At 43.3% G+C, this 60,474-nt stretch overlaps 1 protein-coding gene across 3 annotated transcripts; it reads right to left on the bottom strand.

Annotated features, from left to right (window-relative positions):
* Positions 1-227: 227 nt before the first annotated feature.
* On the bottom strand, positions 228-51,694 carry RAB3IP (RAB3A interacting protein). 3 transcript variants are annotated; one of them, XM_075012919.1, is made up of 11 exons: positions 51,592-51,694; positions 42,384-42,659; positions 41,894-42,155; positions 30,001-30,096; positions 25,335-25,412; positions 24,750-24,953; positions 17,334-17,462; positions 13,099-13,211; positions 6,803-6,902; positions 6,638-6,707; positions 228-1,958 (listed from the first exon to the last, which is right to left on the bottom strand). In XM_075012919.1, the coding sequence occupies exons 2-11, from the start codon at positions 42,632-42,634 to the stop codon at positions 1,876-1,878; spliced, it is 1,386 nt and encodes a 461-aa protein (XP_074869020.1). In that variant the 5' UTR covers positions 42,635-42,659; positions 51,592-51,694; the 3' UTR covers positions 228-1,875. The 3 variants fall into 3 exon arrangements, with proteins under 3 accessions (XP_074869020.1, XP_074869039.1, XP_074869029.1); XM_075012938.1 differs by lacking the exons at positions 42,384-42,659; positions 51,592-51,694 and adding an exon at positions 38,934-39,095 and having other exon boundaries at positions 1,611-1,958; positions 41,894-42,022; XM_075012928.1 differs by lacking the exons at positions 228-1,958; positions 6,638-6,707; positions 6,803-6,902 and adding an exon at positions 7,917-9,324.
* Between the last annotated feature and the right edge of the window lie 8,780 nt (positions 51,695-60,474).

The following is a 60,474-nucleotide window of genomic DNA, read 5'->3' on the forward strand; positions in this document are numbered from 1 at the left end:
CCTTGAGAGATGCCAGGGCCACCATGTGCATCTCCCACCAACAGCCATATGTCCTATTTGCCACATGTGGTGAGTTTGAATGTGTTGGACACCACTGCATTAAATCTTACAGTACATTCCATTTACTTCTGTGGAAAAGTGAGGTGTCTTTTTTTTGCAAGTATATACTTTGTAGTTTGGAAACTATGTTTGTCTGGAATCTTTCATAATAGTAAATGAAACATCCATTATTGTTCAAGAGCTTTTATTATAATTAGATTAATATTAAAGTTTTTTTATTCTATATTTTAATCTGATAATTAATTTACCCACAAACGATCTTACGATGCTTATAAATGAAGCTGCTCCCAGGATACAAACAACAAGCTAGTGTTTTTCCCAAAGTGTTTTTCTGTGATAAATCTGCCACATGTGGCTCTCCAGGTTCCATGCAACCTTTGTGTAAAGAATTACAGACTGGATGCTCTTAATATATGAGAAAAAAAGATGGAAGAAAAAAAGAGCAGATAAATGTAGAAAGAATGAAGAACAAGGTGCGGAAAAAAGATGCATAAACAGAAGGTGACTCTAATTAGGACAAAGATTAAAAATCAAAGTGGTGTTCTAACACTGAAAACCGGAGCATTGTCTCTTTGAGCAGAGTTGTGTGGAACACCAAGGTATAGTGGTGAGCTACATGCACATGTATCCCATTAGAATACTACATAGCACAATCATTTTTCCATTTCAACTAGTCTTAAGAACAAGTAACTCAACACGTATGAAATCCAAGTGCAATTCGGTGAAGTACATGAATGTATAAACTGGGAAGTAATAAATAGAAGGGAGGCAATTTAAACCTTTGTATATTCAAGTGCTGGGGGAGACAGATCACAGAATACTGCATAAAGATCTGGTGACCACATTTTTTAAAAGGGAGGTGAAAAAAACTGAGGAAGGTGCAGAAGAGAACCTCAAAAATGATGTGAGGACTAAAATAAATGCCTTATGTGGGAGATTTAAAAAACTCAATCTGTTTAGTAAATCAAAATGTAGATTGAGACATGACCAGATTACAGTGTCTAAGTGCCTTCTCCAGAAATAAATACTGAATACTAAAGGTCTCTTTAGTCTAAGACAAAAGTCTTCAACCAAGACTAGATGCCTTTCTTGAAGACTTACTTTAAATCCTAACCTGTATTTTCACTAATCAACAAGTGACTTGGCTCAGTGAAGGGATAACTGGGAGAAATCCAAAGCCCTATTATACACAGGTCAGACTAGAAGATTTAATGGTCCTTTTTGGCCTTAAACTCTACACATTTATAAACGACAAACGTATGGAGAAGGCAACATTCACAAAATATTTCACTGAAGCATAAGCCCTCCTAGACATTTCCTGCTATACTGATTATCAAGTATCCAGATACTGCACTAAGGGGAATATCAAAAGTGTTTAGGAGACAGTTACCTGCTCATTAAATTCTGAGGTGTACTTCAAACCAATTTTTGTTTTTTAAATGGGCAAGAGCTATATAGATTACAAAGTTTATATTAGCTGTTCGGGAGTGAAGAGGTTCACATGCCATTCTGCATTGTAAACTATAGACAACAGAGAATAAGAACACATCTTCAATCTAACATTTATTTCATCAGAAGGTTTTTTTTTCCGAACTGTAAATTACAATAACAAGTACTTGCCACATTTTGTGTTCAACTAAAGCATCATACCTAACCATACACAGCATAGGAGAGTTTAAAACAATCACAGTATTTAGTGCAATTTGAGAAAAGATCTTGGACCCTCTTGTTGGAAATAAATATTCAGTGACAAAAATTTCAGCCATTTTAGAGTTATCTATGTTGAAGGTCACGCATGCACCAGAGTGTAAAGAATCAGAGCTCTTCCTTGTAATATCCAAGTTTTGCCAGTGACATCTCTTTTCTCAGCTGCATAACTTCCCAAAACATCTGATCCACTGTACAAAACAGAAAAAGCTTAGAAAAGTTACTGAGACTACATCTCCATCCTTCTTTAGTCTGGGTTTTTAACTGAAATATGTAGGCTACTTCAAACAAACACTTTCACAAAGAGATATGATATCAATGATAATCACACTAATTTCAAAGTCCTATCCATCTCTTTTGCACAAAGGAATATGCAATGCATTTCATTTTTTAAGCATCCCTTTCAAAGACAGAACTCATCCCAATCAAGAGTGGGTTTTTTATTCACCTTATAATTACAAATATGAGACATGCTGTCAGCCTGAAAAAAAAAAGCATTTTTTTAAAGCTGGAAAAAAATGTAAGCATTTAAAATATAATCTGCTGGCAATACCTAATACAGAGGTCCTGCCACTATGTGCATTAAGGAAACCCTGACTCTCGACATAAAGGGCTTGAACTATTAATCCCCCTTCATCCTTGATTGCTGGTGTGTCTGTTGCCAGAAATGGATTTCTTTTTGGGCAATCTTTATGAACATTTTTAAAATAACATCTCACAGCAACCTTATTGACATCACTATACCCAACCAGATCATAAAAACGTGGAGGTTTGGCAGACACACTTATTTGCTAGTCACTTTACTGGATATTTTTGCCATGTTGTAGATTGTTGGTCCCAGGACATGAGAGAAACGCGGGTGGAGGAGAGTAAGGGAGAGAAGCTACTGAGCTTCACAAACTGCAGAAGAAAAGCTCTGTGTTATTCAAAAGCTTGTCTCTCACTTCTAACAGAATTTGTTCTAATAAAAGATAACATCCATAACACTAACTTTACTGGCTGATAGAGTTGAAGTTTTCCATATTAAAATATCTTCACTTTAAACATTGCTTTTAAAATCAAAAATTTCCATAAAAATCTCAGGGGGTGGGGCTGACTGCCTCCCCCCCCGTTATTTTTTTAACAAAAATTGTGGAACAAAAACTGAGTTACTTTTTCACTTTAATCAACTCTCCCATTTCTTTTGCCTTTCCTCTTGTTAAGTAGTAAAATAGGGGAAAAGGAAGGCAAAGAAGGAGAAAAGGAAAAGCAAAGTTTTGTGGATACTGAAAAAGTGTTCTGTTTCAGTGAAGACTCAACTACAACTTTTCATATTCCCCACCATCACACACTTTTCCAACCACTTCTACTGTAAATAGTAATCTATTTACACCAAAGATTCATGATTTTATGTATGAAATATATTAGCAAAACAGACTGTCTTTCTTCTGTTATATAGTCCCTAGCACAAGATGGTTCTGGTAAGTGACTAGGGCTCCTGTGCATTACAATAACAAATCATGAGTATAATGAATTACATGGTTAAGCAATTAAGATAACAATTAACCACCATTCTTACATCATACTTTTCCTTAGGAGCATAGTCATGGCTCTAAGCAAAAGGAAAACTATTGCTGAAATTAAAGCTAAAAAGCAACACAAAACGTTTTTCCCCACTGTTTCAGAAGTTCCTGAAGATTTCTAAGCCACAGCTATAACTAAAATAAAAGAGCACACCAATGCAAACAATCATACAATACAGCATATGGATGACCACTGTAAAAGCCTGTATTTCTCTAATTCATAGCATAAATTATCTAAGAAAATATTTGCATAATGTAACATGCCCAATTTATATTAAAAAAATCCTAGAAGTATGATATAGCTGAAACATAAAGCCAAACTACTGAGTTCAGAAAACTGTTTTAGACATTTACAATTCAGGTAAATAGGAAAATGTTTCCAATTGTTATCTATGACAAGTTTTGTCTACACTACAAAAATAACTTCGAAGTTGCTTACTTCAAAATACAACTCTGAAGTAAGCAACTTCGAAGCTGAGTGTCTACACACACCCTACTTCAAAGTTAAACTTCCTGGCAATGGAGTAAGGACTTCGAAGTTGGGAAAAGGTGTGTAGATTCTCTGCTGGCTACTTTGAAGCAGTGCCTAACTTTGTAGTTCCTAGTGTAGACGCACGCATAATCTCTCATTTGCAAACAGCGCTCGAACATTTAATCGTCACAGTTCAGTGGCAAGCATCATTATTACAATGGCTATGATCTGAAGAAGTGGGTCTGTCACACGAAACCTGACCCCCTAACAAATTAGTGTTAGTCTTTAAAGTGCTACTGGACTGCTTTTTTTGTTTTGTTAGTATATAGACTAGCACATCTTTCACTCTGTTACTATTCCACAAATAGGGGGAATAGGTCCCCATGCTGGAAGCCTGTTTACGCTGGTGCCTTACAGTACTGTAACTTGCTGCACTTGTGGGGTGAGGGTGGGGCTGTTTTCTTCAAACCCCTGAGTGAGAAAGCTACAGTGCAATAAAGTGGCAGTGTAGACAAGCCCCAAATAAGAAAAAAGACTTTGGGAGCGATTATAAACCTTGAGCTCCTGAAGTTCAGGAGGGGGAGGCAGAGACTGTAAAGGTGCACACCAGTGTGGAGTGTCTGAATACCTTAGGCCTACCTAGCCTTTAGATAAAACATGCACGTAGACTTGTCTTGAAAGTCCTTTTTCTTGTTATGTTTCATCCCCACAGTTAAGATGAAACAGCACCTTGTTTTGAACAAGCTATTTTGTGTGTCTTCATATTAGTCACAGCTCCCAAAGGGACAATCACTAGGGAGGATTGTGAGGAATCACAGCTGACATACAGGGCACTATACTCCAGGAACACGTGTGATGACAGGAAAATAATAGGATTCCATCCTGAGAGAGGTGATGGCAAGAGGCCTGTCATGTGATAGGGGATCAAAGGTGCAGACTGTCCTGAACTGCAACAATAATTTCATTTTTAATATTTCATTCTTCTATGAAAATGTCAAAATGCCTCAAACTTGTTAGCAAAATGTGACTGAGGTCAAAATTTTAAGTGAGCATAATCGATGATAAACTTACTATGGGATTTAGGAATTTCAACATCTGAAGTGTTTAAATGAACGCTATATGTCTAAGGCATTGGTCCCACAGTTTGTCTGCACCCTTTACCCCCCATGATCTATGCACCCTCACGAGCCAGTCCAGTACTGCAGCTGGGGTCGTGGCCAGGAGTGGGGCTGTGTTCAGAGCTGGAGTGTACAGCCAACAGAAGGTGCAGGATGGAGGTTGGGAGATGGATGTTTTGGCTGGACATGCAGCTGGGGCTTAAGTGGATGGAGTTGTCTGACATCCTCTCCAACCCTGTGAGGGTTGGCCCAGGCCCTGTCACATCCACTCAAATGTCCCTGTCTTTCCTTACAGGACACACCCCACAGTCTGGGAACCACTGTTGATGGGATAAGCACTAATTCAATCACAAATTACTATCTGGAAACCAGTCTTACTATATAAATTTATATTAAAACAGCTATTAAACTTTGCAAGGCTAGTGCACTTAAAAACTGAATGTCAAAGCATATTATGAACAGTAGTAAGTCTGTAAAATATTTCTTAGATTTTATAAATCTAAACTGTGGTCTGCAGGTCTTAACAGCCAGCCAGCCCTATGTATCCTTTTTACTGGAACTAACAGCACAGCTGAGCTACTTTCCTAATTACTAACACAGGTTGCTGCTACACTATCATTGTCCCATTGGAGGTGCCATGGTAATGAGGCAATTTGAAGCAAACTAATGAGGCACTAACATGCATATTCAGTGCCTCATTAGCATAGTGGCAGCCATGCAAACAAACCTCAAATTTCAGATTGACAGTGAACATTGGGGCAGCATCGAAATAAGTGCCCAGCTTCAACATTCCCTTAATCTGATCTAGTTCAGTGGAAGTAAGGGAACGTTGAAGTGGGGCGCTTATTTCGAAGCTGCCCCCATCTTCACTGTCAATCTGAAATTAGAGGTTTGTTCGTGTGGCTGCCATTATGCTAATGAGGCACTGAATATGCACGTCAGTGCCTCATTAGCCTGCTTCAAATTGCCTTATCATCATGGCACCTCCGACAGGACAATGGTAGTGTAGAAGCAGCCCTAGGGAGGAATTTGACTGGAGAGCTTTCTGTCCATAGCCCAATCCAGATAAGAATGAAGTCGACAGGTTGGGAGAAAACCTGAGAAAATGGCAGCAATATTATCTGTTCCCTTCTACTGGAGAACAGACCCATTGTTTTATCATCCCTATTGTAAACTGGAGGTCTAAGCAGGCTGCTTCATAATCTCCTGACAGCAGCAGCGAAAAGCATATTTTCCACCTGCATTTGGCTAAGAGATCGCAATCTTCTTCTCTTGCACCTTCTTACACCCTAAACTCAGACCAATCATTGTTCACGTCAATCCAGTATGGAAAAACCTAGTGTAGTGACAAGTGTACCGCTATCAGCACGCAGCAAGGCTGACAGCCACAATGGGCCTCGGCTCTGCGCCCCAGAAGGGGTGGATCCAATAGCAGAAGGTGTGGTGCCGAGGGCAGTCTGCCCTTAGCAGCCCTTGGATCATGGTGCTGTGTTCCTCCTCACCCAAAGAGCTGCATGGAGTAGTGCTGCTGTGGCACTTCAAAGGGGCCTGAAGCACTAATCACTACTGCTGCTACTTCACCTTTGAAATGTCAGGCCCCAGGACAGCTGCTCCCTTTGCCTTCCCTCCCTTCCTGAGGTTATTTGGTATCTGTTAGGTTATAACGCACCACTTAGCTGGATATTGACATCTGGACCAAACGAGAGTTCTCTACTTACCATCCTGCTGCTTTACAAGTCCTTGTTGGATATATCGAATGTATGTAAAGAAGTTACACACAGAAGTGATCTAAACCAACGGGAAAAAATGGTTATTCTCATGTTTTACATATCTGTATGGGAAGAGTGAGCTCAGAATGAATCAAAGTAAAACCAGATTCTTACCCTGTATCGGCAAAAAGGAGAAATATAGTAATAGCTGCTTGAGTCCCCTAATTTGATTCTATGCTTGCATGATTTACTTTGTCCACTGAGAGCACATTTCCTATAAAATATAAAATTTGCTTAATTTGTTTCAAATGGCATTTCAGGAACTTAATCACTTGTAGGTTTTAAGACTTAAGATGCTATGTCAGCTCCTTAAAATATATAGTTAATAGTTACTTGATTTCCCCTTCTACCCTCTTGATTTGTACTTTGCAATTACTATTCAGTTGCAATCTATTTTAGTTTACAATGAATATTCTATTTTTATATGCATGCCTCACTAAATATTATTAATTTTAACATTTTCTTTAAGACCCTTAAGGCAGTAGCTGAGCAAAACTGATTGTTCTTAGCCATATATTTTGTAGTACCTGGTTTTGTTAAGTAGCAGGTGCATGTCCACACTGGCATATGAAGTCGACAGAGTGCGCCTCTATTATGGGGGGCAGCTTTGGCTTTGTCAGCAATGCACTGTGGGTACCTATTCCCCAGTTCCTGGTGCCCTGTTTTTTATGGGTTTTTGTTCTGTCAATGGGTGGTTCTCCTCCCCCTCCCTTTGGAAAGCAAGAGCAAAAGGTGTTTTCACACCTCTTTTCATATCTGTGGAGATGCCATTGCAAGGATAGCATAGAACTTGCACAGCTTCAAGCTGCTGTGACAAGTATGAGTACCTCATGCATTGTGCTGCAGTATGTAAAGAGCCTAAGTAGCCATCAGAGCGATGAAGACTCTGAAGACAAAGATATACACATATGTGAAACACTGGAGAGGAGGCATGGGGAGATGCTGGCTGCATTCGATGCTTTGTACACAGTGGAGCTCTGGTTCTGGTGCCATGAAACAAACTCAGACTGGTGGGACTGCATTGTTCCGCAGCTATGGCATGGAGAGCAGCGACTAAAAAATTTCCACATGCATAAGGCCACTTTCATGGAACTTTGCAAATTGCTTTCCCTCACCCTGAAGCACTGTGATACCAAAATGAGACCTGCTCTGACAGTTCAGAAGTGAGTGGCAATGGCTCTGCGGAAGCTTGTAATGCCAGACAGCAGTGGGCAATCAATTCAGAGTGGACAAATCTACAACAGTGGCTATTGTCATCCAGGTATCCAAGGCCATCAACAGTCTTCTCCTACAAAAGACAGCGACTGAGAAATGTGCAGGACAGAGGACTATTTTGCCCTGATGGGGTTCCCTAATTGTGGTGGGGTGACAACCCTATCTTGGCACCAGACCACCTTGCCACAGAGTGCATAAATTGCAAGGGGTACTTCTCAATGGTGTTGCAGGAGTTGGTGGATCACAAGGGTCATTTCACTAACATCAATGTGGGATGGTCAGGAAAGGCACATGATGCGTGCACCTTTAGCAACTCTGGTCTGCTCAGAAAGCTGCAGAATGGAACTCTCTTCCCGGACCAGAAAATCACCATTGGAGATGCCAATAGCAATCCTGGATGATCCAGCTTACTCCTTGCTCCCTTGACTCATGAAGCCATACAAAGGCAGCCTGGACTGCAGTACAGAGTAGTTCAACTATTGGCTGAGCATGTGCAGGATAGTAGTAGAATGTGCATTTGGTCATTTAGAAGCCAGATTCAAGAGCCTCCTGACTCAGTCAGACCTCAGCAAAAGGAACATTCCTCTCATGATGGCAGCACGCTGTGCGCGCCATAAGTTATGTGAGCACAAGAGGGAAAATTCATGCCAGGATGGAGGGCTAAGGCAGATCACCGGAGCAGTCTGACAACAGGGCAATAAGGAGACCAGAGTGAGGCACACTGCTAATTGAGGCGGCTTTGAAAGATCAGCTTTATGAATGACATAACAGCAACATGACAGTCCTGCCCGTTGCTCTTAAGGAGGTGCCCCCGTCTCATGTGTGCTCATCTGTAAATCTTGGAAACACCGCCTCACACATACAACATATGTAATAAACACACTGTTTTGGAAGCATCATTTTTATTCAGGGAACAGTAAAGGAGTTCATGGCAGGAGCTTCTGGGGTGGTTAAACAAGGGCAAGAGGCATTTTACCATCACAGGTGGGAGGATGTCAGCCTTGTCTCAGAATCATCCCTGAGAATGGAAGGCAAGGCTGTCCTTGACTCTACCCATCCCACTCTCACCCCGCATTCTGGGGTTCCGACATGGGGAGGTTAGGATGGCATGTGATTCACCACTGGCCGCAGTGGGGCTCTGTGCTCCTGTATCAGGCACTTCAGGAGCTCTGTTTGTTCCACCAGCAACTTCAACAGCTCCTCCTGAGTCTGGACTTCATGCTGTTGGAGCGCTTTCCTCTCCTAACCATCTGGTCTCTTCTCCTCCAGTGGGGTTCTCCTCCACGCATTTAATTGTTCCCGTCTATGCAGGCAGCTTCCATGTGCTCTATGAACCTATCTCCACATACTTGTTTTCTCCACTGGATCTTTACTAGTCTAACAGCCAAAGGTGGGAGGTCAATGAACCACTGCTACGCACACTGCAACAAAACATAAGTGGAGGCCAGACATTAAGGAGATAAGTTACCTAATTTACAGTAAACATAACACAAATTAATTTCATGAAAGTACCTCTGTGGAACACAACACAGGTGCGTCCTGTGCAAGGACAAATTATGGCTTTTAAGCATCCTCTGCGCAGCAGGTACTAAACAGAGATCTTAAGGTACCTGCTTGACTCCGTTCACTTCCAGTCATGGTAGGTGACAGATTGGGACATGCTTTCAAGCCTGTGATTGGAAAAGCAGTTTCTGCAGCTGTGCACACTACAAGTAGGTGTGATTGGGGGCTTATGGGGCAGTCACTGCATGCTCCTCCTCCTCCCTACTTTGCTGGGGCACTGAGTCTTTCCCTTCCCCCAGGGACCCAAGGAAAGAAACGGCAGGAAGGGGGCAGGCATGGCAGTGTGGCTTGTGCTAACAGGGTTGTGTCTCTCTCTCAGTCACTGCATGCTTCTACTCCCCACTCTGCTGGAACAGTGAGTTTCCTTTCCTCCGGGAACCTGGAGAAGGGAGTGGAGGGAGGTGGCCCAGTCATGACAGAGCAGCTTGTGTTATCATAATAGCTTAATGCTCCCTCCCCTGCTTGCTCTAAGCTGCAAAAGAGATACTAGCTTCCTGAGAATAACAAATATTGACAAGGAACGGATGCTGACAGAATGTGGGCAGATGGCTGGTCAGTATGCTCTGTGGTGCAATGACTCGAGATTACTCACTAGCAGCTTGGTGTAGAAAGGTGTCCTAACCAGGATGTAAAATCCAGTTTAATTGTTTAACTGGTAAAATGGTAGGCACAGTGCCTACAAGAGATCACACCCAATTGCTTTAACCCACTTGTAGAATGATTACGAATGAGAACTCACCAGAGATGCCCTCCCTGCAATCAGGGTCTGGCTGTGAAACATCCTGGGAGAAGGGATCGGATCCAAAGTTAAAGAAGTTTCTGGCTGTCAGTGAGATCAGCTGCTCCATTCACCTGCTGACCAGTGTCATCTTCCTCTTCTACCTTGTGCTCTCTGCTGTTGCCAGAGGCTACCTGGGGAATCTTTTGGGAGGTATCCACAGACTCTTTGGACACAGTGGTTGGTCCACTACCTAGAATCCCATGCAGATTCTCACTGAAGTGGTTTGTTTGCACTGATGACCCAGAACATCCATTTGCTTCCTTAGCCTTCTGGTATGCCTGGTGTATATTTTTCCACCAAGCTTTGTGAGATCTTGGTGTAGATGTCTGTGTTTACTTTGTTGCTATGAAGTTTTGCTAACTTCATCCCTTCACACAGCAATGAAGTCCTAAATCTCCCGCATGCTCCAGGCTGGAGCTCATCTGCCACCCTGAGAATTCATGGCCATTAAGTGCTCATGAGGTGTGCTACCTGCTCCGCTCACCACACTAGCCAAACAGGAAATGAAATTCAAACTTTCGCAGGCCATTGCCTGCACACCTGGAGAGCAGTGGAGCTCAAAGTGATGGCCAGAACAGTCACATTAGAGCACTATAGGACACCACCTGGAGGCCAAGAATGTTAAATTTCACAATGCTCCATCTGCAATACCCAACGGTTGATCATGCAAGGTAGAATTTGGTGTTACTCCTCATGAAAAGCAGGAGTACAGAAGTCAACCTTAAGAATCCTTAAAGTTAGTGGAACAGACCCTGTAGCATGGACTGATTGCTTAGAAAAATCAGCCGAAGTCACCTAATTTCAACCTAATCTTCTAGTGTAGACCAAGTGCTAGGTATTTGTCCAACAGAGCTTTTCATCTGCAGAACATGCTGTTATATTTAGAGTTGTAATCAATTATTTTTATATCAGCTAAAGAATTAAGCTTAATGGTACATTTTTGCCCTAAAGCACTTGTATTTTAGGTTGTCATACTAATCAAGCCTGAAACATTTGCTTAAGATGTATTTTTATAAGATGAATTTTACAAAATGTTATATAAACTTCAGCATAAAAGTATTCAATACTAAACAGAGGCAGAGACAACATTTTGGGCAACCTTACAGAAAACTAGGGCAAAGTGACAAGGTCCACATTTCTCCCCACTGTGTGTATCTGAGTATAACCATGCTAACAAATATAATGTTTTCAGTCCCAGAGGAAGGATCATGTTAGCTACAAGTGATCTACCTAAACAAGTAAGGGAAGGTACTAAGTTAAAATTGTTTTTTTTCTACATTCCTCTTCAGCAGAAAAGGGGTGGTTTAAAATATGAAATAATTCATCTTCAGCTTTATCTGATGGAACTAAAATATAAAGTGTGTAATAAAACAGAATTCCATATGAAACATTTTTTCTGAGACTAACTGTGAGATAGAAAACTGAACTTTTTTTGAGGAAAAATAAATGAGGGCAGGCAGGAATCATCTTTTTGTTCTGTTTGCAAAATAACATTACTTTAGGATTGTGTGTCGTAGTCCAGAGACGTGCAAAGTGAGGGGCAGGCCCCCGTTCATTGAAAATGTTGAATTATATTACTGTTTTATGTACATGAATTCACATTTATATACCAATGTAATACAGTTATTACATGCTACAGACTTATTTTCTTATATGTGCCCACAGGGTTTTTTTTCCATAAGAACATAACCAAAATTTCCATAACTTTGCAATACATTAGACAGGCTGGGGACCCCTTGATAACTGCAGAGATGAAAAGTGGGGCCTGATGTAAAATCTTTGCTCACCCCGTCCTAATCCATGATTAAGGCTTCTGGGTACTTTGGTAATACTACTTATAATAATAATAATAATAATAATAATCATCATCATCATGCTTGTAAAACACGAGCAAAATAACACTGCAGAAAAAGCCTAGAGAGGATTTTCATAACTTTATGGTATTTTAATAAAGTAAAGCAAATACGGAAGAGCAATATTTCAGTCATTAAAATGATCCTGTCATTGACTTGAGGGCTTCAATTTTCTGTGCTGCTCTTTTATGTTATAAAGCAACATTTATATTTAAACAAAAATAAATCCTCTAAAGATCTTTCTTGAAATGTGTTTGATCTAACATCAGATAGGTAAGTTACATGCAGCAAATTAAATGCAAGAGTATATGAATGTGGACACTATCTGAGGGGACGCTAGCCATTGAAAAGCTTCATGAAAGAAGGGTACGAAGAAATAGAGCGTGAGTGCAGAACAGAATGAGTAATGTCCCATGGAAAGAGTGGGAGGGAGCTGAGACAAGGACAGAGAGGCTCTCGTCATTCAGAGGATGCTGACTCCTGATGTGTCCCAACCAGGGCTGCAATAAGCAGTATGTGTCCTGTACCACATGGCACTTAAGTTACTACATCAGAAATCAACCTGGTGTAGTGGAACTCAATTATTTGTGCACTTGCCTTATAAATCGTAGTAGTGATACATTTATGGTTAAGGGAATAAACTGATATTTAAGAATACGGAAACCTTTTAATGATTTGGGGTTTTACACATATGGTTATAATTAGTACTATTACTATAGTACTTAGGATCCTTAATTATGGATCAGGACACCATTACATTAAATCTTACATGAAACAACAAAAAGATGATACCTGCCCTCATTTATTTTGCCCTTAACAAAGTTGAGCAGAGCATTCTAATGTCTAGATGCAGCGGCCATAAACAAAAGGTTAAAAGACATGACCCTAGGAAAATGGGTGTAATGGTGATTACAACAATTCCATCAAATAAAGAACCATTCAAATGCCAGATGAAAAATACTTTGACACTCATAACTAAAATATTTGGCTTAACATACTTTGGTCCCCCACATTCAACTGCAGAAGCTTTCACAAATCGAACAGGTTGCAGGCCAACTGGTTCAATGCTCAGGGTGTTGTTTTCAACAGCCTCTAGAACAGCTGAAGCTAGCTACAAAAAGACAGCAAAAAATAATAATAATAATTAGAAGTAGTGTGGCATTATTCATTGCTCTGAAATAAGTATGGGGTTTATATTAATTAAAGCAAATTCTAAACATGCAAATTCAACTCCCCGGATGAGTAAATTTAACTGCAGATGGATTACAAATTTGCTCTATGTCAACGTAAATAAAACCCAAAAGGTTCTCATTCCCAGGCTTCTCTACAAATAACCCTGAACTTCGAGCTGTGAGATATCATCATGGGAGAGGGGGAAGAAACAAAAAAATCCCAAGCACATAAGCAATGACTAATAGAGACATCAATTCAGCTAAAATCAAATATGCTTTTGAGCAAGACGTGTTTCAGTCCAAGTATTTGGACACTCAGTCATTTTTAAGTCAATTATTTAAAATATTTTCAGGAAGAAATAAAACTGATTTATAGAATATGTACAAACAACAGATCACTATTAATGTTGCCAAAGTAGGCTTTGTTATATTGGAGATATGCTACCTAAGCTGGATGTGAGTTAGCCCACATGATGTTTAAATAGTGTTAACAGCTCTATTTGGCTAATACAGTCCATTAAAGGATTATTCTTCAATGGTTTCCACTAAACTCCTAATTGTATTATTAAAACTACTTGGTATATGTACCAAGGTTATTTGCTACCACAGAGTTATTCTACTTTGGATATTTTACAAACCAACACACAGAACAGAGTCAGGGATGTAAGATCCCATTTACAGACTGGGGGGTGGCTGGGAAGACTGCTACAGCCGAGCCAGGCTGAAGCAGCCCCCCCGCCACGGTCAGAGGCACGTTAGGGACTGGGGCTGCTCCAGCCTGGCTGAAGCATTCCCACCACCTGTGGCACAGCTGCTGGTGGGGGGGCATTCCAGCATGGCAGCAGCAGCCCCAGTCCCAGCATGCCGTGGGCGAGGGCACTCGTGCCTGGCCAGAGCTGCTCCTCTCCACATCAGAGGGGCTGCTCCAGTTAACTGTGTAACCGGTTAACCTTAACATCCTTAAACGGAATATTAAACTAGCTGAAATAGAATTCTCCTTGTTTGCCCCTCCACAAGAAAAAGAGAGAGTAGTTGACACCATAGTTACAAAGAAAAGAATTTATATAACACATCAGCTGTTCAAGTCAGTGTGGTTTTCAAATCAAATGAGCACAGCACATACACAACTTAGTTACCATTTAAGTTTACATATTCAGTTAATGTACATATTTTCAAAGGAAAATAAAAGTACTATGTACAACGTTATTTATGCACAGACAAGTAGTACTGCTGCATTCTGGCCTTTTCAAGCAACATGTGAGATTATGGTAGCAACTAACAGAATGAGAGGGCTACAGGGGGAAAACAAGAAAATGTCCTAGTTACATAAATTGCAGACACAAATACAAGCTACTACATCATACAGATAAAACATTGTATTCAAAGAAGTCAACGTATTGCAAACGAATCAATATCCAAATATATAGCCAGATTGTGTGCCAATAGCCAATTGAAAGAGCAATGGATAAATTATGATAGAGTGACACACCAATCAAGTGGAGCCATGCGACTGTTGCATTGAGAAGAATTTAGCAGTTGGCTAGGAGAACCTGTCATTGTTTACCTTCTTCAAACAAATCAATCTCTGTAGCCTTAAAAGATTCAATCTTGCTTCTGTATTTTGGGAACATCCAAGAACAAATTTCTTTTACTCTTAGGATTGAATCAACTGTATCCAGTAAGTGTTGTGTACACGTGGTAGAGGGATGCTCACAAGGAAGGAAAGACCCAGAGCCAGTTGTGTTATACCCAACATATCTTAGGGCATTCTTAGGGCTGCTTTGAACAATACGAGTATGTAGTGAGCTCTCATGATGGTAGGGATCTTAGGAGTGTAACACGCTGTACCCACACCACTTCCTGATCCCACAGACACACTGGTAAACCTGGAGATGGGGTTAAGAAGAGAGTGGCGTAGAACCAGTCATAGACTCCCCGATGACAGCAGCTACACAACCGGACTCTTGCTGGCTACAACAGCTTTCCATATATTTTTGTCTCACCAGAGGACAAAAGGTTCCTGATAAGATACCTCATTTATAATATTCAGCAGAAGGCTACGTTTCTCTCTTTGGGCTGGAGGAGGTTAGGAATCAAAACAAATATCCCCTTTCATGTCTTCACTATATATAAAAACCCAAATTTCCAAACACTAAAATACCTCCCCTACTTTTTAAACTCTGAATCTCACCACACTCATTTCAAAGTATTTGTAACTCAATTTTTCTGTAAAATTGAGAGGTAAGGCTTGGGGTGGGAGGGACTGCACATTTTATCTGCCTATCGTACCCTCTATCCAGTTAATCGACCAACTAAATAAGGGACTTCTACATGAAAAAGTTGTAGTAGGTAGAAACCAGGGGGAAAAAAAAAAGCATTGAGAAAAATATATCTGGTCACAATCAGCAAAGCCCAAGCTGACAGAAGGGAGGAGAGCAATCTTCAGTTTTACACAGGTATTTGGTGCGTAAAAAATAAAAATGGCTGCACGATAGACAAGGTATCTTTTCTACTTATTTATATCATCGTAGTCCCTAGGAGCCCCTGTCATGCACCAGTTGCTCACTCTGGGAAGTGCAGTACTAACAGCACAAAAAAAAGAGAGTCCCTTGCCAAAAAGAGCTAACAAACCCAGTATAAGACAGATGAATACAGACCAACCAACTGGCAAGTATAAGGAAGTGAAATGACAGAATCTGGCTCGCCTAGCTGTTTTCAATTACAGACATCATCACAGTAAAGTATTTTAAGAAATGATTTTAGCAAGAACAGTAAAATGGCTTTACACATGTTTACAGTGAACAAATCCTAAGCAGATCAGGCAGGATGGGAGATACCACAAAAGTGCCTGTTTGCAAATTTAGCCAGGTGAGCTATGGATGTTGACATCATGGACCAATCAGAAGTCGTGAATAGGCTGGGGGTAGGCTATTGACAGGCCCTGAAAGTTCTGGTAAGTACCTGAGGTTTGATATGATAGAGAAGAGGGCACCACTGGAAAGATGACATAGTCAATGCAACAAACTGGGCAAATATTTACAGCAACAAATGAAAATTCATCATGCAGAAAATGAAGGGGAAAGTCACATAGCTGTTTCAATCTAAAGTCAATTACATTTATGACTCTTTCACCTTCCCCTGAGCCTACCCCTTCCATCCAAGGCTTCCATCCTCAACGAAAGTAGATTGTACCAATGCTCCAATTGCCTGCTCCCAAACCTGGCATTATTTGCTGCTCTGACAAGCTATGTCTACACTACAGAGTTATTATGAAATATCTTATTTCAAAATAATGCTGCTAAACACAAAATGTATTTTGAAATAGCATTCCAGACACACAGTACCTATTGCTAAGTAGTGCCATTGGACAGATTTATGGCTTATTTCAAAATAGGTGTTATTCCTCTTGCAATGTGGTTTACTGAAATCAAAATAATGCACCCATGATTTTGAATATATTTCGAAATACCGTGTGCACAGTGTAGATGTTCACACAGTTATTTCGAAGTAACAGCTGTTATTTCAAAATACCTCTGTAGTGTACACATAGCCATAGACTGAGACACGAGTAGATATGTCTGCTGAGTAAACGGTGTTGTTGCTTTTATTGTTGCCTTTACTGTCATCCAAATAAAGGCATAGGAAAGAACTAGGTTACAGACAATCTGTCTCTCCTAAAAGGTTCCTCGTAAGAGAAGGACACACAATCACCACCCATCTCCAATTCCTGAGAACACCAGAGTCTGAAGGAATGGAGACAAATCAGTCTCTCTCTACCTGAAAGGGTCAGGCCTGGAACGGCAAGAGAACTGCAGATTAGTATTGGATACAGTGACAGACACAGGGAAGGGCAATTCTGTGCAAGATCTCAGCATGCTAAATTAGGCTTCGGCCCTAAACTTTGACTAGTGCAAATTCTTTAAAATGATGTAAATAGCTAAATACTATGTATATATGTGGAAAAAGTAACTGTTACAATCTTCAGGTAGTGAGTAAAATATATGGAAACAATTATTGCGTAAGTATCTTTGTATATTACATAAAGAAAGCATGAACATTACCTCACTTTTCGAGAACGTTAAACATGGGAAGATATCTTCCTGATATATTTTGTTTAAGAAAGGGCATGTTCTGTCCATAGTTGGCTCTTCCTTCCAAGATCTGAATTCATTATACAGGGATAAATCAGCCTAACAAACAAACAAATCCAGAAAGATACTTTTTAAATAAACAAAAAAAATCTAGTAATAAATGTTGTGGATTACAGCAATTGTACTAAAATTGAAGAGTTTATAGCACCTGAATTCCAATCAAAAAGTATTATAACTAAAACCATTATTACACATTATTCTAAAGCTCTAGTAGCTGCACATTAATCTTACTTATTTTCTCTCTATTTTGCTTAAGTATACAAAAATTAAGCCATTTAAATTGTGTTGTTCATATACCTCGACTTATTGCAGTATTAGGGCACTGAGATATTAAATAAATTACAGAGGAAATTGCCAATCACTGAACTCTTTAAGTCAGCATACCTTTGGCAACACAAGAGTAACTGTTTAAGTGGAAGAAGTTTCTAATTCTTGTATACCTGTGCATGTTACAGCTTTTTCAGTCTGTCTACCGCTTGGTTTTTGAATTTGAAAATGTGTGCAAGGGAACCAAACGTAACTGACTGGTTAATACGATATTTAAAAGCAAAGTAAACAAACATTCACTTCTCTAGATACATAAAGGTAAGAGTAGAATTTGCTGTTATTCATCAGAAGACCCTTCACATCCAAAACCTCCATTCTCCCACTTGACTAAGAATTTCTCATGCTTTCATTTCACAAGTACTACACAGCATTACCGGAGCCAGGAGCCAAACCATGAGGTCATGTTAGTGAGAGGGAAGAAGGTTGTTAAGTGTGTGACACATTTTTAAAAGATGGAAAGTCAATTTCATCTTTTATTTCTCTTCATAAAACGATCATTTCTTTGGACACCATGCTCCCCTGGGTTATTGGAGTTTGCTAGCATCACATTTTGGTGCATGCTGGATGCCACAGCAGCACAGACAAACAGACCGGCCTTCACTTGACTTGTCACCTTTAAAGTCATGATGAAAGCAGTATGGCAGAGTTTTTCATGTTCTGAGAACCCAGTCTTACTTAAAAAAAAAAATCCTCAGAGGTCCTTAAAGTGTGGGTCACGAACCTAACTTTTCTCTAGCATATTTTTTATTTAAAAACAAACTAACAATGCATAAAAAAAACCAGACAAAACCCTCCCTAACAAACTTACAACTTAAGAGGAAAGAAAAAAATGGTGCATGGGGAAAATGCGAAGGGGAAATAATTGATAAGGAGTTTTGGGGAAACGGTGGGAGTTGGCGTAGTTTTTACTAATTCACTTCTTGATGAAACTGATGGAGAACATCCTTAGGAGAGCGATGAATGAGAAAGATGGTGTCTTGATAAAGTAGGTTTGGAATGGTGTTCTGTGCAACGGCAACAGAACCAAAGGAGACAGTCGAAGCAGGAGAACAAGAAACAAACAAATGAGATGTTGAGGATGAATCATGCACTTTTTTTGTCCTACGCATCTGGTCCTCCCAAACACAGAAAATACCCTCCCTGAACTGATTCACAAGACTATCTTCTCCTCACAACCTCTTCAAGAGCCACACATGCCTGCAGAAAAAATGGAAGTAAAACAGCTACATAAAATTCCAACAAAGGCTGACATCCCATCTACTAACTTATTTACATTTGAAAAGAAAAAAATAGATATGAAGTTAAGATGTCAATAGCTAGCCTAATTAACTGAGTGACTTCATTACCATTACCCTCATCCTTTTTCTCTCCTATTATTTGTCACGCTCACTTGTAACATCATATTAGACTGTAAACTCTCCAGGACCAGAACCATGTCTTCCTGTAGACTGCTGTACTGCCTAGCAGGCTACTGTCAAAATTTAATGAAAATTTAGGGGGTGGTCTTGGTTTTGTATGTAAATTAACCCATGTCAAAGGTCAAATGAAGGGGCAAGTATGAAGGTGACTGAAAACAGGAAAGGCTGAATATAAAGGGTCAAAAAAAGAAGCCCAAAGCCAGGTTTTCTGAGCTACCTCACAATTAGGGGCTGTGAAAGAGGAGAAGCTGTTTTATTGAGATGGAGGAAGCATGAGTTCAGAAAAAATGAATGGAAGAAGAGGCTGGGATTTTTGTTTGTTTGTTTGTTTCAAGGATATGCAGGGGATATACTAGAAGAAAGCAATGCTGGATAAGTAGGCATACCAAACAGAGAATGTGTGTTTATTTAGTAAACGAGGCTCTGTAGACAGAAAATAATTCTCATTGGAGTAATGCTGACAGACTAAACTCAGAATATTAGTTTCTGCATATTAATCTACTGTATATTATTCTAGTCTCTATGTGTCTAAAAAAACAAGCAGTCCTATATTATCCTGAAGATCAATAAAATTGTTAGTTTAAAGGTGCTATAGGACTGCTTGCTTGTTTTTGTGAAGCTACAGACTAACACAGCTAACCCCTCCTAGACTGTCCGTTGTCTAAGTTTTCCCTGATCTTTAAACACTTTACCATTTTCTTATAATCCATTTAAAAACAAAACAGAATTTAGGCAGGCCAATTTATTTTCCATTAGATCCACCTGACTTTCACTCAGGTATAATCAAAGTCAGCTATCTCAATTAAAGTGGGTTGTACATGCCCTGGCTGCTAAGCCACCACTTTCATTGTGCAAATGAAACTCAAACTCAGTAAGTGCCTCCTGTTCCTAAAGGAACATCCCCCCTAGGCTTAATCAAAAGAAAATTTTCAGGCACAATACCTTAAAGAATAATTCACAAGAAATTAAAGCATAATTTTATGTATCTACAAAATTTTAAAAATCTAAATCATTATTTACACTGCATTTTTTGTATCCTGCTCACTTTTCCCTGTCATCCAGTATTTAAAAAAAAACCAAGCTAACTTGAGAAGAATTCCTCATTATTGCTCCCAACTTGGTTCTTTTTATTTGGCTTTCTGCTTTGTACTTTTAGTGCCTCATTTGTTTCCCTTCTGGGGTTCTGAGTGTCTCACATCAGGCCAGGAGTGAATTATAAAGGAAGAAAATTTTAAAAAGGGACACAGTCAATTTAAATTACACTTACCTTTGAATTATTTTCCTATCCTTACAAACAGTACCTAAGATTACTAATAAAAAATATTACAGAAATATATTACAACCTTTAAAAAATACTGGTGAAATAACAGAATTTTATATGTAACTGGTTTCTTCTATACAGTCAGTTTTCTATAGCTGTGTCTACATGTGCATGAAATGTTGAAATATGCGCCCCACCTTTTGAAAGAATGGGAGGAACATCTACACATGCAACACCTTATTTTGAAAGAAAATCGAAGGAACGGGACGCAGATGTTGAAATCCGAACTCCTATTCCATAGCAGGAAGATCATCCCCTTTTGAAAAACTAAATCTAAACAGTGCATTGTAGATGCTCCACATCTCGCTTTTTCAAAAGGGAGTCCACCTTGGCACCAGTCAGCTGGAGTGTGGGGCCACTTCAGCCAGCAACAGTGGGGCTCTATGATCCCTGTGTCCAGCTGCCTTAAAGCAGCATGCACCCAGGAACCCCGTGGCAGGAAGCTGAGAGCATGCTGGGAGCACCCCAGCACAAGATCCAGCTGCATGCTCTGAGTGACACCCAGGAGCTGCAGGACCTTCTGGGCCTCTGGAAAGAAGAGGAGGTCCTCCATGAGATAGGCATCAAGTGGCGAAACACTGGAGCATTCGCCCACCAGGAACAAATACACAGTAAAGTGAAAGAACTGCGGCAGGGCTATGCCTGGGCCCAGGACCAGGCCAGCCATTCTGGGGCAGCCCCAGCTTACTCATCCCTACTTCTGGGAGCTATGGGACATCCTGGGGGCCCCGGGAAAGCTCCCCACCACTGGTCATCCTGGATACATCCACAGACGAGCCGCAGACAAAGGAGCAGCCTGGACCAGGGACCCAGGAGACCAAAGGCACCACTGAGTGGTCAAGCGAGGAGGGGGCCCTCACAATCTATATCCCCTCTCACTCACCCAGCTGGGCAACTGGGAGCCTCCCTTGGATGTCGCTGAGGAACCCTCCAGTATGTACATGGTGGGGCGCACACCCGGTCCATGGGGTGGGAACGACACACTGGCCAGCCAGGCACACACAGCAGTTATCCAGGGCCACACGTACATTGGCCCGACATGGTACACGGCACACTGTGGCGGCCTGCTTGTGATGACCAGCACCCGCCCCCCGTGGACAACACCATGAGCCACACGCAGGGCAGCAGCTGGTCAGTGCTGTACGATACCTGGGAAGCATGCACCACGGGCTGGAAAAGCCCACCTGTCTCAGAAGCCCCCTGGCTGCCACACCGTTGGATGGGATGGCCCAGCCTGTGGGACGGCGATCAGGTGCCCCATGGGGGAGCAGGCAGACCACCCACCTCCACCCAGGCCATAGTACATTACTGACACACTGTTCCTCTCCCCAGACAGATGCACTGTCCCTGGTCCCTCAGAGGCCCCAGTGGATGCTGAGGGAGGCCAGGCCCCACCCCACATCACACATTGTCGGGCCGCAGCTGGAAGGCCCTGCCGCAGGGCCGAGGAGGACCCAGCCAGCCGCCACCAGGCCGAGGTGGCCAAGCGGCACCTGCAGCTCACAGACGCCAAGCTGAAGTGGCGGAGGGCAGCATGGGAGAGGATGCTGAGTGCCCTGAAGGGCACTGGCACAATGTTCCAGGAGCATGCAGCCAACATTGCCCGCCTCCTGGCCCCCCCAAATGCACCCCCCGCCAAGCCCCCCTCCCTCTGCCTTATCTGCTGGCACTCCCCGCTCCACTGGGGATGCCACACCCAGGCAGGCAGAGGATCCCAGGACCAACAGGGCTTGCAGGCCACCACCTCGGCCCTGGAATGAGCCCCCTCAACCCCCTCCAGGTTCAGAGCCCCCCCACCCCATCTGTCCCCCCACCTGTACATAGTTGCACATACTGTACAGTTGTTCATAAATGTTTATTTACCACATGGCCCCTCATGCTCTGCTCCTCGGGGAGATATGGTGGTTGGCAGATGCAGTGCTGGTGGGGGCTGTGGAAGGGGTGGGGGCGACGGGGACGGCAGGTGGCAGAAGCACATGGGAGGTGGGTGCAGGTCACAGGGGACCATCTGCAAAGGCCTGCCTGAGGACCTCCCTAACGCAGAGGCTGTCCGGGTACGCCTGGAGGATGGGGGCGACACCCAGCTTCTTGTAGTCAGCTCCAGCCACATTGCTCCCCCCTCCCCCGACAGGCATCCCCCTCGCCCTTCACAACATTGTGGAGGACGCAACAGGCTCTCACCACCTGGGGCACATTGAGGACCCCAACCTTCAACCTTGGGTGAAGGCATCTCCACCACCCTGTAAGGGGTGAACGTGGCTGAGGCACTGGTTGACCACCTCCCAGGTGGGGCTGAGGTGTCCCGTGTATAGCTGCAGGAGCCACAGCTGGAGGGGTAGCAGCACGGTGACATCCCACACCCATGGGATCTCCCACTGGGGGACGACTGCCAGCTCCCATGCACCGGTAGTGGCCAGAGTTCCACAAAACCCAGGTGTTGTGGGTGCAGACAGCCCAGCCCACATAGATGTCCGTGAACCAGGCCCTAGCCTCCACTAGGGCCTGGCGAACCACTGAATAGCAGCCCTTTCTGTTGACATACTGGCCAGCGCTGTGTGCTGGGGCATGGATAGGGATGTGCACACCATCCAACATGCCGAAGTAGTTCAGGAAGCCCAGGTCTTCAAAGCCCCAGACACGGTGGCATCTGGATCCCCCAGGTGGACAACCCTGTGCAGCAGCATCACATTGATGGCTCTGACGACCTGCATGGGGGAGAGGGGGACGCGCGCTCCTGTGAGGATGTGGAGGGCCACTCCACCTGCCCCTGGCCCCGACCTCTGCCTGACCCCTCCCAGCCTGGGCCCTGCAGCCAGGGGTTCCCCTCACCCCGCTGCCCCACCTGCCTGTGGGTGGGGGGGTGTGACCCAGGCCTGCCTTGCCTCCGTAAGTACAGTCCTGATGGCAGTCTAGCCCACCCCGAACTGTTGTCCCACAGAGTGGTAAGAGTCCGGGGTGGCCAGTTTCCAGACAGTGATCGTGACCTGCTTCTCCAGGGTTACAGCGGGCCGCATGCAAGTGTCCCGGTGCCAGAGTGCGGGGGCGAGCCAGCAGCAGATCTCCTGGAAGGTTTGCCTCATCATGCAGCAGTTCCACCACCACCTCTCGTCATTCCACTCCCCCAGCTCCAGGTGCTCCCACCAACCAGTGCTACTGGGGTGGGTCCAGAGGCACTGGGGCACCCCGGGGGGAACCCAGTGGTGTCCTGGGCAGGGGAGCCCCACAGCCCTCGGGGGGACCACTCAGCCACCTGAGTAGATGGGGGGCAGCTGTGGTGACAGTACAGAGCACTGACAGAAGGATCTCCAGGATGAGGGTGTCCTCCTACAGGAGCAGCCGCTGTTACTCCATCCTGGAGCACAAGCAAGCTCTGCCGGGCTAGAGACAGCTGCGCAGAACTCAGTTCACACTGGGTGGGGGATGGAGGGAGGGACCCTTTAAGGGAGCAGCTGGCTGCAGCCCCAGAAGGGCTTGCTGGCCATGGGACCCCATCCACGGCATTTCCTACCTCCTTTCTTTCAAAGGAGACCTTGAAGCTGTGTGGACACACCCTTTCGAAAGACCACGGCAGCCTATCAATCCGTGATTAGCGTGCAATCGCTCCCTTTCGACAGCTAATATTTCGACCTTCACAGGTCCATTTTTGCCCCTTCAAAGGGGTGCTCACGTGTAGACTCAGCTTGTGTTTGTGTCCCTTGCACAGCAACAAGGGAAAGAAAAACATTTTTAATGTAATTGCAAAACAATTAAAACTAGCAAGTAGGATAAGCAACACGTGTTAGAGATTACTTTTAACTGGTTTTAGGCTAACTAGATTTCAGTTAGTTTGATTTTTACCACATCTTAGTCTGTTTCCAGTTCTGGTGTCTAATACTGCACAAAGGCCTGAAATTAAAGTGTCTTCCATTTTCCAAATGTATACCAAAAAAGCTGAAAGTCTAAAAACTCTTGCAAGAAATAACAGAAATGCTAGCACTAACTATCTTACAACATTTTAAATATTTAGAATTTTCTCCCCCAAAGAAAGCATTTAAAGGTAATTAGGAACATTCAGAAATTCACCAACTATTGATGTGGCCCTTCCAAGATGAAACAAAAGTTAACAAAAATCTGTGAAAGCAATTAGTGCTACATAAAGATTTTACACACCTGCATAACCATACACAATTTTATAGGGAACAAAAATAAATTTGCTTTAATTAAGTGAACATTTATATACATCCCTACTAGCCAAAAAGAACACAATCTTTGAACTGTTACCTCTTTGCAGTCTTTAACAATTGGCTGCACTATGGTGAGGTCTTGATGACTTCCACCTATAGCACTACTTGTACTTTTGTTTCTTATGTGTCCTTTTTTAAATGGTGCTTTTCCACTAGACTGAAGCTCCTTAGTTGGTGACGTTGGTGAAGTGGATAGTACTAGTGTTTTCAGAGCTGCTACTTCAGCCTGAAGGACATCAATCTTGAAAATCAGAAAATACAATTAGGTACTTGCAGCCTAGGCACAAAGGATGGCATGATAGAACTGTTAATCAGCAATACAGTTAGATACTTTCCAACTATGGATTGTGAATGTAACTGTCTTGAGTTGAAGAAAGAACAGCAACATATACATGCTTAGAACACCATATGCAGTAGCACTGCAGTTTTGCAGAGTCCACTGCCAGCTATTGAATATAATGCTGGAAAAATCCAATGCCAAGCCCAAAAGCATTGTAAGACATATATAGGTGACACAAAAATTCAGTAATTAGTAGCACAGTTTACACAAGTGAATCTTTTTTCACATTTTTTGCTCATGAACAGTTGCAGATTTAAACACTGTAATAAAATACAGACTTACCTTCCCCTGTGCTTCTTTTAATTGTTTTTCCGCAGTAGCTTGTTTGATATTAGCTTCTCTTACCATTTTGTGTGCTTCCTATAAAACAAATGTTATTGTAGCGTTAATTTTTCAAATAAAATAGCCACCCTCCAAACGCTAGGAAAAAAATATCTTTAAAAATAAATGACAGAATATTCACTCCTTCATGAAGAGAAAGGTCTGGGTTGTCTCTCTGAATTGAAATAAAATAGTTATAAACTCAGAATATCTAAAAACCTTTTGCTTTTGTTATGGCAAAACAAAGGGGATCAGTGAGCCCCTTTATCATTGGTCCTGATCCCAGACAGTGGGTAACTGCAACACACTGCAGCCAACTCCTCAGCATGAGAATGGGCAGGACTTCCAAACACCAATCAAGTTCTGATGGCTGCCAGTTAAAGACTCCCTCCTCTTCTGAGAAAGAGACAACTAGAAACAAGAGAAGCATAATGGGCATACTTTCACAGTCCAAGGATCCTGCTTCGGTTCTCCTGTTGTCAACAAACCAAACTTATCTATCTTAATTTGTGCATGAAGGCGGCTCACTGAATGAATATATGAAGGCTAATACTTAACAGTAACAATAAATTAAACTGGCAAATAGTGTAAAACACAAAACAAAAGATATTAGGCTAGCGATTAATTAAATAACATTTCAAAAAATTAAACCATTATATCTTGACAACAATCCAGGTAAGGAAGCAAGATTCAGCTAATAAAGGGAAATAGAAGAGAACAAAGGGGTTAAGATTTAAAAAAAAAATAAATAAATAAAATCTACGATACATCTATTTATGCCTTATTTTGGCAATTTATAGCTGGGTAAACTGCTGTAACTGGCTGGTGCCAAGGGAAGTCAACACAAATAATTGAGATTACATATTATTTGAGACATGTATCTAACATATCTGCAGAACACCTAGCTTATTTTTGGATGCGCTATAAATTAAAGAAAAAATAATAAATCATTAAAGCCAGAGTGATTTCGTTCCCATTTGTTTACAAGAAAGCTCTAGATTATGGGTTTATAAGATTATCTTAAATCAAAACAGATACATGCAGGATTGAGAACATACATTTATACACTTTGTACAGGTACATTTAACATTGACCATGCAGTTTCCAAGCAGGGATGCATCTCACAAAACAAAGGGTGCCATATTATTACAATTTAAATATTCAGGGTGTAAAACACATACCCAACCATACTAAATAAATCCTGGATCCTTAACTGGGACATGCTAGTGCAGGGGTTGGCAACCTGCAGCTCCAGAGGACTGACTGTTTAAGGAGTCAGCTGTGGCTCCAAGCAGCCATTTTGGAGCATCAGTCAGATCCAGCCCAGCCCTGCAGAAGATACATCTATCAGGGTGACCCACACTGCATCTGTGGGTTGAATCTCAATGTCATTTCCTGGAATTTTACACACGTCAGTATGATTTAGACCAGGAAACACTGTTAAGAACGAATTGCAGACTAGAGGCCAAATGTCTTCAGGAGGTATACAACATCACTGAACCAGACAGTGTGCGAGTCTACCAGCTGCAGTAATTGTGAATTCTTCTTTTCTTTCTTATACAATGTTTCTGCTCAATAATGAAATGTTTAGCCTACTTATCAATATAATACTCAGGGTAAGTCTATGTGAAAAACTAAGATCGCCAATTGCTGGAGTCCCAATCCATGTATTTTCTTTTTAAGATATAATTTAGGTTTACACCCCATTCTATATTCTTCAATTCAAGGAAGAAAACAATCTCTAGTTAGTGATATTCATCTATCTAGAGTGAACTGTACTGTGCTGTAGCAGATCTCTGGAGAGTTATTCACAAAAAGGAAATTGAAATTATGAATTGTGTGCACACATATCCGGCTGATGCTAAAGACTGGTAGTGGATTCCTAAAATGAGAAAGGAAATGAATCCTGTAATTTCCACTCTTAGTATTTAGCAAGTCCTACAGAAAATTCAGCTGTAGACTCTTCCAATGATAGGCACTCATGGTCTGTATAAATACTTCAAGTCAGAGAGATGAACTCTATTGCACAGAATTGGTAACTATATTGGATTTGCCTCCCCTCTACATAGGTTAAACTAGTACAAGCTGCTATGCCCATTCATTGACCCAAAGAAGCCAATGAGACTCTGCATAGGCACAAAACTACGCTGTGGATCCCAGTGCAGTATTCAGGGCTCTAGGCTCTAGTGAAGTAACCACAGAAGTAAAGCTTCAGTAGTATGTTAATATTTGGGAGTGCTGAAAGCTTAAATACCTTACAAGAATAGTTACTAAATGTCATATTCATGTTCTGCACATTTAATTACGGATTAAGTAACATACTTTTTATAATGCTGTGATATGGGATCAATTTATAATTATTATTATGTGAAATACTCACCCAATTTTCCCATCCTCCTTGTTTCTTACCAACACCACCACTATCACACAAACTTCCGTCTTATTCTTTCTAGGCTTTTCTTCATTCTTTTCCACTTACAGGTCTCAAAACTCATTTTACACGCTATTGCTCACACCATGGGGACAGGGGTGCAAACGGTATTACCATAAGGGAGTTTAAGTTTTAATACCATGTTAATTTTGGTTTTTAACCACTACAAGTTTTGACAGCTCTTCTCTACTGATAACTATTTTATAGTTTTAAAAATCTGTTTTCAAAGAGGTCCATAGTGTTACATTTTTGTTTTCATAGATTAATTTTGTTACGATTCTGCAGATACCAAAAGTCAATTTTAAGTTGTGCTAAGCATCCAAAATATCCCTGTATAATATATTTTGAAAATTATATCAAAGCTTTTAGTCTTGCCATAACAAATATGGCAACTAGTCCTCTGAATGCCACCTTCTTTAAGTAAAACTATGTCTTTAAAATGGTTTCTTGAGATGGTACAAATCGTTCACTTTATGATGAATGTTCTTTCCCTAACTTTAACTATCCCCTTTTACAGGTATGTTTCTGTTTGTGTAACCAGATTCTATATAGACTGGTTATATCAATGCACACAACAAAGCTACAGCTACACTGGCTGCCTCTGTCAACAGGGAAATCTCAACAAAACCTCTGTCAACAGATTGCATCAACACACAACTTGCTCTGTTGACATAACTACCAGAGACTGCACTGCCTTCTGGTGCCAGAAAGCAGAATGGCAGCTCTTGCAAACAGGGCTGCCCATCAACCAGAAGTCCTCTCTGTCGACAGAAGTGTCTACACTGCACGTCCACTGACAGAGTACAGTTGACAGATTATTACGCCTCAAATTTTTGAGGGACAATATTGTTGAGGCAAATGCAGAGTTCTGTTGAGACTCTGTCAACAGAACGCTTTGTGTGTGTGGACATTCCCTGAGTTAGATCGATACGGTCCCTTCTGTCGACAAAACTCTCTACTCTAGACCCAGCCATGCACAACTTGCTGTGTTGATAGAGAACTGCCTGACTGCACTGCCCTCTGGTGACAGAACAGCGGAACGGCAGCTCTGGAAACAGGGCTGCCCGGCAACGCGCGCTGTCAACAGAACTGTCTACATGTGCACTCTGCTGACAACGCACTGTCGACAGAGGCGTTATCTAGCAGTGTAGACACTCTGGAGTTCTGTCTACAGAATCCCTGTTCTGTCGACAGAAGTTGCCCATGTAGACGCAGCCCTACTCTGTATATCAGAGGTCAAAGCCATGGCCTGTGGGCCATTTGTGGCCAGAGCATTTCCGTAACTCAGCCTGGGAGTCCTGCTGGCCCAGTGAGGAGGAGGAAGCGCATCCAGCCCTGTATTCCAAGCCCTACCCTGTCCCTCCCATTGTACTCCACACCCCAAAGGATGCAACCTTGGGTATTACCAGGAATGGGGGACTGGCACAGGGTGACAGCAGTGATCGGACTCCCCAGCAATCCCCACCTGTGGTAAAAGCTGTGAAGAAGCAGAGCACACTCAGCGAATGCACTTGCTCTGCTTCCCCATGGCACCTGCCACCACTGGGAGTGCAGGGCAGGGAGCCCAACCCCTGCTGCTGCCCAGCACCAGGCCTGCCTGGAAATCTCAAAGGCGGTGTCCCTTAGGGCCCTGGGTACAATGCGGGCAGGGTGGAGCTTGGTGGGTAGGTAAGGATGCTCTCTTCCCCCAGGCTGCTCTGACTGCCATGCCAGATTACGGACATGCTCTAGCCGTTGATGGCCGGCGGGCTGTGACTTTAAGGCCCTGAGTGTATATAATAATAGGTTTATCACAAAGTTTTGGGGAGCAATACACCTGGCCCCAAATCTAAAAGCTGGATTTTGGCCCCAAATTTGCTTATTTTCCATGCAAACTTTTCATAGACAATCTGGCTTTGATTGAAAATTATTATATAGAAGAGAAAAATGACATTTTAAGCTTTCTAGTTTATCTGTTCTTATTGCCTCATTGTGGGTGTAGTAGGCAAATTAACAAGGCTAATCAGGTCTACCTCTCATATAACTAAAGCTCCATGATTTCTTGCTCTCTAGTTTCCATTTCACCAGGCCTATGCCTTGAGACCGCAATACTTTTACAAGCTTGATTTTTCTGCATCAGAATACAAGGTAGCGAGGCTTCATAATGCATCTTGCTCAGTCTACTTTAATTATATCACAGCAATAACCCAAACAAACCTCAAACAGACTAGCTGTAAGTTCTTCCAATTCCTGTCCAAGTTGATCGCGCACTTTAGAAAGTCTTTCACATTCTTCATCTTTTAATTTCAGCTCCTATGGAAAATTGAAAATTATTTATTCTAACTTAATGTAATAGTTTGTGGGCTTTTAAAGCTCTGCCACAGATAAAACACTAGAACAGACAACCTTTGCTAAATAAAACCTTTCAAAACATTGATCTTAATGCTAGAAGCAGTAAAATTAATGCTGTACTAGTCCCAAATGAGGCAGTTTGCTTGAGCTGGGGAGGTTCCCTGCCTCCAGTCCCCCAGCCTGCCATCCCTCCCTGCCGCCAGCTCTGCTCCTGCCCCTCCAGCCTCCCCTATTTCCAGCCCCAGCGACACCCTTACCACCAGCTTCATCCATGCTACCATCAGGTCTATCCCTAGGAGCCTGCTAGGCTGACGCCAACCACCAGCTCTGGCTAGGCTCACAGACACTGGCTCTGGCCGCGGCAAGGCTGGTGGATATGGCCCCTGCATATGGTCACTGGTGCCCTGTCACTGGGCTCCCACCCAGCAGGCCTTTCAGCTGCTGGCCCCCCTCCCACGCGCCTCTCGGCCCAGGGCTCTCTCGGCCAGGAACATCCATGGTCCTGCCAGACCATGAATGTTACTGGACCAGAGAATCCTGGTCTGGGGAGGTGCAACCTGTATATGCATCCCAGGCACTTCCTTCTATATGGCAACCTGTCAGGCAGATCTAAAATACAGCTAACGTAACTATGCATTTCCAAAATTCTCTGATGTACAAAAAGATTCTTTCCTGATGCGCAAAAGACTACATTCACTGAAACAGAATGCAGAACCTAAAACGGTGAATATAAAAAATTCTAAAAGTCTGGTCATTTCATAAATTCGGCATTGTGACAATAGCAGCACTGCTTTCACTAGTTCTTGATCTAGTCATATAGCCAATATACACCTTTCAAATATTTACGTACACTTAAAGGCGCTTTATTTTATTTACCCTTAAAGACAAACATTTGTCTGAAGAACAATCACAGTTCTTACAAAATATGTCATATTTTAATAAAGTTTTGTCTCCATGGAGCCTCCGTATAGTACAACTCTAACTATGAAGCTGCACTCTAGTTACATCCCTGCTACTTGTAAAGGCAGTGATATGTGGTCAAATCAAATCAGTTTAATGCTACTTGTAACTATCGACTATATCATTAAAACTTGGTTGGTGGGAGGCTTAAACTCCTTTACACTAAGACCCCATCAGATGCCTTTACGCTGCCAAAACATTGTAGAGTGGGCATAAATTACATTTACTCCTACATTAAGTCTGAACACTAAGCAGAGCATCGTAATAAAGCCTTAGTATAAATGATATGGTACAAGATTTCCTTTCTAACTATAATTTATGAATGGAAAGAAAGGCTTGGAAGAGTTTTACCACCAGTCTTTTCTGACATTAGAATGCCGCATACAGGGAGGAACAGCAGCAGCTTGAGCCTGAAAAAAGAGTAGTGCTGCAAGTGGCAACCTCCCACAACACACAGGCTGATCACATTTTCAAAGTGAAAAAGTGAAACACTGGGATTTGGAGTGTTTTGACAGGAATAAGGGAAGTTGATGAGAAAGTGGGAAGGGGGAGCAGAGGGCACCCTCTTCCTTCCCCTGCCACATGGCCCTTTCAAAATGACATTTGGGAACTTTTACAAAGGAAGAGTGCAAGAAAACAGTGCATATTCTACTCAAATACCTTTGGAGTGGTCTTTGTCAGGCTCTTTTCTTTCAATCTCATTCCTGTCTACCATTCCCTACGTACATCAGCTCATAAACCAATGGACTCATTTCCCCTTGCACACATCTGTCCCAATGAAACCCATCCCCCTTGCAGGTCACGGTCCGCCAACCGACAGACATCAGCTCTCTCTAAACCAACTCCCACCAACTCAGGACAGCTCCACATACGTCCCCATAGGCCAGTTTCTCTCTCTAATCAGGAACCCCTTATCTCATTTAACTTACAGTAGTTCAGAATTAACCCCCACCTCAGCTCGACGCTCCTCTATTTTTACCCTACACCTGTACAACACTTCAGGTTCAGAAATCTTTTCCCTTCTAGTAACATCCAATATAATAATGAGGCTCAAAAATCCTTCCACTTCCCTTGCTGACAGGTCTGCAAAAGCAGAAGAGAAAGCTGGGAGAGCGCGCATGTGATCTGGAACTGCTCCACGGATGCTTGTATTCCCTACTTAATGCCCCTCCCTCTGCTGTCTTTAGTCCAATACATAGCTCTAAAATTGGCAGGCACATTTACTGAGGCCTCCAGAGGTCCCACTAAGGCTGGGTCTACGCTACAAGATAAATTTGAACGTAAGGCAGTTAGCTTGATACTACTATGCGACTGTCTTCACTGTAAATATATTTAGCTCAATTTAGGGAGCACTAATATCGATATTACAACATCACCATTACCTGATGGGTACAGCATCAAGCTTGAATGCTAAAGTTTGATTAAAGACCAATGTGAAAGCACCAGGTATTAAAATCAAATTTATTAGCCTCCAGAGGTGTCCTGTATGTAACCTGCAATGCCCCTCTGCTGCACAAGAATTAAGTAACAGGAAGACTGTGAATTTCAAATCGGAACCAGGAAGCCTGTGGCTGTGGGATCATGTTTGTAAGCGAACCTGAGTAATGTCCTTTCTTTCTTTGCTATTACCACTATATGCACATTACAAACAGCCCCAGCACGTAGTTTGTGGTTCTGTCTCTAAACTTGTTTTCTGCGCTGCTGGGCGCCAGCCACTGCCCTACTGCACCATGTGGCAACAAGGCTGTTGTGAGGGTTGTGCTCGTATAAGAGACCAAGAAACTTCTCAGCAGTTTACATGTGTGCGTGAACCCCTCTCCCTCCCATACAGGTGCCATGCAGTTGGGGTCTTTCCCGCACTCAAGCACATCACGTCCGTAGCCCCCCAACCCAGTAACAGAACGTGCCTGCCGTTCAATTCTGACCATGCTGCCAGGCAGCACGTCCTGGCTTGCATGTGGTTAGGGCTACCAGGGCGGAAAAGATTTTCAGGAGCTTGCTGCTGCTGGGGAGAAGCCTCCCCCAGCGGCTAAGATATTCGAGGGGGACTAATTTAACTGGCCCCCCAACTGAAACCCCCCCCATTGCCCTAGAAAGGGATCAGTGGGGCTTGCTGCTGCCAAGGGCACAGGGCTGTCCCCCGGTAGCTTGCCACTCTGCTGGCAGCTCCGATATTCAGGGGGGACTAATTCAACTACTTCAACATTTCAACCAGTTCTGCAGCAGCAGATCACAGCCCCATCCCAAAAATATTTTTGAGGGCTTGCTGTCCATTGCAGACGCCTGCTGCTTTGATACTTCTGTTATAGAATCTTTTTGCTAACATTTCCTATCTTTCTTCAAGCTTTGAACCTCCAAAAACACAGGGGGGGAGGGCCAGCTGAGAGTCCTGTTCCCACTATAAGTTCAGTGTATCAGATTTCACTGCCATCTCCCACATTGGCAGTGTCTGTGTGGTGAAGAGGGAAGACAAAGATCTTTTTTCCTAGACTTTTCTCTCCTCTTTCTTCTCATTTTGAGAATACCGTCTGTCCCTGTGTTATTTTCAGGGATCGGATGCAAATCACGGGAGGGGGAACCGTCAGTGGATGGCCAGTTGAGAATTCAGTTACAGAAAAAAAGATTTCTGTTAACTTTTTTGCCATCTCTGTGCATGTCCTACTTTTCCTTCCTTCCAATGAGAAAAATGGACGTTTGCTTAGCATGGGGGGGCGGGGGATGAATAAAATGCAATGTGGGAAGATGATGTCAAAGACCAGCTAGCATACCCAGAATGCTACAGGGATGAGGGAACTGTGGGATAGGTTCCCACAATGCACTACGGTTTGTCAACTGAGTGTGGCAGCAATAAGTCAACTTTGTGAGGAGCACATGGGGAAGTGAATACAGTCAAAGTGAATTTATAAATTCCAGAGTTATAAAATCAAATTGATAAAATTTGAATTTATCTTGTAGTGTAGAGGAGGCCTACGTCTCCAAATTGCAGTGGGTGACACTGCACTCCACAGTACGTCACATTACAGACGTGACATGTTGGTGGGGCTTAGACACAATAGCTAATCAGTTTATGTCACATGTATTACACTCAAAGACAGCAAAAAAAAAATATCACCACTGAATACACGGTAATATGTTTTTAGCTATTCAAAAATGGGGATCTTCATGAATCCATCAATGTTTCTGATGTCTCAGGTTACAGCTTTGGATCTTAACATCATACATTTCCCCCAGTGGGACATGAGGTTACAGCCAATCCATTATGATGTAGAACGCAGACACTCAGTTTTGTCACTGCCACAATGGAATACTTGAATACTCTCAAGATGTCCATTGAAAATCACCCAGAATATTCTGCTCCCCACCACCACCCGCTCTCTCTCACTAGTGGAGGAAATTACTACAAAGACATGGAACCAGCTTCCTACACAATTCTAAAAGCAAATGAAGGTGTTCCCAATTGTATTCAAAAGTGTAAAGACATTCAGAAAGCCACATCTCACCTTATTGCATCAAATTGAGCTCTTAGTCTCAATTCATAGTATAACATTAGCTGCAAATTTTACTCATATCTTGCTTTTTGGTTATCTTGGACAGAAAGTTGACAAGACTCACCTACTTCAGAATTTGTTGTTTTGTTTGTATTATTTTTATTTCATTTTGGAATTGTGTTTAGTTTGGGTTTGTTTATGTGAATGTTTTGGTTTTTGCTTTCCCCATCTGCAGCATTTTAACACGTTTTGAAAGATTGCATTCCTATATGTACAATGCATGAAAAATGCACAACAATTAAGGTATATCTCTCAAGTTCATATCTATTGCTCCATACACAAGCAGCTGGCTTTCCCAAAGAGAGTGTTGAAGAAAAATGAAAGAGGTTAAGGAGGGAGACAGATGACTATATTGTGGTGAGTAGACAGAAAGAAAGAGGGAAAAGAAAAGGACGACTGTGGGGAAAAAAAGAGAAACAGAAATACGAAAAAAATTAATCAGAAAAATAAACTCAAGAGGAGACAAGGCCAGCAAATTTATATTTACTCATATTCCTTTTTCTTTAACTGTATTTCTTGAGGGAAAAATAGGGGAGATGAAGGAAAGAGAAGGCAGATTTTGATCTAGTAGTAGTGAATAATCAGACCTTGTATGTTTCTACAAAGGAGAAGAAACATACCAGCATTTGGTTTTCAACTTCACTTTTTCTAAAGGAAATATTACATCAGTAACCCTCACAAGAAAATCTAAATTACAATAGGTCAAGCATTATAATGTCACAGTGCAAGGTAAAACTAGTTTTGTACACTTTTAAACTTTTAGCTTAGTGTGACAGAAGTAACAACATACCTGTGGTTTAGACACATCTATTTTTTTAACTGTTCGGATTGTGATTAGAAAGACGGCCTTTTTAAGATACAGAGTAAGCTGCCAAAATAACAACACTATTGGTGTAATCTTATGTGAGCAATAAAATTATCCAAGCAAAAGTTCAGTTTTGGCAATGTTACTTAAACATAACAAAAGGCAGAAGACACCATTACAGAGCCTATAACTCTTAGAAGTTTGGCTAGATAAATTGGGACCTGGATAAATTGGAGGACTGGGCCAAAAGAAATCTGATGCAGTTCAATAAGGAGAGGTGTAGAGTCCTGTACCTGGGGCGGAAGAATCCCAAACATTGTTACAGGCTGGGGACCGACTGGCCCAGCAGCAGTATGATGGAAAGGGACCTAGGGGTTACGGTGGATGAAAGGCTGGATATGAATAAACAGTGTGCCCTTGTAGCCAAGAAAGCTAACAGCATACTGGGGTGCATTAGGAGGAGCATTTCGAGCAGATCTAGAGAAGTAGTTATTCCTCTTTATTCGGCACTGGTGAGGCCACATCTGGAATATTGTGTCCAGTTTTGGGCCCCCCAGTATAAAAAGGATGTAGATTTGCTAGAGCAGGTTCACTGAAGGGCAACAAAAATGATTAAAGGTCTGGAGAATGAGACCTATGAGGATAGGCTGAGGGATTTGGGCTTGTTTAGTTTACAGAAGAGAAGACTTAGAGGTGATTTAATAGCAGCCTTCAACTTCCTGAAGGGGAGCTCTAAAAAGGAGGGTGAGAAACTGTTCTCAGTGGTGTCAGATGGCAGAACAAGGAGTAATGGTCAGAAGCTGAAGAGGGAGAGGTGTAGGTTAGATATTAGGAAAAACTACTTCACCAGGCGGGTGGTGAAGCATTGGAATGCGTTGCCTAGAGAGGTGGTGGATTCTCCATCCCTTGAGGTTTTTAAGTCCCGGCTGGACAAGGTCCTGGCTGGGATGACTTAGTAGGGGTTGATCCTGCTTGAAGCAGGGGGCTGGACTAGATGACCTCCTGAGGTCCCTTCCAGCCCTATGATTCTGTGATAGATATGCCAAATCTGAATCCGGTTAGGCAAGTTTCTATGTTGTTATTTAGGAGGAACATAATATGATACATTGTCAAACAAGCCAAATATTTTAAGTAGGGGGTGTCCAACACATGGCCCACAGGTCAGAATCCAGCCCTTGAAGCCACTTTATCTGTCTCGCAAAGCTTTTTCCTGTGGCTGTGGCACCATTTTAACACTGCCAGCCAAAGTGAGCATGGGGCAAGCAGCATAGTCAGGCTGGGGCAGAGGTCAGCAACCTGTAGCTCTGGAGCTGCAAGTGGCTCCCTGACACTCCACAGCTGAAATAATAGAACTAAATTGGTTTAATGACCTGCAGGACAGTAGGACGGATCTCGCCATTAAACCAGTTACATTTAGTTTATTTCAGAGCAGCAGAGCAGGGAGCAACCCATGCTGCAGGTAGGGGGAAGTGAGCAGGAGAGCTGGAAAGAGGGACAGCCTTGGAGGAGCAGCATGTGAAGCTTGTTGTCTGGGGTAGGTTAATCCTGGGGACGGGGTGCGGGTTTGGAGCTGAGAGGGGTTAAGCCTCGGATGGGTGGGGCGGTTTGAGGCTATTTTACATTAGGTCCCAGAAAACGTAAGAATTGCCACGTGCCCCCCCTCACCAGTACAAAAAGGTTGACCCGCCCCTGTTTTACATTGATGTGCTACCAAAGCCAAAATAGCCTCACGCATCTGCCTAGTTTTCTCATATGTCTGAAGCAGTTACTGAAGAGTTGGCTACACTGAGCCATAAGTAATGAGAAATAAAAAGCACAAGCTGAAACAGATGGTTTAGCCACAGTCCTCACTGGCTATTTAAAAAAGGGTAAGCTACTTGAGAAAATCAACTGTTTTAAACCTGAAAACTCAGAATATTATTACTGAATTACTTCACCCAAACTTTTAACTTACAAACAAAAGCAAACATCAATTAGTCTCCCTGTGCAGACAGACAGTAACGTTAATGCTTTTATTACCTAATCCTCGTGAACAAAGTGTTAATATAATACCACATATCCACAACTGTCTGCCAGGACCAGTATTTCACCTTTAATTGCTGAAGGACCAAGACTCTTGCTTTCAGCACTCTCATATTTATGCGAAGTCTGTTTTTTCATGAAATGCCACAGCATAATCAGATATTTTGGATAAGCTCCCAACAAAAGATATCTAAGATGTCAATTACTTAAGATGGGGAACAAACAAAAGGAACTCTCCATAACCACTCTTTGGAATTCTCCCATGGGTCAAGGAATGCTCTATAATCAAGACATGGTCACTATTCAACTGGAAGTCATCTAAATGTGATTGGCTTACTTTTCTTAACCACTTTTCACAACACCTCATGGGTTGGCAGATACAGTGATATACGTACATAAAGAGATAAGAAGAAAAAATCTTAGGTACAAATGTGCTGAGTTAGTGAAATGAGTCTTCAAATGACTGGGCTAGGGTGACCACCAGCTGAAGTCTGTGATGTTTGCTTTATTCATGGAAGACAGATGATGAGTAGCAATCTTGAACAGCTGACCCAAGAGACACCACTGTGGGCCGAAGTGAAAGTTTAGATGCACTGATTGACCCATGTCCCTCTTCTCTTCAGTATGAAGTTGATGAGACTGAGTCGCCTCAAGTTCTCAGTAAAAGATTGCTTTTTTGCACCTGTCCACCTGAGTCCACCTTAGCTAACCTTCTCAATACGCTGCAAACAGGCTTTTGGGAAGGGGTAAGTTTCAGGATTTTAAATTGGCTTTTGGAAAGGGGTAAGTTTGAGAGATTTGTGTTTATACAATTCTTAATGCACTAGCTGGTGACTGATTAACTGTCATGGAGGGATAGGCAATCCTTATACAACTACGTTCTCTGTAATTTTATTTATGGACTGCATATTTACAGCACTATTTGGGTGCCAGAAACATTTAAATCTAAAAAAAAAAAAAAAAGACATGGTCTATTTCCAATAAATAATTAGAGAGTTTAATTTATCTTCCTTCCAATTCCAAACCTCTTTTCACACGATAGCCACGGAAAATAAGATTAAGAATTTGAAAGAGAGAGTGGAAACAGCAGGAATAAGTCCAAAAGGACATTCACAAAAACCTCATACTAAATTAAGTTTGAGAGAAATTCTGTGGACCAGAGAACACATTATGATGTTTGAATTCAAGCAACGCCTAAAGTTAAATGCAACCCTCACTCTTATATCAGACCCATACTTTTTCCACAATCTTATGCTAAGTTTTGGACATGGTGGCTCATATAAACTGCAGCAGAGCAAGCATACCTGTCACTGAGAGGACCGCCTCCCTCACCCCTTCTCCCCCACCATACAAACATTCTAGGATATTTGCTTTCTTGCAGCCTTGCTGCCCTCCTAAGTGACCAACCCTCAGACCTGCCCTATACATTCCAATGAAATCCACTGCTCCAGTTGTTAACTCACCATTTTGTGGGTCTTGTGTGTGCTTGCCCTGGGATAGAGTCAGTGACAGGGATGTCAGTGCTCTGTCTAGCGTTAACAAGGGTCCCTCAGTAAAATGTTGTATTTTGGCTTCAGAGATTTAACCTTGGAATCCCAGCCTGTCTTTTATTGCTGGCTGAACAGCTGCATAGGGCAAGAAAGAGGCCTCAGAAAAGTAAAAATGACTTGATGTCAGAGATTATGCTTCAGGCTCCTGCTGAAAAGAATTGAAAGACTGGAGGGACAGTGAGAGGAGGCAACACACGGTGACTGCTGAGTGACAGAATGAAGCCATGGAGCAACTCTTAAAAACAGAGTGCCAAGCTCACATGCTGCAAGTGCTGCTAGCACTGAAGACAGAGCAGCTCCACCCCAATCCCCCAGCTGGTGTCCAAAAACTGGTTTTCCTTTCCCTCCCCACCACCTCACATTTTGGCCACCAACCTGCCCCCCCAGTCAGCACCCTTTTCGCTCCACACCAGCCCTGCAGATTCCCCCAGGCACTTGCTAAAGTAGACAATGGACTCAACCCCCATCCCTATGCAGTTTAACCCTGCTGAAATGCTCAGCATATCAGATGGCAAGGCTGCATGTGATACCTGGATATATCCAATTCTATAAGTGTGCCAGGGCCTCAGCTTCCTTCCTACAAAGCATAGATGTGTCGTGCATGCTACATACGTATTCTACATTTGGTACTTTAAAATTGAAATCCTTGGGTTTTAAAGTAATCTTTATTCCATTATATGAAAGCAACAGGCATTTCTGCACTAAGTGCACCATACGAACCAATCACAGTCATGTAACAGCACTGCAGCCACTGCACTCCCATGCATTAAAAACAAATATTACTGACTTGCAGCATCAAATTACTGCCTCAAGGCCTCCCTGATCCTTATGGCCCCCACTGTGCTATTCTAACAGTCCTGGTCTCGAGCTGCTCAAACTCAGCCTCCAGGTGCTGACCTTCAGCTGTCCAAGACTGAGTGAAGCTTTTCCACTTCCCTTCACAAGTCTCAGGGAGAGTACAGCATGTGACTATAAGCATAGAGAAGTTTGTCATTGGCCAGGTCCAGCTTCCAATACAAACACTGCCAGTTGGCTTTTAAAAGGCCAAAAGCACACTACATAGTCATTCTGCATCTACTCAGCCTGCTGTTGAACCATTCCTTGCTGTTGTCAAGGCTCCCTGGCTATGGCTTCATGAGCCATGGCATTGATAGTAAGGGTCCCACAGCATCACAATGGACATTTTGATTTCCTCTGTCATGAATGTCTGGTCCAAGAAGAAAGTCCCCGCTTGTAGCTTCCTGAACAGGCCAGCATTCTGAGAGATGTGTGTGCCATATACCTTTCTAGCCCAGCCTGCATTAATGTGCAGGTATTCCACAAGCACCTGGACAACCATGGAGAAATACCCCTTCTGACTAATGTACTCAAGAGGCTCATTGGTCTGGTGCTAGAATTGGAACCTGTGCCATCTATCACCCCTCCACAGTTAGGAAAGCCCACCTGTGCAAAGCCATCCACCATTTCCCATGTTGCCCAGAGTCATGGTCCTTTGGAGCAGATGCAACTGATGGCTCTGCACACGTCTATCAACACAAAACCAGCAGTCATCTTCCCCACTCCAAATGGACTGGTAGCTGTCCAGAGGAGCCAACTGCCACAGGACAACTGTCACGCCCTTCTCCACTCGCAGGCCACCTATCATTCTCATGTCCTCACACCATAGGGATGGGATGAGCTCATTGCAGTCTCATGAAAATGGCTCTCCTCATCTGAAAGTTCTGCAGGCACGGCTCATCATCCTTGTATGATGATGTGATCCCACTTGATGCTTCTCGCCTGGGCCTAAAAGTGGTATTCTGCTATAGATGACATCTCCTGAATGCCCAGGAAATCTCATGTCATCAGTTTGCAGCTTAAGAAATAGCTTGGCTGGAATTCATGGTGTGTTAGTGAGACCTATAAGCATTTTTTTCAATGGTCTGGGACCTATCCCACAGGCCGAGGAGGCAGAGCACAAAAACTGTTGAAAAATAGCACCATATGTGGAGAAAAGCACAGGGGTTGCTAGGATGTGAAACGATATGCCTTTCCACACACCCCAATGCAGAAAAAGAAGAGGTGCTCTGTGGGATAGCCGTGCAGAGTGCCGCACTCCAAATGCCACTGCAAGTGCCAGAGGTGCATTGGCAGCTGACAGTGTGGACACACAGAGGTTTCACAGCTGTGCTCTCTGAACAGTGCTGTAACTGAGAGTGTTTTAATCTGCCAGGGTAGACAAAGCCTAGCTCTGGGGTACACATGTTTTGCAGCAGGAACAAGAATGGGAACCAGAACAGCTGTTTTCCTATCACATGCTTTAACAACAACGCTATTTTAACTGATACAAGATTGTGTTCCATTCCATGGACGACATAATGGTACTGCGAAAAAAGTGCCACTAATGTTCTTATTTTTACTTTCACATATGTGCATTCCTATGATATATCATTGAACCTGTATTCTCAAATATTTCTGTTTTCCATAGCATCAGCTATATTTATACAGGGAAGGAGAAGAAAGCCTATATTATGCAAGAGGTATATTATCAATGTCTATCTACAAGGTAATACCAGACCAAAGAATTTTTTTCTGATTTTCATAAGGGAGGAAAGGCCTAAATTTAAATAAAGAAAATGTTTTAATTTAGACATTACCAAAAACATTTTTCATAACAAGAAGGATCAATACTAGAAAACTGTACCAGATGAGGTTTGAGTCATTATCACCACAGATATTCAAGAACAAATTACACAAATTAATGATGCAGAGACAATCCCACAAATCCTGCCCAAACACTTCTGCCTGCTCAACCATCTATAAGTTCTTGACCACATAAATCTTTCTATTCTGCAAGTAGAGATCATTAGAGAATACAATAAAACAAATCTTACCCTCTGAGCTTTTGCAAGTTCTTCTTTCAATCTTTCATAGCCCTTCTCTCTTACTTCAAGCACAGATGGGCTCCGTAAATGAGATAGACTGTCTGTACTCAGCCCAAATATATCTTCCTTCCCTTCAGAAACATCTGTTAGTGTGGCACCCTGCAAAAACTCTCTCTCTGCATTATTGCTCTCCTTTCTGGAATTATTGTGTTTGGATGACCCACCCTGGGGTCCAGAGGTAGAACAAGGAACCGTGTCTGTAACATTGATGCTGAAAAGAAATTACATTTCTTTATTTTAACAAGAACACACAATAAGAAGAATAAATCTTTTAGAAATGTCAGTTTTGCTGTTAAGTGTGTATTTTTAAATAAGAATAATTTAACATACTATGTTAAACATTCATAATGTTTTACTAAAGACATACTATGTAAACTGTTTAAATAAATCAACAAGATTTCCATTTAAGTAAATAAGATAGAAGTCATCAACAACCTACCTGAAGCCTGAGGATTCTCCACAATTTAGGTGCCTTGGAGATGAATAAACAGGTTGTGTGGGAAGGTCGGAAACATTTAAAGCATTAGGTTGAATGGGTGTAGAGCACACAGCAGAAGGATGTGGGCGGTAGATTACACTGGGTGAGGTAGTTGGTTCCTGTGTCCCTGGCTCACGCACTCCAAGAAGATCTGGAGTAGTGGGAGAAGCTAGGTTCACTTCATGAAAGCCTTCCAATGGGTCACTGGCCATAATAAAAGCTTCATCATATGAACCCCTGAATTAAATAAGCAAATTGTTATAATGATTAGTAAATATATTTATATTTACATTACAAACTTTATATGTGAGCAACCCCTTTCTTAATCAAACATTGGACAGCATGGCTGATGAAGCAGATGATTTAGGACTAAGCTTTAGGTGCCTGCTTACCAGAATGACGGCAACTGAATGTACTGTGATGGATGTGTGTGCTGTTTTATACAATGATGTCACTTTGCACTAGATTGCAGGTGTCTTGTAGAGCTACATAAATGTGTCAAACACATGGATTGTATGTAGTGGAGTATGGAACAGAAGTTACAGGAGAAAAATGGAAGCTTAGATAAAACCACTCTTCCACCCTAGATCAATACTCTACTTTTGATCACAACAAAACAAACAAACAGGAACACAGGAAAGCCCATATTCCAATGTCTTGGTTTATTTCCAATTGGCATCTTTAAACAAATCTCCCACAGTTCTAGGATTTGCCAAATTATAGAGCTGTTCCTGAAGCAGTTTATTCAGGCAACAAAAAGAGTCAAGAGAACTACTCAGAAAAAAAAATGAGCTTCTTCATTGGCATGTATGACATGATCGGATTTTTATATGGATATGGAAGCCATTTTATGCGTCCATTGTATCAATTGGCACCAAATATTGTGCCGTGGGGCTGTGTGAGGTGTCTAATGAAAGCTGATTATGCCCTGAATCTGTGTACGCTAGTTATATGTCTGTGCCATGTTTGTACATAAAGTTATAGATTTTCGCTCTGAAGCTGTATTAGAAACGTTCCAGCGCTAAGATTCAAAATGGGAGGTAGATCTCCAACCAAGCCAGGACATTGGACAAGCAAAGGCCCAGACGTCCAGTACACATCCTCCTGGGATGCAACGACTGGAAACAGCACAGTAACCCACCAGGTCAGGTGGTGAGCCAAGACCTACTGGAGAAGAACAGAGCTGTCCCTCTGCACAGAGAAAACTATAAGACTGGCCCTGGCAGGGACCATCTTTGTTCTTCAGTCCTCATGAATTAAGCCTGTCTGAACTTGGGGCCCATCCCCCAAAAGAAAGCTTGTAAAAGCTTTCAAGAATCAGCATAGAACATCGCTGGCCTGCATCAATAACTGTAATTGATGTATGTAAAGTATCAGTTTAGCAATTGCTCTCTCTAACCCTATTCTTTCCTTCTTTGAAGTAAATCTTAAGCTATTTAGACCTAAAGGATTTGGGCAAGCATGTTGTTTTTGGGTAAGATCCAAGCATATATTGACCAGGGACTGTGGCTGTACTCTTTGGGGCCCAAGAGAATCTGTATGGAATTGAGGAAATAGGTTTTAAAACCTTTCACCTAAGTCTGGGGTTGTTGGTCTGGGCTGGTACAGTAGCTGGGAAGTCTGTGGGTTTGCTACCGTAGCTTCTGGCTGGCCAGTGGGACTAACAGCTACTTTTGTGGCTGATCGGATTTGCCTCAGTGAGAAGGAAATCCCAGTCTGGGACTGTAAGAGGCCCGGATTTAAGGAGACATACCCTGGATTGATTTCTTTAGCTGGGCCCAGAACCCCATCATATTACAGCACCTTTAGCAAATTATATCAAACCAAAGATAGAGGCTACATGTACACTACAGCAGTCAGTCAACAGAAGTTACTGTCTGAAGAGATCTTCCAGCAAAACCTCTGTTGACAGATCACACCCACACATAAAAAGTGGACTGAAAGAACAATCTGCTCTGTCGACAGAGAGTGGTCAGACTGCCTGGTGCCTTGCTCAACAGAAGGGCCAAGCAGAAGCTCAGCAAACAGTGCTGCCCGGGGAACTGGAAGCCCTGTTTGTCAACAAAAGGGGTCCTGAAGTGTCTACCTGGCTTTTTTGTTGACAGAAGACTGTTGACAAAGGCGATATACCTGACCGTAGAGAGGCACAGCACTGCCAGTGGATGTGCCAAGTTTTGTCGAAACTCTGTCAATAATGCGCATTTTGCTTGTAGGTGCTACCTGGGTTTTTCCAACAAAACACCAGTTTTGCCGGAAAAACCCTCTCGTGTTAACATAGGCATACAGAATAGTAATATTATGAAGTGGTAAAATACTAATACAACTGCTATGCACAAATATCTGCTTTCCCACACCCACCCACCCACCATAAGGTGAAAATTCACCTTATTAATTGAAAGAGTTCTAACACAACTGTGTTTTCAGCATAAAATCAGGGAGACTATGGACACTTTAAAACCAGATACCCCAATTTTGAAGAAATTTCACAGGGCCGCCAACCCCTTGTAAAAGGCACAGCTCTACACTTCAGGGTTCAATCTGGAGACCTGGAGGAAAAATTAAGTGCCAATCACTTGTGTCAAGTATCAGAGAGGTAGCCGTGTTAGTCTGTAGCTTCGAGAACAACACAAAGTCTTGTAGCACCTTATAGACTAACAGATACTTTGGAGCATAAGCTTTCGTGGGCAAAGACCCGCTTCATCACACGCATGAGTGGTGGGGTGGTTTCAGAGGGGTATTTAAAGAGTGGGGCCCTCCCTCTTACTGGGACCCCACTCTTTAAATACCCCTCTGAAACCACCCCCCCACTCATGCATCTGATGAAGCGGGTCTTTGCCCACGAAAGCTTATGCTCCAAAGTATCTGTTAGTCTATAAGGTGCTACAAGACTTTGTGTTGTTCTCGAAGCTACAGACTTTGCAATTTGGAAAGCAATAGAACTACAAATGATGACGAAGGGTGATGCAAGAGAGAAGAGGTTTGAAACAAAGATTATGTGATACACTTAGTATTATATTTGCAGCCAGTTTGTTAATTTTTGGCATGTCTTTTACTTGCCCAACACAAGGAGTGTGTCCAAGGTGGAGATCATCAATCTGCAATAATTTGGATTACTGCATTACTTTTTGGTCAATTTCATTAAAAGAGAGTTAAAAATGAGGGAACATCACATTACAGAAAACCTTACCAAAACAAACTAATTTCTACCTCCAGTATTGTAGTGATCCTGGATACATGTATATCATTATTTCCTTATGTGACTAGCTGTGTAAATACACTTACATGTAAGTTTAAAAAAAAAAACCAAAGCCCAAGTCTGAACCTGAACACAATGCACCTGAACACAATGCACAATGGCTTCACTGTGCCATTTCTGAGTTATGTATGCCCATGCTACAATTCTGAGAAGTCTTGCAGAAAACGCCAAATACAATGCATGCTAAGAACCATGTTTGGTTTAAAAGAGACATCTTTGCATTCCTGTTTTTCTGCAGAAACATGTTACTTATAATTATCTATAACAGTGGTAACCCCTCCCCTGCACTTGCAAGGTGTTTGTTTTGTAAACAGAGTAAATTATAAATCCACAGCTCCTCCACTGTACCACAAACATGCAGATTTTAAAGTACCCATGTAAGCAATTTCTTCAGTAAAAGAACCTTATTTTTTTTCTACATCAGTCCTTGCCTACCATAAATATTCCAATAATGTACTTCAAAGATAAAGGTTGTTAAAAAATAAAAATGTGGGAAGGAGCAGATTGACAAAAACGCAGACTGATTCTTCTTAGTTAAACTTCAACCATTTCATTTTAAGGTTCTTCCTACTGGAAGTCTGTTTTGTTTTCAACATTTTAAAAGCTCAAAGGGACAGAAAAAGTGCCATAACACCTACATGAAGGAATTTACTATCAGTTGAAAAATGCCCCCATCATGCCCAAAGCCACTGCCTTCCACCTTAAGTCAATTCAGCTTCTCCTACCAACCACTTCAGTTAAGTTCTCCCCTTTCTCAATAAGCCCATCTACGTACCCACAATCACATGCTCACTCTTTTCCTCCCCACTTCTCACTTACATCCCAATTCCCTCAATGAGCAGAAAAAACAGGGAAGCAAATCCTCTGCATGATTGGAAGGGAGAATACCTGCCTGAATGACATGCCTTTTCCTTGCCCAACTAGCAGACAAGTGCCAAAGATGCAGAATTCAGATTAGGAAGCAAAGTGGGAACAAAAATCCTATCAGTTTCTCTCCACAGCAATGCCTGTGCTCTGTGACTTCCATTTCATCATGTATGAAACATTTTAATGTGAAGGGAGTAAGATCACATACACCAGCAGATAGCCAAAAAGCATGCACCCTGTAAGTGATCAGTGCAGGGAGCATACAGTAATCCCACCACTCCTGCAAGCTTAGGGGAGATGCAGCCTCATTCCCATCCCCCCTCAATTTGTGCCCAAATTTGAGTTATGCTGGCATTGCAGGAACACAATTCCCGCATGACTCAAGGGTTTACTGTTAAATTAAGAGACTGAAAACTGAATGCTAGTAGCCCAAGGACAAGAACTGCACCTCAACCAGCTCATCAGTATGCCCATTTGAGGACAACTTGGACCTGGTCATTGCACCCAGCAGGAAGCTAACTGTTCTTCATGATGAATTCGGCAGCTGAGATGCTGCCCTAGTGACCCTCAAATCCAGCATGGAGACTAACGGGAGACGACTGAAGTCTCCCAGTCAGGAACAAATGACTCTTAATATAATCATTGGGACAGCAACAAATTCTCAGTCCCTGTTTGAAAGAGCTGTTTGAGACAGAAACACATACATAGACACACACCAGGAACAGCCAGCTGCCAAACCTGAAGAGAACCAGTGGCAACAGAAGCCACACAAGACCCTGGTAAATGAATGACTTAAAAGTTTATTACTACAATAATGGGAGGGATTCCTGTTGGAAGAAACAAAACAAACATGATAAACCCGGACTACCAGCATTTGACCACTAACAGCAGATTGTATCACAGCACCTACGAGTCCCTCCATCCTTTCCTTACTCCCCATCATGTGGAATTCAAAATAGTGACTTGGAATTTCAACTACAAACCAGTGAAAAGATTATTTTAACTATTAAATCACAGAGGTTTGTTATGTTCATTCTTGTTTTTCTCTCATTAATCAGAGACTTGCCACTCTGCAATCACACTTCCAACGTTTATACAGTTGTCTGTAATCACTGAAGTGAATGTCTGAGTTTGGGAAATAGTATTCTATTTCAAAATCTGGCTCATTTCAGTCACAATTAATCCATGCAGTCTGCAGTTCACAAAATAACTTCTCCAAAGTACAAGTGTGGTTGCAGATTTTTTTTTCATAACTGCTGGGTGAAAAATGAAGTAAAACTGCAGATTCTGGTGTTTGCAATAACAGGATAAGCCGTGTTACTTCCCTCATTGATTCTGACCCAACTCTGACTGCTACTAGCTGACAACTTTCCTGAAGCAACAACACCAGAAAGACACTGCAGAGAGGCATGTATTTTTCAGGCCAGGACAGGAGGAGCGAGTTAAGTGCAAATGGAAAGTGCACTACAGGGTTTACAGTAGGAATCGAGGTCAGCCACGTAAGACCGGGGTGGCATACTCCAAGACCTTACTGTCATATAAAAACATCCTGGTTGGCAGATACTCTGAAGACCAACCAATTCAATAACATTTTGGACGCCACGTTCATGCTCCATTCAATCACAACATCTTTTCTACTGAAATTGTGACAGAGTTAGTTTTAACTGTCATATTTTTGAATTATTGTAGCATGCAATTTGAAATAAAACTCCAAAAATATAAAAGCAAATAAGTTGCTTCTTTGACAGACGTGATCAGCATTAGGACAACTATAAAAGTAGTTCATGAGATTTTAAAATTATTAAAACTGAATTTTAAATAAAATTAATACAGGCTGCAAGACTACATTTCTATACATTGATGAAAGATAGGTCCTTTCATTGAGAAGGACAGTTCTGACTGTTCTATTGCAAAAGTTTCCTCTTTTAAATATAATGTAAAAAGATTTACTACTGCTGGGTATTACAGCATCAGCTGCAAGGTATGTGCACATTATTTATTAAACGCATAATGGCAATGGTAAATTATTTAGTCTACTTTGCTCACAAGGTAATATTAACCTAGTGCAATGGAGGCATAACCTTGCTAAATGAAACAAAACCATGGAAGGCATGATGTGGCCACACTCAATACTTACACTTCAGTATGTGTCATGTAATAAAACGTAACATAGTATTAAAAGGATATTAATGGTTAATCAGGCTTCATTTCCCCCCATATTCTCCAACTCCCACTTTGTCAAACAATTAAGATATAATTAAGCAGATGACCTTTGTCAATACAAGTTTCCAAATTAAAAAAACAAAACTTATGTCTGCTTCTAAAAAGGGGCTGATTATCAATTTCATAAGTACCACAAATTTTAGAGCCAGTTAAGCATTTTGGCTACCATACTTAAGACTGTGTAAAGAGACACCTTCATGAAACTAGAACAAACAACTAAAACAATACAAAGCAAAGGTAAGAGAACAAACATGCCAACTGTGAACTAAACAAAACGCCAACACTCTGAAACTGTGTAAAATATTATTGTAGTTATGTATTTTATATTTACATAATAATTCAGATTTGTCCCATTAGAACAAAAAGCAGTCAAGTAGCACTTTAAAGACTAGCAAAATAGTTTATTAGGTTTATTATTATTTTGCTAGTCTTTAAAGTACTACTTGACTGCTTTTTGTTTTGATAGTGTATAGACTAGCACGGCTTACTCTCTGTTACTTGTCCCCTTAGAGTGTTTATTAGCTGTAATATTTACTTGGAAATTCATTAATGCAGTATCAGAAAAATGTTTAGAAAGATTTACTATAAATATTTGATCACAAGCGGTCAGCTACAAAAAAGTTAACTAAAATCTGTCTTCTTACTCCAACACAACCACATTATGAAACTGAGCTCAACTAAAAACCTCATTACTTAAGAGTTAGTAATTTACACTGACAGCTTGTTAACCTCCATATCACATGCAGCTTTTTTCTTCTGTGAAAAAAAATACTTTATAAACAACACAATGAAAATGTCAACAGAGAAGATAAGCACTTTTAAAAAATCCAAAACTGTCACTTCAGGTCTGGAAGTGCTTCTGATCAAAATTTCAAAGAGAAATTTTCAATATCAAAGTGAACAGCGAGAAGCCAGATTTTCACTCATGACAAAGGCAAGCCTTTTCCTTTAAGCTTTGTGTAACAGTGCCTCTTTCTATATTGGTTTGAATGCCAGATATAGCTGAGGAACTTAATGCTAGAGAACAATTTCAGCAGAACTACTACTATGTGCACATCTCAACTTTTAAAATAACAAAAATTAAGACTCTAGTATCAGAGGAGTAGCCTTGTTAGTCTGTATCCGCAAAAACAAGAAGTCCAGTGGCACCTGTTAGTTGACAAGGTGCCACATGACTTCCTGTTGCTGTTAAGACTCTAATTGCACTTGTATTCCCCAATGTCTTGAATTTGTTGGTCTGCTGGAATGCTAAATTTATGCAGGAATTTTAAAAAAATGACCAAATTTAAAAGAATGCCATTGACTTAAAAACAACTGGCTGGTTGGTTCAACACTAAATACTGCACGTATTATGCTGCTACAAACAAATGAGTCTGTGACCTCCTAACATACACAGACACACCTGCTACTTGCTCTCTCCACCTAATGTTTTCTGTTAACTTGTAAACCCATATGGCCATGTAACTTAAAACATTAGCTACAATAAAGTATTCACTCTGCCCTGCTTACTTAATTAGAGAAAATGATTCTTTTTCAGGTTTTTCTACTTTGTGCATTTGACAGCTCTCTCTATGACCAGTTTCAATTTCTCCTGTGTGTTTGATCTTTTACAGCAGGTGAATAGACAGTTTTAGGGGTGGTACCCAAAACTTTTTTTTTAAACTGAATTTTCAGTTGACAGTATCTCTTTTCTCATCAACTAACTTCTCATCAAAGACAGAGGACACCAAAGAGGGTGCAAAGAATAAAGAACATGTTTCTGTAGAGAACAGTTACCCTGTTTCACTGTGAACACATACAACCATTTAATTGCAACACCTGACTTACGGGCTACAAATCACGCCATTGGTATTTAAATAGCAATCCCAACATATTTCCCATAGAAAATTCTGCTGAATAACTGATAGCACAATAAATGCATACATGACATATTTCAACGGGGAGGGGGGGTAGAACAAGCATTAGTATGAACTGTTATTTTTTCCACACAGAAGCCATCTTCATGGACAGAAAGAGGCCTCTGTTGTTCCTGGTGTCACAAGTGTGTTGGGTATGCAAGTGTTAGGGTAGGAAAAAAAGGAAAGGATCTGTTTGGATCACAGGGAAAGGATAAGTCAGAAGCCTACCTGGGTTCTCAGAAAGGAGGCTTGGTCTATATACACGCATGCTGCAGGGGGGGAAGCAGACAGGTGCTAACAGAAGGAGGACCCAGGGCACTCAATACCACCCCCCTGGTTCTGTCTGCATGCAGAGGCTCCGTACAGTTGCAGAGGCTGAGGTGCTTGAGCTGCAAAGGGGAGCTAGAGCTGCTGTTGGGCCCAGGGTATTGAAGGGGGCCGCATGTAACTCCTGAGCGCTGGTTGCAGGAAGACTCCGCTTGAACTCCTTTCCCTTGGACGCAGGGTTTCCAGGGGGGCTCAACGGCTCTCGGCGCCCGCACTATACAAACCGTGCCAGCACTCCCGCCCGGGTGCACGCCGCTCTGGAGACGCGGTCAAGCCTGGGGAGGGGCGGACAAGCTCCGCAGAGGCAGCGGGTGGCAGATGGGCGAGGGGCGGGCCAGCAGCTCTGCCCAGGAGCCGGCTGAGAGGGCAGCGCCGGGGGGTGGGGGGCGCGGCTACAGGCAGATCGTTGCCCAAGCGCGTTGACTGAGGTCGGGGGGGGTCAGCGGCGCAGGGGCGGGCTGTCTCGGGGACCCGGGAGCGCACGGGGGGCGGGCGGGTGTTGGCGGCGTGTAGCGTAGGCTGATCGTCTGCCGGAAGGGGGGAGATGGGAGACGGGTCTTGCCCCACACACCGGGGTCCAGCCGCCCCCGCCTCTTACCTGCCGAGCCCGCCAGGCCGGTCGCAGCGTCGGCGCCGCTGCTTCCCCACAGGCCGGCGCGGGGCGGGGCACCGCGCCGCCGAATCTGCGCGTGCGCACACACTGCCCGTCTTCCGCGCACCGCCCCCGCTGCCGTCTGAGCGGGCTTGGCCGGGTGGGTTTGGGTGGGGAGAGCTCTGCCCCGCCCAGCCCAGGCGCAGCTCTCGGCAGCGCGCCCGGACCCAGCGAGGAGCCGCAGGTGCGGCGCGCTCCCAAAGGCGCACGCGGGGCCGTGCCGGGCCAAGCTCGAGGCGCCCGGGTGGCGGGTCTGCTGCGGTGCGCAACAGTGAATGGAGCGGTGTCTGCCCGGGGGTCGGCAGAAACGTGCGCGCAGCGGAGGCCGGGGGACACTGTTAATTCCTCTGCCGCACTCAGGCACTGCTCGAAAGGGGCTGGCGCCCAAGGGGGTCTTGTCACCCCGAGCTCGCTGTGGCTTGGCCCCGCTTCTCTGGCACCTGGGTCCCGTTCTGTACGGAGCCACCCACCCCTTCGCAAGCGCAGCCGAGGCGTCACTTGGTGCTTGGGTGGGACATGCCTGCTCTGAGAAATAGGCCCCCTCAAGGCGGGATTAGGACTAATCAGCAGGGAGCTCCTGGGGAATAGGGCTAGTGAGCGGGGCCTGGGGGTCTAGGAGGTTGAGGCTGGGGGGAAGGGTTGGGGCTCTGGTGGGGGCAGGGGACAGGCGCTCCAGGCAGGTAAAGCTAATGGGAGAGGCAGAATCTTTGGGGCTGTGTCTATACGGGCCCTTCCTCTTTTGAAAGAGGCATGCAAATGAGCATGGTTGATAATGCAAATGAGTTGCAGATTTACATATGTGTTGCCTCAAAAGAAGAAAAGAGGTGTAGCTGCAGCAGGGTTCTTTCGAAGATAGGATTTACTTTTGAAAGAGCCACATCCATATGGCTGTGTCTACACCTGCCACATCTTCCAGAAGTAGCATGGCAATGAGTTGTCCACAAGATGCTAATGAGGCACATATATAAATTTCCCATGCCTTACTAACATATGGGCACGTGGTGCCAGACTCCATGGGAAGTTTACAGCCATGCCTTATTAGCAGCTTTCAGACAGCTCATTACCATGCCGCTTCCGAAAGAAGTAGCATGTGTAGACATAGCTCTTTCAAAAGAAGGAAAGCAGTAGGTGCTTTTGCAAGAATATGCAAATGAGGCACCAGATCTGTAAATCTGTGCCTCATTTGCATGAATGCTAGTGTAGACATAGCCTGGGGGTAAGACCACACAGCAAAGTTATTTCTAAATAATTTTGCTAGCATAGGGCTACTATACTTAACCTTTCACAACAGAGGACATCCCTAAGAAGAGGGATAGTACCAGTGAAATAGCCTGTACTTTAACAAAACAAAACAGCAGTCATGTAGCACTTTAAATTATTTTGGTAGTCTTTAAAGTGCTGTATTTCCCTCTGAAGGAGTGTGTAGATATCAGTATCTACTGTATTTAATGTACTAGATATACTATAACACATTAATGCAATGCAAGTTGGTAGCTACTGACACCAATACGCTCCCTCTCAGGAGTGTCCTCTTTTTTCATATGGTAACCCTAGCTCACGTCTACACAACGCAGCTGCTATGTCAAAATAATTTCAAAATAGGTGAACTTCATTCCATGAGCAATAGTGCCTATTTTGAAATAGCTATATTGAAATAGGGACTGCATAGACAGGGAATAGAGTTATTTCAAAATGAGCCATAGTGTGCCCAGTGACTATTTTGAAATTGGCTCTATTGTGTGTAGATGCTGTATTTCAAAATAGCTGAGGGCTACTCTGAAATGCATTTTGGCTATTTCTACACTAGCCCCTTACTTTCGGAAGGGGCATGGTAATGAACAAGTTGGGAAGATGCTAATGAGGCACTGCCATGAATATGCAGTGCCTCCTCATTAGCAGAAAGGTGGCCATGTGCAATTCAAAAGTGTGGCTTTCGAATTGCACGCCACCTGTGTAGACCGGGGCCTTTCAAAAGGACCCCCAGTCTTCGAAAGCCCCTTCTTCCTATTAGGTTTTAGGAAAAAGGGGCTTTCGAAAGGCTTCCTATCTACACAGGCAGCACACAATTCAAAACTGTCCATTTTGAATCGTGCATGGCTGCCATTATGTTAATGAGGTGCTGCATCTAATGAGGCAGCACATCTTCCCAACTCACTCGTTACCAGGCCCCTTCTGAAACATTACACATGCAGCAGATGTAGCAAGGACTGTCACTCTTGTGTGGGCCTCCACAGTCACAGCCAGCGCTGCAAATGACGATCTTAAATGGAGTTACGAAGGGCACGATCCATCATCTACGCAGACTGAAGGATGCCTTGGAGCATCGACGTAGCCATAGTGTGTAGCAGCGTTATTTTGAAATACTCTATTCCAGAAAATCTATTCCAGAATAGTTTATTTTGAAATAAAGCAGTCAAAGGGCTAGAGCAGTCATATGTATAAACATACTCTGGGGGATTGGCTGAGGCTCGGAAAGAGTTGGGTTGCCCCTCTCTGGCATTCTTTCTGGCACCCGCAGCAGGGCTGCCAGCCCCATTGGGCAAGGTGGGGGGGGTGGCTTATTCTTTGCCCCACAAGGGACAGAAAAGTTGGGGGCAGCCATCCCTCAGTATCTCTCAGACCACAGCACGTCCTGACCCGAGTGCTGCCCAAAGCACATCATGCAGCGCTCCAGCAGCCATTTAAATGGCCTATGGCTTCAGCCACTGCTGCTGTCACAGTGGCAGCCAGGACCTTATGGGCCCTTTTATATCACCAAACCCCAGGGCAATTGCCCCACTTGGTCCCCCAGCCCCATGCCTGGCATCTGCACTGCAGCACCCAGACTTGCATCAAACCAGCAATACCCCAGATTCCCTGGCACCCTCCTGACATGTGACTGCTCCAGCCCTTTGACTGTAGTGCACTGCGAGAGAACCTGACTGTCCACCTTGCACATGACAGGAGGTTTGAACAGCCCCCAACACAGCCTACTGTGCAGTCATTCTGGTCCGTGTGCTCCTACCTACCAGAGCCATAAACACAGAGAAGGAACATTTTGAAGAACTCGTGCTTTCATTCCTGTCAGGAAACAGGCAGGGCTTCCATGAGAGGCACTGGTGGACATTTCTAAGCATTTTCTGGCCCATTGAAGGCACCTGATAGAATGTGCAATAGAGAAGGAAGAGGAGAACTCCCTGATGTGGCAGACTCGCGCTCGCTGATGCTACTTCTGATACTCGGTATAGTCACAGATGCTCTCTGCTTAGAGTAGGACAGGTTCAGAAGCATGGACAGGTGAGATCACATGGTCATGCTGACTTGGGATGCCCGGTATTGTATCTAGAACTTTCTCATGAAGAAAGCCAGCTTTCTAGAGCTTTGTGGATCAATTGCCTCCACTCTCCACTATAAAGATACCTGCAGGAGGCTGCCCTGGCTCTTCCAGACATACAACTGTTTGGAAAGTGGCTATCAGAATGGTGCTGATGCTAACTAGTTTGAGGTGGGAAGTCAATTCTGGGAAAAGTGGAGGCAGAGGTTTCTGGGACAATCAGGCATGTGGTTTATTTATCCTCAGGTGATGGGTATAGCATTTATTCCTGAAATAAATGTTGGCTTGAGAGAATGCAGTTTCCAAACTCTGCTTGGCCACTAAGGGGGACTCATGCCCATAGCTTGCCCTCTTCAAGGAGCACAAGAATACATACCACAAAGGGGTTCTACTCCATTGTTTTTCAGGCCTACGTGGATGACAGAGTTTGATTCCTGATCAACATGGGCTGCATTAGGAAAGACCACGATGCCAGGTGTTTTGTGATGCTCAAGAGTGAAAACTGTTATTCTGGGGGACCCACATACCAACTTTTGCCTTGGCTTATGAAACTATACCTGATTTAAGAGGTGCTGGTAACAGAGAGCTTAATTATCAAAGAAGGATGCAAAGAGGTAAATAATGTGTTTCTGTGGAGAATGGTTACCCCACCTCATTTCCAAATACAAACACACCCAAAACAAGTTCATTTTTTGTGAAGTCTTAGGTGTCAAAAGGTTGTCCCCCCTATGGACTAGCTTGAAGTCCCTCTATCAGAAAAGAACTAGATTTGTAAATGGAATACATTTCTATTCCCTTCCTCACCCAAAATTGTTCACTATTTCCAAGCAGCTTCATAGACCATGTAGTGGTTACAGAGCAACATATTTACAGGCATGGCAACGCAAGGTTATTACTTTTAAGAAACAGGGATGACCTTGCTAAAACTAGGCCGTTCCAGTAAAAATACACTTCCACAGTGTTTTTTTAACTGTTTGCATTGCCCAGTCACCATTTTGAATTTCATGTGGGATAGGGGAAGAAAGAAGGAAGTGCCAAGGTGCTGGCATACAGACCGCCACTAGTAGATACATGCTGCCAGCTGGGGTTTCTCATAAAATTTGCATTAGTCCACAGAGGAGAAATCCTTCCAATTACTGAAGTAAAAAACATTAAAATGGAGCCAGAACCTTACCAGGCACAGGTGCAGCTTTTGTCCATTGTCTCTGCTGCAGGCTGTTCCTCTGAGGCAGGAGGATACATCAAATAGCTCTTCTGAGTACAGATCCAGCCTACTCCAGGACCAGTTTCAGTAACTGAGTGACTTCCCTATTTTCCTCATTCACTGCCTGCTGCTGGCTCCTGTCAGTCCCCATGTTGAATTCTGGAGTCAACATTGTCCCTCTCTGTGAGCCAGCAGGTCCTGCACCATTCTTGACGCTAGGCTCAGAGCAGTGCCTGTCAAACTCATAGAACTAGCATAATGTTGGTAAGTTGTCCAGTGTGTGACTATAATTGGTGTACTGTTCTTGCTCTTGAACTGCTTAATTCTCTCCCTGTGCTGGTCACCAGGTCACAAGTTTGCAACACTGCCAGCTTCTTCAAAATCTGCTGGTATGTGTGGTCATTAGTGATGTTCTCACCAAAGTCCATAGTTCTAGTGGATTCTTTTAACAAAATTTGGCTTTGTTCCCACAAACATGAAGCAGCGCAGTTTGCAAGAGATTGCAATGGAGAATGAACAGAAGCAAACACTGACAGCTCTCTGATGGTGTATTTGCAGCTTTGTGGTCAGAATTCAATGGAGAGGGTTGTGCTGGCTCACTGTATGCCCAGGGTAGTTTGCTTTTGTTTTCACTGAAGTAAAATGGAGATTTTTTGGATACAGAGGGCAAAAAGTTGGCCCACAGGATTGTGGGATACTTTTTGGAGGACTCTCAGGACCTGAGTCACAGTGGGGTGAGCTGCATCTGCACTGCAGAGCAATGGGGCTTGATCTTTGGATCATGGCTTGACGTGGGCTTGGACCCTCCATAGTCCTAGAACACTAGATGTGAGCCCCAGTCTGATACATTTGTGGGTACATTGCAATGTAGGCCCAGCCTAACTCCCCATCTGCCTACACACAAATCATTCTAACCCAACACTTAGATCCAGAGACCTAGGATCTGCCTGAGCCTGAAGGTTCAAGCCCTATTGTTTTGCAGTGTAGATGCAGCCCCACTGGATTCCTGCTCTAGCAGTCTGCCAAAGGTATCCCACAATCCCGTGGGCTGACTTTCTACGTCATCTGGTCAGTCAAACTTTCCCATACAAACTCTTTGTTTGTGGTGCAGAGTGGCCACATTATGGGGAGGATGCTCTGACGTCTGGGATATGGATGAATGGAATCAGTCAGGTCCCCATAGAATCATAGAACACTAGGACTGGAAGGGACCTCGAAAGGCCATTGAGTCCAAGCCCCTGCCCCAATGGCAGGACCAAGTGCTATCTAAACCATCCCTGATATACATCTATCTAACCTGTTCTTAAATATCTCCAGCCATGGAGATTCCACAACCTCCCTTGGCAATTTAGTCCACTGTTTGACTGCCCTGACAGTTAGGAACTTTTTCCTAATATCCAACCTAAACCTCCCTTGCTGCAGTTTAAGCCCGTTGCCTCTTGCTCTATCCTCAGAGGCCAAGAAGAACAAGTTTTCTCCTTCCTCCTTATTTCTCCCTTTTAGATACCTGAAAACCGCTATCATGTCTCCCCTCAATCTTCTCTTTTCCAAACTAAACGAACCCAATTCTTTCAACCTTTTTTCATAGGTCACATTCGCTAGACCTTTAATCATTCTTGTCGCTCTTCTCTGGACCCTCTCTAGTTTCTCCACATCTTTTTTGAACTGCAGTGCCCAGAACTGGACACAATACTCCAGCTAAGGCCTAACCAGCGCAGAGTAGAGCGGAAGAATGACTTCTCATGTCTTGTTCACAACACACCTGTTAATGCATCCCAGAATCGTGTTTGCTTTTTTTGCACCAGCATCACACTGTTGGCTCATATTTAGTTTGTGGTCCACTATAACCCCTAGATCCCTTTCTGCTGTAGTCATTCCTAGACAGTCTCTCCCCATTCTGTATGTGTGAAACTGATTGTTCCTTCCTAAGTGGAGCACTTTGCATTTGTCCTTATTAAACTTCATCCTGTTTACCTCAGACCATTTCTCCAATTTATCCAGATCATTTTGAATTATGACCCTTGTGATGGAGTGGGGGGGGGTGCATGTGTGAGTCAGGCTGGATGTCTGAGGCAAGCAGCAGCTCCCAGTGGCTAAGGATGACCCTGGGGCTACAACTGGCAGGTGACACCTCTGCCTGAACAAAGAGCAGGGAGGAGCTGAGAGGGGTTTGAATCGGGGGCGGCAGTTAGAGGCTAGGAAAAGGGAGAGCTGGAAGGCAGCCAGCCTGAGGAGGGGGAAGCTACACCCCAGAGGGGCACCCCTCGGGGTCTTCTCCCCAGGACAGGTTGGAAGGACTGTCTCTGGCTGCTATGCTGTTGCTTCTGTGAGAAACTGGACATCTGTTGCCTAATAAACCTGCTGTTGTACCTGCTGAGTGAGAGTCTCTCCTGCCAGCGGACGGGGTGCAGTGCAGGGGGACCCCTGAACCCCATCACAACCCTATCCTCCAAAGTAGTCGCAACCCCTCCCAACTTGGTATCATCTGCAAACATAATAAGTGTACCTTCTATGTCAATATCTAAATCATTGATGAAGACATTGAACAGAACTGGTCCTAACAGACCCCTGCGGAAACCCACTTTTTATACTTTTCCAGCAGGATTGAGAACCATTAAGAACTACTCTCTGGGTACGGTTATCCAGCCAGTTATGCACCCACCTTATAGTAGCCTCATCTAAATTGTATTTGCCTAGTTTTCTGATAAGAATATCATGAGAGTCTGAGGCAGAATGGGCAAGGGGAATAATTTCCAGACTGCCAGCACTATTAAAGTGTCGCATATACTACTGGGGGAGACTGAGAAGATTGGCACACTGAAAGAATATGCACTCATTTCCTATTTCCAAAATTTATGCCAGAACTGGGAGTAATTTTACTATGGGATTATTGACAACTGATCTTGCCCCTTCAGTAGTCTTTTCTGAGTGTCTGGAGGAGTCAACTTGCTCTTGAACCAGTTGCTTTAGATGGTACTATTTTAAGAGGAAAAAAAAGAGATCTAAGGAAACACCTTGACACCAACTTTTCCCTGAAATCCTCAAGTATCTGGCACCAAGTTTAGCATTGTCTATGAAGTCTGATCAACTGCATACATATTGAACCTATTCACACTACATAGTGATAATTCCAAGTCTCCTAGTTTCAAAATTAACTATTCCAAGGATATTTCATTTTTATAATCAAATAACACAGCATTCTACTTTGAAAATAAGGTTCATAGCTCAACCCCCGAGTGCAATGTGCACCCACGCTCTCCAAAGCAGCAGCTTTGGGAATGATTTCCCAACTCCACATACTGACAGATAGGATAGGAGATGCTATTTTTGTATTTTCATTCTCAATTAAAAATCAAAGCTGACAGAAGGGTTTTGTTGGTTTGTCTGCTGGTCTTAAGCCGCCAAGGCCAATGTCACCAACTGTTCGATTTTTCACATATTCTGAAGTCAGCTAAACTGGGTGCAGCCAGAGTTAGTCTCGATCCTGAGTTCAATCCCTTTGGGGCACTGCTGTGTGCAGCCTTGCAAGACTACTAATTGACAACAGGTTTCTTTTCAGGACCCCCCCCACGCCCCAGGAAAGGAGAAGCACAGACCTTAAAGTCTAAGGACCTTAGTACTGACAGGATCTTCTCTTTGCTCCACTTAACAGCTGGGGCTGACCCAGGGACTCTGTGATTGCAGGAGTCCCCGAGGAGTTTGGGAAAGAACTGTCACTCACACCCGAACCCAGGGAGGAGAGGGCCCGTGCCCGAGCCCTGGCAGTGGCAGGGGGCCTGCCCGAGGAAACAGCCGCTCTGCAGCTTCCCCTAGGGGCTGCTCCATGGATCCCTCAATCCCAGCCGGGGGGTGGGGGGGGTTCCCTCTTTCTCAAGGTGGATTTACCCCCCGAAATGGAGCCCCACGCCACGAGGTCCCGCCCGTCCCCCAGCTCTCTAAGGCGCTTGGCCCCAGGCTGGGCTGGGGGGCAGGGGGTGGGCAGACTCCGGGGAGGGTCTCACTGGCGGGAGGGGAAGGGGGACGCAGCCTAGTCGCCCCCGGAGGTGGGGGAGGCCCGGCTTCAGCCTTGGGGGCTGGTGAGGGGCCGCCCCTGGGTCTAGTAACGGGCTCTAGTTACCGGCGAGCGGGGATTTTACTGAACCCCACGGAGTGGTCGCCTCTGTCGCGGCTGGGTCCTTCCTGGCTCCGCTGTCTCCTCATCCCCGGGCCTTGGGCAAAGCTCAGGCCGCCCACCACTGCCAGACCCAAAGATGGCTCCCAACATAATGCAGGGTAGATGCTGGAGCTCCAGGCTGGAACCCAGAGTTCAACC

The sequence above is a fragment of the Carettochelys insculpta genome, chromosome 1, assembly GCF_033958435.1.
Source record: "Carettochelys insculpta isolate YL-2023 chromosome 1, ASM3395843v1, whole genome shotgun sequence".
Lineage (NCBI taxonomy): Eukaryota > Metazoa > Chordata > Testudines > Carettochelyidae > Carettochelys > Carettochelys insculpta.

Bases quoted from the DNA above. Each gene is read 5' to 3' on its own strand.
- RAB3IP (XM_075012919.1), bottom strand. From the start codon at position 42,634: ATGGCCAGTGACCCATTGGAAGGCTTTCATGAAGTGAACCTAGCTTCT. The intron at 30,097-41,893 runs GTAAGATTTGTT...AATTTTCCATAG, and splicing joins AACTTGCAAAAGCTCAGAGG to GAGCTGAAATTAAAAGATGA. The intron at 6,903-13,098 runs GTATGTTAAGCC...TATATTTTATAG, and splicing joins GTTGAATGTGGGGGACCAAA to GAAATGTGCTCTCAGTGGAC.